Source organism: Pantherophis guttatus, chromosome 4 (genome assembly GCF_059756535.1).
Source record: "Pantherophis guttatus breed Tessera chromosome 4, ASM5975653v1, whole genome shotgun sequence".
Taxonomy (NCBI): Eukaryota; Metazoa; Chordata; class Lepidosauria; order Squamata; family Colubridae; genus Pantherophis; species Pantherophis guttatus.
In genome coordinates this window covers 17,566,967-17,639,055 of record NC_142066.1, presented here as the reverse complement: position 1 = coordinate 17,639,055, position 72,089 = coordinate 17,566,967, and the positions used below count along the sequence as shown (strand labels likewise).

Below are 72,089 nucleotides of genomic sequence, written 5' to 3'. Positions count from 1 at the left end.
ATATAAAACAGAGAAATAACTGAGAGATCTACAACTGTATTACCTTCTATTGTTTTACCCATGAGAAATCAGTAAGACCTCAAAGTGAAGACCTGTAACCTTTTGCCATTTGATGATGATGTTGTTATCCATTCAGTTATATCTGACTCTTGGTGATTCTATGGGACAGATTTCTTCACATCTTCCCATTTTGCCCTTCTTCTTGTGTAAAGAGGCCATTTTGATTCCTCTCCCATATCCATATCTTCTGTTTATTTATTGCATTATTAAAGAATGACAGGACATTAGAAGTTTCTTACTATATCACCTTAAATATGATTTCACAAAATGATTTATTGAGATGTTGCTGGGGATAAATGATTTTGAAAAACAATGGGAGATATTGTTCTGCAGAATAGTGTGTGCCACATATTCTCCACCAAGGGTTTGAAATGAAGATTTTGGATATTGTGACATTGTACAAAACTTCAAATATAATGCATTATAACATCCAGTGCGGGGCTCCTTGTGTGCATCTTTTTCCCTAAATGCTATATCATCATACTGAGGCCTGAATTGAATAGCAAGCAACATCTAAGACAAAAAAAAATAATTAAACAATTCTATTTCCTATTTTTAATAAAGCAATACAAAAGCAGGAAGGCCCCAAAGTGAAGAAATACAAACCTTTCCAATTTTTACCTGAGGAACAATAATCATCTTAACTGAGCCTACTTACTATTTGGGGGGTAAATGTACTGTCTTAAAGCCTATATTTTCCTTAGCTTTAACTTCCTTCTTTTAAGAATGTTTTAACATTCTTAACAACATTTTTATCAGCATGTTATATAGTTTTCCTTGTCTGTGAAACAACTTTTTTCTTGAAAGAGTTGGAATTAGCCTTTGTCTAACGTCCCAAAAGAGGGACGCATGACTCGATGGCTCAGTGGCTAAGACGCTGAGCTTGCCCATCATTTGAACTAACAAACAATACAGCATATCTTTATTAAACATCATCAGAAACAGGTGTCGGCCAAATTAGGACAAAAAATAGGGGGAAACAAGAGGGAAAAATGAAGAGTAGCAAAGAGGTAAAAGGACAGAGGACTTAATATCAACTATTTACATTGTTATATATTCATATGCGATGGGGTGGCTCAGTGGCTAAGACTCTGAGCTTGTCGATTGAAAGGTCAGCAGTTCAGCTGTTCAAATCTCTACTGCCGCATAATGGGGTGAGCTCCCATTACTTGTCCCAGATTTGGCCAACCTAGCAGTTCAAAAGCACTTAAAAAAATAGAGACCACCTTTGGTGGGAAGGGAGCAGCATTCTGTGCGCCTTTGGTGTTTAGTCGTGCCGGCCACATGACCATGGAAACATCTTCGGATAGCGCTGGATCTTCAGCTTTGAAATGGAGATGAGCACTGCCCCCTAGAGTCGGGAACGAGTAGCACATATGTGCAAGGAGAACCTTTACCTTTACCTAATGTCTCAAAGTTATATTTTTGGAAAAGGGATTTATCAGATGTCCTTCTGTTTTTCATTTAATCAACATGGAAAGGAGTGTTTTTTCTTTGTCTTGGCTTGTGTAAACCCGGAATAGCAGGGGATGATAGGAAATAACAATTGAATTCATTTTCCCTCGTTTGATGGTAAAGATGCAAAAGATTTCAGGACTTTTCTGTTGTTGTCTTTTAGTATTCTGAGAGAAATAACAAGGGCAATGCTAGAATATTACTGATTAGTTAAAAATGAAACTAAGTAGAATGAATAAAAGACAGAATGAAGACACTTTTGGCCTTCTGTTGATCAAAAAATGCCAAAATGGGGTAGTGCTGTATTTTCAAATGACTAACAGGAGAAAACAACTTCCTACAAGAATCTCCTAGCCCATCTTCATTGCAAAATCTTCCTGAAATTCTCCACTTGTGGAACACGATGCAGACCTCTCTCTTTGACCTGCTTTAATGCCATGCCATCTGCAATGTTGGAGAGGAAATATAATACAGCTGTTGCAGAGCAAAGTTGTCTCGGTGATTTGAAAGAACCAAAGATTCCAGCCAAGATTCCAATCCTTTCTATTGCAAACTTTATAACTCCATTTTCTGACAGAAATTCCACATTTTCTCTTTCACACATACCCATACGCACATGCATACAAATATATATGATTTCTTATTGAAAGAATAAACATATTAAGAAGGTGATGTTAAAATGGGAGGAATTAAAATTGTCACTATTAAGGAAGTATTGCTGCAAAATGAATAACTACTGAAATGAAGATGGGAACCACATTTTAAATTTAATTTATTATCCATAGAAACATTATTAAATGAAATTAGAAGAGATAAAGAAATAAAAGGTCTGAGAGTCAAAAAGGAGGAGTACAAACTTCAAGCCTTCGCCAATGACATGGTTTTTATAGTAGAACAACCAATAGTAACAGGATCTAAACTATTAGCAAAAATAGAAGAATATGGGAGGGTAGCCGGACTTAAAATAAACAAGCAAAAAAACAAAGGCAGTAATGAAAAACCTTACTAATGAACAAGAGAAGGAATTAGAAGACAAAATGTGTATTCAGACAACAAAAAAGGTAAAATATCTAGGAATATGGCTTACCAACAAAGGATTATCGATTAGGGAAGATAACTACAATAAATTGATAAGACAAATAAAAAAAGATTTAGAAATTTGGAATAAACTACAACTATCATTCCTTGGAAAGATTGCTTCAATTAAAATGAACATACTACCCAGAATCTTATATCTATTCCAAGTGATTCCAATAAAACCAGGGAAGAATTTCTTTAAATATTTCAATAAATTAGTTGCAAACTACATCTGGTGGGGGAAGAAAGCAAGCATTAAAATAAAACACCCACAAGACACAAGGGAGAGAGGAGGACTAGCACTACCGTACTGGGAGACATACTATAAAGGATCATCACTGATTTGGATTAAAGACTGGATAGAACTCAAAAATAAAAGAATATTGACGCTAGAGGGATTTGATCTACAAAGATGATGGCACACATTCTTGTGGGAGGGAAAAGACAAGCAACATGGATATTTTCAAAAACACATCATTAGACAAGCATTGTTCCAGACATGGCATGGGATAAAAAAGACACACTACAATAAAATTCCGGAATGGCTATCGACTATGGAGGCACAGATTTACCCTAATGCCATGGACACTGCCAAAATGAAAACCTACAAAGAACTGCTAAATTACCAAGGGGAATTAAGATCAAGACAAGAACTGAAATAAATGGGTACAGACATTGATTGGTGGCCATACTTGCAAATAAAATCTAGATATAAGACAGATTCAGCACAATTTGGATTCCAAAAAGGTCAATATGAATTAGATAAAATTTTACAAGGGACAGATGATAAATTGATAAAAAAAAAACTTACAATTACCTATTAAGATACAAATTAGAAGAAGAAGTGATTAAAGAAAATATGATAATTTGGGCGAGAAATTTCAGATATAACATTGAATTGGAAAAATGGGAAAATTATGGACAATAAATTATGAACTAACAATGTCTGTACCCTATAAAGAAAACGTGTACAAAATGTTCCATAGGTGGCACCTCCCACTGGTCAGACTGGCAAGGATGTTCCCGAATACCTCCCCAACATGCTGGAAATGCAAGCTCCAAAAAGGAACCTATTACCATATGTGGTGGTCCTATCAGAAAGCAAAAGAATATTGGCAAATGATTAGAAAACAAATAGAAGGAATCATACACCAAAAAATAGAAATGAGGCCAGAAACTTTTTTATTAGGAATAATTATAAGACAATATGAAAAGGAAATAAAATATTTAATCATCCACATTTTAACAGCAGCACGAATAATCTATGCCCAAAATTGGAAGAATAATGATATACCAACAGAAGACGGAGTAATCAGTAAAATTATGGAATGTGCAGAAATGGACAAACTCACAAAGGAAATACAAGGAAAAGAGGAAAATGATTATTATTTACTGTATTTTCCAGCGTATAAGACGACTGGGCGTATAAGACGACCCCCGAATTTTCCTGTTAAAATATAGGGTTTGGGCTATACTCGCTGTTTAAGACTACCCCTCTTCCAACGCACACCTAATAAAAATTAAAAAACATCAACTGGCTCACCCACAATGTAAAAGCAGCTGTGCTAGACCCAAAATGGCCCCTGCAACAAGCAGGAACCTCACACAGCCACAAAAAGCCCCCCAAAAAGAACTTTCACACTTTACACACACACACACACACAACACAACACAACACAACACAACTGGCTCACCCACAATGTAAAAGCAGCTGTGCTAGACCCAAAATGGCCCCTGAAACAAGCAGGAACCTCACACAGCCACAAAAAGCCCAAAAAAACAACTTTCACACTTTACACACACACAACACAACACAACACAACACAACTGGCTCACCCACAATGTAAAAGCAGCTGTGCTAGACCCAAAATGGCCCCTGAAACAAGCAGGAACCTCACACAGCCACAAAAAGCCAAAAAAAAACCAACTTTCACACTTTACACACACACAACAGAACACAACACAACACAACACAACTGGCTCACCCACAATGTAAAAGCAGCTGTGCTAGACCCAAAATGGCCCCTGAAACAAGCAGGAACCTCACACAGCCACAAAAAGTCCAAAAAACCAACTTTCACACTTTACACACACAAAATTCCACATACAGCTTTGTGAGATTTTGTGTGTTTGTGTACTTAGAGTGAAACACTACAAAAACATACTAAATCTCAGAGAGCTGCACAAATAGTATTTTATTTTATTTTTATTTTTATATGAAAGCTAAATTTAAAACTTCCTAAACTTTAAATGGCTAGGTCTAAAAAAGAACAACTAAAAAAAACCCCAGTTAACTATTTTTTTTAAAAGATCCCAAAGGGAAAAAAAAACTTACCCAATAGAACAGGGGTCTCCAACCTTGGCAACTTTAAGACTTGTAGACTTCAACTCCCAGAATTCCTCAGCCAGCTTTGTTTTGCTGGCTGAGGAATTCTGGGAGTTGAAGTCCACAACTCCCTGCCTGCTTGATTGCAGGCAGGGAGTGGCTTGCTGATGGAATGGATTCAGGCAAGCAAAGCAAGGCAAGCGAAGGAAGGCAAGCAGCTAAGGTAAGCACGCTGGAGGGGGAAAACTTTTTTCCTTCTCCATGGCTCTGGCGATCCCAGCTGAGTTGCCTGATTAGCAGATCGTCAGGGCTTGGATCGTCAGAGCCATGTGAAAGGAGAAAAGTTTTTTTCTTCTCCATGGCTCTGGCGATCCCAACTGAGTTGCCTGATTAGCAGATTGTCAGGGCTTGGATCGTCAGAGCCATTTAAGGCTCATCAGAGCCTTTCGGGCTGGTCTGCCTGGTTACAGGAGAACGACATCCGGTGTATAAGACGACCCCCGACTTTTGAGAAGATTTTCATGTGTTAAAAAGTCATCTTATACGCCGGAAAATACGGTAGTATGGGAGAAATGGTACATGTGGTTGGAGGAAAGAAAAGAAAAAAGATAAGGAAATAAACGAGAAGATATAAATTATAGATATGAACATTAAGTACCAATTTAGGTTAATAGTGAATTAAAAATATTGATTAAGAGAAAATATGGAAATAATGTATTAGGAATATAGATATAAGAAATAGGTTAAAATAAGAAAAAGTAAAGGTATAAACAAAAATATAGATTACCGATGTGACAAATTTGAAAAGAGAATGTATACCTGATTTTTGTTTACTTGTTTGTATTCGTATGTTTTGTTGTTGTTTGTTTGTTTGTTTGTACTTTCTAATAATTTTTTTAATAAAAAATTAAAAAAAATAAAATTGTCACTATTAAGGAGGTACTGCTGCAAAATGAATAACTACTGAAATGAAGATGGGAAGCCACCTTTTAAAAGTTTATTTTCATATTTTTAAATATTTTTTTAACATAGTGTTGTTTTGCATTTTAAGAATGTGTCTGATTTCACTGTATGAAATCAGGAATTGATCATTGTATATGAACTTTGCAAAATCAATAAGTCAAACTGTTAAAAAAAAATCATGTAAACCCAGTTTCAAGGAATAATACCATGGGATCAATTATGGAGGTAGCACAAATTATATCACTTTGCCGGGACTGTCAAGTTTCCGAAAGATCCCCTAATTAATTCATGAGCCATGATCCAAACTTCAAAGGAAATATAGTGATTTATTAGGAGCATCATTCCGGCAATACTGGGATGCAGTCAGGACTGACCCCATGCAGCTTTACGTCCCCCTATGACCCTGTCTCTCCCCTCCTCCCTGGCCATGTCATAAATCACATTCTCCAATTACCCACTTTGGCTGGCTGTGAAACCTAACACCCTTCTGATTGCGGTCAGAAAAAATGTATGGAATTCACTTCAGTTCTCCCTCCCTCCTGCTCATGGCAACTTGAAAGCTTTGCAAGTTGACAGGGACTTTTTAAATTCATCCATCCATCCATCCATCCATCCATCCATCCATCCATCCATCCATCCATTAATGGGTAGCATTTATTTTCTATGGACTTCATAGGAACTCCCCCTTCAATGTTATAAATACAATATTGCAAATAACTTGGACTTTCATGCCCGCATTAATTTGTCTTTTTCATCCTTGCAGCTTTGAGGCTTGCTATCAAATCCCATTATTGCTTGGTATCAAGTAGAGATATTTTTTTGGAGACATGACAAACTAACTGTTTCTTCTTGTTCAAGGTCCCTCAGGGCCTGGGAGTTTGTGGTTTCCTCAAAAGTAATTACCAGTATAAGCATGAAGACATGGAAAAACCTATAATCAGAAGATAGGGAGAAACCTCAAATAGATCAAAATCTATTTGGGACAATCTATCTTTTGGACATATATTAAGAATCTAGAAGGACAAGAAAAGGTGGTGAAAGGTGACATGCATTCAAAAATGATTTGTTTTCTTCTATGTATTATGTCCATAACATTCCTAACAATGCTTTGTCCACAAGGAATGTGTCACCTTTCTCATAGTAAATGCAGCACTACAAATCCTCTTCCTATTCTCCACAAGCAATACCAGTCAGGGGACATCCACTTTGCTAGCATCATTTCTCAGATCTTTCTGTTTTATGTGATGATGGACTTTAAGACACCTCCTTCTAGCAACCTCTTTGAGGAAAGTATGTAAGTACTGAGTTATGGCCAGAGAGATATATGTCAAATAGACCAGAAGATGAATGAGTGAAATGAGTGACTGAAAGTGCATTATTTGAATTGTGTTATGCTTGTAATATATAGGTGAAACTCGAAAAATTAGAATATCGTGCAAAAGTTCATTTATTTCAGTAATGCAACTTAAAAGGTGAAACTAATATATGAGATAGACTCATTATATGCAAAGCGAGATAGTTCAAGCCTTGATTTGTCATACTTTTGATGATTGTGGCTTACAGCTCATGTAAACCCCAAATTCACAATCTCAGAAAATTAGAATATTGTTAAAAGATTCAATATTCTAGGCTCAAAGTATCCCACTCTAACCAGCTAATTAAGTCATAATGTTGTATCAAACCACATTAATAGAAAGTTATGTGGAAGAGAAAAGTGTGGAAGAAAAAGGTGCACAAGCAGCAGGGATGACTGCAGCCTGGAGAGGATTGTCAGGAAAAGGCCATTCAAAAGTGTTGGGACTTTCACAAGGAGTGGACTGAGGCTGGAGTCAGTACATCAAGAGCCACCATTCACAGATCCATTGTCAAGCCGCTCTTGAACAACAAACAACGTCAGAAGTGTCTTATCAGGGCTAAAGAAAAAAAGAACTGGTCTGTTGCTCAGTGGTCCAAAGTCCTCTTTTCTGATGAGAGCAACTTTAGCATCTCATTTGGAAACCAAGGACCCAGAGTCTGGAGGAAAAATGGAGAGGCACACACTGCAAGATGCTTGAAGTCCAGTGTGAAGTTCCACAGTCTGTGTTGATTTAGGGAGCCATGTTATCTGCTGGTGTTGGTCCACTGTGCTTCATTAAGTCCAGGGTCAATGCAGCCGTCTACCAGGAGATTATGGAGCACTTCATGCTTCCTTCCGCAGACAAGCTTTATGGGGATGCTGACTTCATTTTCCAGCAGGACTTTGTACTTGCCCACACTGCCAAAAGTACCAAAACCTGGTTCAATGACCATGGGATTACTGTGCTTGATTGGCCAGCAAACTTACCTGACCCGAACCCCATAGAGAATCTATGGGACATTGCCAAGAGAAAGATGAGAGACATGAGACCGAATAATGCAAAAGAGCTGAAGGCCACTATTGAAGCATCCTGGTCTTCCATAACACCTCAGCAGTGCCAGAGGCTGATAGCATCCATGCCACGCCGCATTGAGGCAGTAATTGATACTAAAGGGGCCCAAACCAAGTACTGAGTACATATGGATGCTGATACTTTTCAGAGGTCCAATATTGTTCTATGTACAATCCTTGTTTTATTGATTTCATGTAATATTCTATTTTTTTCAGATTGTGAATTTGGGGTATTCATGAGCTGTAAGCCATAATCATCAAAATTATGACAAATCAAGGCTTGAACTATCTCGCTTTGCATGTAATGAGTCTATCTCATATATTAGTTTCACCTTTTAAGTTGCATTACTGAAATAAATGAACTTTTGCACGATATTCTAATTTTTCGAGCTTCACTTGTACTTACATAATTGCTGATGTCTTGCATCAAATTCATGTAAGTATTCAGTTATGGCGAGAGAGAGAGAGATGTAAAATAGACTTGAAGGTAAGTGAGTGAAAGGGCATTGTATGAATTGTATTATGCATATGATATAGTTACATGTGTGCTGATAGTTTGCATCAAATTCACCATTTAGTCTTGAGTCATCTGTAGAGCATGACATAATTGCTAGCTATATGTGTTATATTTGTATATTTACAGGGTCCCTGCATATGCAAAATGATTTCATGGACTTTGCACTTTCTCTATATTTGGTGCCTTTATCTGCTTGATTGATATTGATGCCAAGTAAAGGATGTTAGAGAATGGATGTTTATTTCTGCCCAGTTAAGTCTTTGTTGTTCCCTCCTCCCCTAAATTTCACCAAGATTAGGTTTTGTCTGTGGAACCCAGGGTCTTTTCTTTGGAGATAATGTACAATATACTTTTGAATGTTCATATTTATGCAAATGGTACTTCTTCTTTCACAACAACAAAGCTCCATGGGGGGAGTTGAGACCCAAGGTTCCTTCCCTAGTCACGTCTTTTGATGAGCATCCTAACCTAATCTAAGCAGTATCACTGTCCTAGTGTTGCCATGTAAGTATTTCCAGAGAAAAGATGGAATTGAAGAAAAGGTGGAAAAAGAACTCCATTATAAATATCATCAGCAACACTCATTAAAAAAATGCCCAAGATGTTCACTGTTGCTTCCTGGGTCAATAGTGAAAGCATCACTGACATGCTAATAATACTCTCCTAGAATAAAAATCTTGAGATACCTGGCCAAAGAGGTAAATCTGATGGCCATTATATATTTCAAATAAAGTGCTTTGATTATTTTGTTGGCTTAAATAAGTGCAATGAATGAAACTTAGTGCTTCTTACATATATGGACTGGGTCAACTCCTTATATTACAGTATATTTGAAAGGAGAGGCAAAATAGATATCATATTCTGCAAGAAATGAGTTACAGCAGATCGTGTTCCTTTCTCTTCAGGGTCATAACACAGATTTACCAACATATCCTGGCTTTAGTATTTGCTGTTAAGGAGATCAATACTAATCCCCATATTTTATCCAATGTTACCCTGGGCTTTCAAATCTATAACAGCCATTTTAATCCAAAATGGATGTACCATGCCTCAATGGAACTCCTTTCCTTTAAAGGCAGATTAATTCCTAATTACAACTGTGACATTCAGAAATATCCAGTAGCAATCATTGGAGGACCTGACAGTGATGTATGTCTTCAGGTGGTCACCATTCTGCATATCTACAAGTTTCCTCAGGTAACTATGTATGTGACGTATGGATGCAAGGCGCACGGAACACTGTCACCTTCCCACCAAAGATGGTCCCTATTTTTCTACTTGCATTTTTTACGTGCTTTCTAACTGCTAGGTTGGCAGAAGGTGGCACATGAAACAGGAGCTCACCGCATTATGCAGCACTAGGGATTCTAACTGCTGAACTGCCGATCTTTCGATCGACAAGCTCAATATCTTAGCCATTGAGTCACCACATTCCTATATATATGTTACATATAAGGATATACTAAACGAGAAGGGTGAATTGAAAACAAGACTAGAATTAAAAGAACAAGGGGTGGAACTGGAGTGATGGTCATATATGCAAATACAGTCATGCTACATGAAAGATGTGAAAGTATGGGGTATTTACAGAGAATTAACGATATTAGATAAACTATTAGTGGGTATTGATGACAACATCAATTGTCAAAATATAACATTGATTGATAAAGACAACATATAAATATTTATTAGACTATAAAAGGGAGGAAGAACAATTAAAAGGGACAATGTTTGTATGGGCTAAAATTTTGGATATAACATTGATTTGGATAAGTGGCAAAAACTTTGGGAAAGGAACTGGAAACTGAGATTGGCCACATCATATAAAGAGATTCTTTGTAAAATGTTCTACGGGTGGCATCTCCCCCCAGCAAGATTGGCCAAAATGTTTAGCAACACATCCCTGAAATGTTGGAAATGTAACCAGTCACCTGGTACATGCTATCACATGTGGTGGTCCTGTTAAAAAGCTAGTAAATTTTGGTTAAAAATTGAGATGTGGCTAGAAAGAATGGTTGGACAATGTATAGAATTCAAACCAGAACTATTTCTATTAGGCACTATAATAGATGGCTATAGTAAAGGGTCAATATATATAATACTACACAGCCTGACGGCAGCGAAAATGGTATATGCTCAGCAATGGAAAAGTAAAAACACCCCTTGGGAAAAGAAGATAATAAGGAAGATATTAATAAGCACATAAATGGTTAGATTAACATTAGAATTAAAAAACAAAGGAGAGACAGAATATTATGACTCATGGAACATATTTCATCAATGGCAGGAAATACAAGGTGGTAGTCGGAACACAAAACAATCAGGTTAAGTAGACCCAGAATGAGAAATTATATATGTAGCAGAATGACTAAGCGGGTCAAAAATAATTGTACAAAACCAGCACTGTGAAGGTAGTATATATGTTATTTGTCTTTCACCTTGTTTTTTATGGCAGATGAGTCACCAGGATAGTCACACTGTGTTCAATATCAGTATATGTAAATAATATCTAATAATTTTTTAAAAAAAAATCCAGGGGAAAAAAAAGAGGAACACTTTTCTTTCAACTTTATTTTGAAATCTAAGAAACATATGTTAGCAGATGCTCCTTCTTCAATTGCATGGTTAGTAATATAAGGATGGAGAACCATATTCAAATTAAACAGAATAGAAAATTCCCGATGCACCAAATATTAATCGCTACAGTCACAGAACATTCTTAATAAATAAATCAGCTCCTATGCTGAGTTTAAACAATAGATTGCATTAAATGTCCTGGTTTATACAGGAAAGGAAGCGATTAAGTAATCAAAGCAAGATTAAGACAAACAAAGATTGATAGATTCTCCACAATGAATCTTAAAATTTTATGCTTGAAAGTGTTGGAGGGACACAACTGCCAAATCTAAAACTATTAAGATACAATGTAGGTAAAGTTTTGTTTTGTGTACAATAATGAGGGGGAAAAAATCTATGGACAAACTTGCAAAAAATCAAAACTTATTGTTTCCTTTCTTAACTCTTCTGTTTTTTCTACAGTTGATGTATGGCTCTGCTCCAGTGACAAATAAGGACAAACAGTCTGGTTTTTATCACCAAATGTTTCCAAATATGGACCTTCAGTATAAGGGAATTCTTCAGCTACTGCAGCATTTTAAATGGACGTGGATTGGGGTCGTATCTGTGACTAATGACAATGGGGAGAAATTTGTACAAAATGTGATACCAATATTTGCCCAAAATGGGATCTGCTTTGACTTCATTGAAAGATTCCCGTTTGCTTCTTATTCTACTGACATTGTTGATACGGTGAAAGAAGGGATGCAAATATACAGTATTGTCATGAATAGCACTGTCAATTCGGTGTTAATTCAAGGTGAAATTGAAATAATGATAATTTTGAGAATGTTTCCCTCAATGTTAGAATTTGAAGAGATACCCTTACAAGGAAATAGTAAAGTCATAATTATGACAGCCCAAATGGATTTCACATCTCTTCCTTTTCAGAGACGGGAAGACCTAGATTTTCTCCATGGTGCTCTTTCCTTTGCAGTTCATTCAAGAAAGGTCCTAGGGTTTCAGGAATTTCTTCAGACAAGAAAACCAAACTTTAATGAAGAAGATGACTTTATTAGGGTTTTTTGGAAGGAGGCATTTGGATGTGTGTTCTCAGGCTCCATGGCTGATGAGAAAACCAACAAGATGGAGAGTCAACCAATTTGCACTGGGAAGGAGAAGATAGAGACCCTCCCTGTATCTGTTTTTGAAATGGACATGACTGGCCACAGCTATAGCATCTACAATGCAGCCTATATTTTGGCACAGACATTACATGTTGCTTATTCAATGTCCTTCAAACATAGAGCAAGATTAGGCAAAGCAGGATTTATTGAACTTTTCCAATTTCATCCGTGGAAGGTAATGTCTCCCGTCATAGGGGTTTCTTCTCTCCATTATGTTAACATATCTCCGACACACAATTGTATAAATTTGTCTCCATATATTCGAATGGCCAGATAAATATCTTGTTCAATATATTGGAGAGAGCAGCAGGCAGGCCACTTCAGCCATGAGTTGGCGACAGCGGCGGTGGTGCAGGTCACGTCAGCAGGCAGGCCATGAGGTGGCAGTGGCGAATGAAGCAGGCCAGTGTCTCGAGGTAGAGAGCAGGTCGTACTTGAGTGACTGAGAGCTGCACCAAGAAAGCAGTGTTGGGTGTCAAAAATTTTTACTACTGGTTCTGTGTGTGTGGCTTGGTGGGCATGGCAGGGGAAGGATACTGTAAAATCTCCATTTGCTCCTGATCCCAGGGGGGAGGGCCTTCTCTGTGGGGGCACCTACGATCTGGAATGAGCTCTCCCCGGAGATACAGAGGATCCCGGATCTCTGCACTTTCCGCCGTGCTCTTAAGACCCTCCTATTCCAGCAGGCCGGCCTGGCCTAATTTTTCTCCCCTTCTTTTAAATTTTAAATTGAAATTTTAATTTGTTTTAAATTATTGGGAATTTTAATTGTCTCGGGCAAAACTATTTAATTTGGTTTTAATTATTTTTTAACTTTTGTATTTATGTGTTTTATTCTGTGCCTGTTCACCGCCCTGAGTCCTTCGGGAGTAGGGCGGTATAAAAATTTAATAAAATGAAATGAAATGAATCAGCTGGAACTTTGGAGGCAGAGAATAGATGGGGGCGGTTGTATGTCTTTGAGAACTTATCACAAAATGGAGACAACCCCCTTCCATTAAGATATAACCTACATATAAAAAATAAAGGTTTTTTTTCCATGTTTCTGAGGTAGGCTTTCATGATTTTACAGATCCTGATGAATTTCTTGCCCCCTCCATTTATTCTTTGCTTTTGTTTTGCAGCTCAATCAAATAGTAAGAAGCATCTCATTCAATAATACTGCAGGAGAAACACTATCTTTCAACCAAAATGGAGAACTCAAGGCTGGGTTTGATGTCATCAATTGGGTTACATTCCCAAATAAATCCTTTTTGAAAGTCAAAGTTGGTGGAATAGGATCTGTGACTTCCCAAGAGGACAGGTTAAAAATGGATGAAAAATTGATCATTTGGCCAAGCAGGTTTAACCAGGTTTGGATAATCTAGGATGAGGTTACTAATGTTTTAACTGAATAGATGTCACCTGTGGGATAATTCCTGTGATTTCTAGGTCTGAAATACCAAAAGATGTGCCTGGGAAAACTTGTAAGGATTGATGTTATAGGAAGGGAGGTTTAATTGCCATACAGTACTCCTGCAAGTTAGAAGAAGAAAAAATGCCTTTAGAAGTGATGTAATAACCAAGTGAACAAAGCTTTTACACATTTAGACAGAGCAGAAAAGGTGAATATTTTAATTGTAACCAAAATAAATCCCCCCAAAATAGGAGAAATATCCCAATTTATTCCATAAGAACCTCTTAATTATGTGTTGGAAGAAATATCCATTTGGTTCAGTTCCAAGCTGAGAGAAAGACACTGGAAACATGGAGGCTGATTGGAAAGATGGTTTAATGATGAAGGAGAACCACCAAACACATGGTTCTCTGGTGCAGCTGAACACATGGAGTTGAGAGAGGGGGATATTTATACCTTCTCTTGGGCTTTGAACTTGAACTTCCTGTTCCTGTGCAAGAACATGCATTCTATTGGCTGTTGTAGGGGACATAGCTCTGTAGGTTGTCTCAGGTTTTCTTGAAGTTTTCTGGGTGATATAAAGTCCTTATATCAAGAGTCTGCAATGTGGTGCTGCTAGTGGGTTAATCCTATTATGTCCTGGAGGGTCATGTCTTAATCCCCTCACCCTGAAGCTGAAAGTCTTTTGTTTTGTAGATAGGATGGCCCAGTCTCTCTTAAGGGGCACAAAGTATCTGCTGGGGGAAGGGAGTTTGGGCTGAGTTTCTGTCTCCTTTAAGATTTCTATTTCTCTCTTAGGAGATATATTTTATCCTGGCTTTTTAAATATTCCTCAAAATATTTCATTCTTCTAGGAGATGGGTGGGTGCGAACTTTCTACATACGTAATCCATATCATTAATGAAAACATATCATCTTAAATCACAGCAGGAATTGGCATTGAATAGTTCTTGGTTGATGGTATAGAAACTAAATCATGTGATTTCTTTTAGTAGTAATTTACCAGAATACTAGAAAAGGCTGTAGGAAGCTGACAAGATACAAAGAAGACAAGGTAAACTATATGGCTATATTAGCAATAGGACTGCTCCATATTACTTTACAGCACTCTCTGTACAATTTCAGCATATTGTTCCCAGCAATCTGTGCCCTCATTTTATCAAACATGGAAAGATGGAAGGCTGAGACAACCTTGAATCCATCAGGGTATGGGTAGAGTTAGCCTGCAAGACTACATTCTAATCACAGAGCCACAACAAAGACTATTTGTGGAAGCTCTGTAAATCCCATGGCATTTTCTTCCTTTTAGTTTTTTTCACTGACATCACTCACAAGCCTTTCCACCATATCTGATACAAAGTGGTAGCTTTGTAGACCAAAACTATTATTACACAGTCTTGAAAAATGCAAAGCATTCTCTTCTATCCTTTATGAACAGGTCCAGCCACTTTCTCTATGTAATAACTATTGCCCTTTGGGTTATGCTAAGAAGAGAATAGAAGGGAAGCCATTTTGTTGTTATGACTGTCTTCACTGTCCAGAAGGGAAGATTTCAAATAGAATAGGTGAGTGATGAACAATGAGTGATGCAGATTTTACATATGTATTGATATTAGGTACCGTAAATATTCATTTTTGTGCAGATGAAACATTCTCACAGTTTAGAATAGAATAGAATAGAATAGAATAGAATAGAATAGAATAGAATAGAATAGAATAGAATAGAATAGAATAGAATAGAATAGAATAGAATAGAATAGAATAGAATAGAATAGAATAACAGTGCTGCAATGGGCCTTGGAAGTCTTCTAGTCCAATCCCCTGCCCAGGCAGGAAATCCTATGCCACTTCAGACAAATGGTTATCTAACATCTTCTTAAAAATTTCCAGTGTTGGAGTATTCACAACTTTTGCTAGCAAGTTGTTCCGCTGATTAATTGTTCTAACTGTCAAGAAATTTCTCTTTAGTTCTAAGTTGTTTCTCTCCTTGATTAATTTCCACCCATTGCTTCTTGTTCTACCCTCAGGTGGTTTGGAGAATAGTTTGTCTCTCTCAGCAAGCCCTGAGATATTGCTACACTGCTATCATGCCTCCCCTAGTCCTTCTTTTCATTAAACTAGACATACCCATTTCCTGCAACTGTTCTTCATATGTTTTAGTCTCCAGTCCCCTAATCATCTTTGTTGCTCTTCTCTGCACTCTTTCGAGATGCAGAGAAGTTTATAGATAAAGTGTAAATGTATAATATGATATGAATAAAGATTTTAACACCATTTTGTCACACAGTGGAAAAATCCCTATTCTCTCTTGGCAGCTCACATATTGGCAATGGTGGGATACTGTGATAGTTGACATTCAGGCTGTGCAAAGATTGAGATCAAATCCATATTAACTACTTCAGAAGACCGTCTTCAACAGTTCAAGCTGTCATCAGTCAGGGAAATAGCGGGCTCTGATGAGTCCCACGAAAACCCCGGCTGTTCCCTGGAGGAACAGGCTCACACTCAACCCCTCCAAGACTGAGTGGCTGTGGTTTCCGGCATCCCGATATAGCCAGCTCACACCATCTCTGACTATTGGGGATGAGATCTTACCCCCCTCAGAGAGGGATCGCAACTTAGGCATCTTCCTGGATTCACGGCTGTCTTTGGATGATCATATGATGGCCGTGACCAGGGGGGCTTTTTATCAGGTTTGCCTGATTTCCCAGTTGCGCCCCTTTCTGGATTGGGATGCCTTGCGCACAGTCACTCACGCCCTCGTCACTTCCTGTCTGGACTATTGTAACACTTTCTACATGGGGCTCCCCTTGAGGAGCACCCGGAGGCTCCAACTGGTCCAGAATGCGGCCGCGCAAGTAATAATGGGGGCAACCCGTCACTCCCATGTAACACCCCTCTTGCACGAGCTACACTGGCTCCCGGTGGTCTTCCGGGTGCGCTTCAAGGTGTTGGTGACCATCTTTAAAGCGCTCCATGACTTATGACCTGGCTATCTACAAGACCTCATTCTGCCACCAATTGCCTCCCACCCACCGACTGGTACGCTCACACAGAGAGGGCCTCCTCAGGGTGCCATCAGCCAAACAATGTAGACTGGCGACCCCCAGGGGGAGAGCCTTCTCTGTGGGGGCCCCTGCCCTCTGGAATGAATTACCCCCAGACATACGAAGGATCCCCGACCTCCGCGCCTTCCATCGTCCAGTGAAGACCTTGTTGTTCCAGCAAGCCACTCTGATGGGTTAAATGATTTTAATTTGGTTTTAATGGGGTTTTAAAATTGGTTTTAAAATGAGAGTTTTAAATTCGACCCATGATTTAATTATTTTAATCTGCTTTTAAATTCTATTTTGTACATTGTTTTAATATGGCTGTTCACCGCCCTGAGTCCGTCGGGACAAGGGCGGTATATAAATAATAAATAAAATAAAATAAAATAAAATAAAATAAAATAAAATAAAATAAAATAAAATAAAATAAAATAAAATAAAATAAAATAAAATAAAATAAAATAAAATAAAATAAAATAAAATAATAAAATAAAATAGTCTGATTAAAAAACGAAATTGTATTGTTTAGATGTACATTAAAAAAGAGGTGTTTGTATGGGAAATAAAATAATGTGTCTACAATAAAAAATGAAGTAAAGATGGATAGTTTTGATAAAAAGAAGCTTTCTATAGATGAATAAGAAAATATATGATTATGAGAAGAATCCAAGAAACTTTATTGACTTTATATGTGGATATGCTAGAGGTAAGAATTAAGCCTCAATGTTAAATTGTAAACAAAGTTGAGAATGAAAACAAGATTAGATATACTGAATTAGAGAATGTGAATGAATATGAATAAGTAATGATTATAAAATAAAGTGATTATATTGGGTATAACAGTAAAATTAAAGAAACTTATGTTGAGATTAAAAATGATCACACTCGGTTTTAACAGTTAAATTCAGAAGATTATGCTGGTATGTACAGCAAAACAAGAACGATTATACTGGGTTTAACAGTAAAACTTTGATGATTCTGCTGGGATTGACAGCAAAACAAAAATGATTATACTGGGTTTAACAGTAAAACTTTGAAGATTATGTTGGGATTAACAGCAAAAAATAAAGTGATTCTACTGGGTTTAACAGTAAAATTCAGAGGATTATGCTGGGTTTGACAGCAAAAACAAGAATGACCATACTGGGTGTGATAGTAAGACTCAGATGCTGAAGTTGGGAGTAACAGTAAAAATAAATATGATTATACTGGGTTTAATAGTAAAAATAAGGATGATTTTGCTGGAAATTACAGTAAAAATAAATGATCTAAAATGAAGATGATATGCTGGGATAAAAAAATAAAGACAAATGTTGGGATTATTGGTTAAATTAGGATGATTATATTGAGATAAATAATAATGAAGATGATTTGTTGTGAGTAATTGTTAAGATACTGTTTAAGATAATAGTAAAATAAAAAGATAATGAAAATATATTGAGTTAGGATTTAAAGATTTAAGTAACAGGTTTTTGGATAATAGGATTATAAAATAGAATTTAGAGAAACAATTGTTTAAAACATTAAGTTGTGTTATTTGGAAATTAAGATTTGAGGTGGAAAAATAGAAGGGTAGTTATTTTTAAGTGAACTGTGAGCTGGTTTTTTTCTCTGTTTTATTTCTTTTTATTATGATTATTTTTACAAGATGATAATTAGTGGAGATGAAATATTGTTAAAGATGAATTACTGATTGTACCAATTTATAACCGGATCAATGCTTCATTCTAAGAGATGTATTTTATGTTTATGTTTTAAATTTTTTTTAAAAAAATTATCAAAAAAAAAAAAAAAAAAACCAGTTCAAGCTGTCATGTCATTCCATGAAAAGGCTATGCTTGTTTGGATGATGTAGAGGGGATATAATTTTGTGCTTCTGCAAACCAGAAGCCACTTTTGGAGATAAAATTATATAATTACAATGGAATTAGAAAGAAATATTTATGGAAATACTTCTAATATGGGTAGATTTCAGGGGTGAAATCCGGCAGGTTCTGACAGGTTCTGGAGAACCGGTAGCAGAAATTTTGAGTAGTTCAGAGAACCGGCAAATACCACCTCTGGCTGGTCCCAGAGTGCGGTGGGAATGGAGATTTTGCTATATCCTTTCCCCAGGAGTGGGGTGAGAATGGGGATTTTACAGTATCCTTCCTCTGGAGTGGGGTGGGAATGGAGATTTTGCAATATCCTTCCCCTGCCACACCCACCACGCCACACCCACAGAACTGGTAGGGAAAAATTTTGGATTTCACCCCTGGTAGATTTCTAAAGTCTGACTTAAAAACAAATACATGTAAATATTTCAATAATGTTTTCTAATGCTGGTCTTATCATTAGAATCTTTTTTCCAGTTTTACTCCTAATAAAATTTAACTTAAAAGAAAAGCTCATATGCTTATTGTGCCAGCAGTTACAGGGCTGAAGAGCTCAGACTGAGATAACAAAACTTCAGGCTATCCTCAGAGTAGTGCATTCATATTCTTTGAGTTTAATTTTAAAACAATTATGTTTCTAACCTGATTTTTTTCCTAGATATGGATGACTGTTTTCCATGTCCAGAAGATCAGTATCCAAACAAGGAACAGAATTCATGTCTTTCAAAAACTTTAACATTCCTGACATATGAGGAAACTTTGGGGTCCATCTTGGCCATTTGTTCTCTTTCTTCCTCTTTTATCATAGTGTTGGTTCTGGGTATCTTTATTAAGTACCAGCATACCCCCATCGTCAAGGCCAACAACCGAAACCTCACCTACATGCTTCTCATTTCTCTCCTGTTTTCGTTCCTTTGTGCTTTACTGTTTATTGGCAAACCTCATAAAGTGACCTGTCTCCTTCGACAAAGTGCTTTTGGTGTCATTTTTACTGTAGCTGTATCATGTGTATTAGCAAAAACTATTGTGGTGGTTTTAGCTTTCATGGCCACCCAACCAAAGTCTACAATGAGGAAATGGGTGGGGAAAAGATTGGCGGTTTCCATTGTATGTTTCTGCTCTTTCATTCAAGTAGTTCTTTGTACTGTCTGGCTGTTGACCTTTCCTCCATTCCCTGATTTTAACATGCATTTAATGGCAGAAGAAATTGTTCTGGAATGTAATGAAAACTCCTTTGTCATGTTCTACTGTGTCTTGGGCTTCATGTTCCTCTTAGCCCTTGTCAGCTTTATGGTAGCTTTCTTTGCCAGGAAATTACCAGACTCTTTTAACGAAGCCAAATTTATCACCTTCAGCATGTTGATTTTCTGCAGTGTTTGGCTCTCCTTTGTTCCTAGTTATCTGACTACAGGGGGCAAACATATGGTGGCTGTGGAGATCTTCTCCATTATAACATCCAGTGGGGGGCTCCTGGTATGCATCTTTTTCCCTAAATGCTTTATCATCATACTGAGGCCAGAATTGAATAGCAAGCAGTATATAAAACAGAGAAATAACTGAGAGATCTACAACTGCATTACCTTCTTTTATTTTACCCATGAGAAATCAGTAAGACCTCAAAGTGAATACCTGTAACCTTTTGCCATTTGATGATGATGTTGTTATCCATTCAGTTGTATCTGAGTCTTGGTGATTCTATGGGACAGATTTCTCCACATTTTCCCATTTTGCCCTTCTTCTTGTGTACAGAGGCCATTTTGATTCCTCTCCCATATCCATATCTTCTGTTTATTTATTGCATTATTAAAGAATGATAGGACATTAGAAGTTTCTTACTATATCACCTTAAATATGATTTCACAAAATGATTTATTGAGATGTTGCTGGGGACAACTGATTTTGAAAAACGATGGGAGATATATTATTTATTTATTTATTTATGCAATTTATATGCCGCCCTTCTCCCAAAGGACTTAGGGCGGCTTACAAAGAATAAAATTCAACAATTTAAATTTAAATGTAAATTAAAATCCAGTTAAAATTAATTAAAATTATTACAATGTAAAAGCCCCTAGAGGGGTCAGTCCATTTGAAGAAAGAGCTACGTCTTCAGTTCGTGGCGGAAGGAAAGGAGGTCGGGATCTGTCCTAAACCCGGTGGGCAAACTATTCCAGAGGGTCAGCACTCCCACAGAGAACGCTCTCCCCCTTGGGGCTGCCTGCCGACATTGTCTAGCCGGAGGAGGCCCGCTCTGTGAAAGCGTACGGGACTATGGGAGGATGGCAGAAGATGCTCCTGCAAGTACCCCGGGCCTAAGTCATGCATATTGTTCTGCAGAATAGTGTGTGCCACATATTTTCCACCAAGGGTTTGAAATGAAGATTTTGGGTATTGTGACATTATACAAAACTTCAAATATAATGCATTATAACATGCAGAGGGGGGGGCTCCTTGTGTGCATCTTTTTCCCTAAAGAGCTGAGCTCTTTGCCTTGCGAGACTCCCCACTCTCGCAAGCCTAGCCTTCCATGTTATCGAAGGCCTACCTCGATGAAGGGCTTTGGAACCTAGAGAGGTGGCATGTCACGAAGAGGGGGTTGAGGGGTTTTTTAGATAAAGTTTTAGCAAATGTCTTAAGGGGTTCCGGGGTGGGGAGGGTTGGATCAGAAGTAAGGCTGTGGGTATGGGGGATAACCCACTAAGGGGAGGGCCAGGTAAGGCTGTGGAGCACGGCATGGGGGGTGGGGGGCCCGGGGTCAAGAGGGGGGATAAAGTTCATCCAGATAAGGTTTTTACCATCAGTACCGTGGGTGGGAGGGGTAGATATCATGTTAGGGGAGCGCGCGCCCGCTGTCTTCGAGCGGTGGCGCGCTCTGGCCCGCAAAGCTCCACTCGTTTTCCAGGTGGCGCAGATCCTCAGGGCCCTGGCCTCCGTCTGATGTTATGCAATGCCAGGTCTGTAGTAAATAAAGCCCCCTTCATTTGTGATCTTGTTCAGGAGGGGGGAGCGGACCTGGCTGGTATTACGGAAACCTGGTTGGGCCAAGAGGGGGGGGTCCCTCTTGTTGAAATGTGCCCACCAGGTTTCCGCGCATTCCATCAGCCGAGGTTGCAGGGTAGGGGCGGGGGGGTAGCGGTTATTATTAACGAAGGTCTGAGACCGAGGGAGGCCACTGTTCCTCAGATGGCCGGCTGTGAATCCCTCCTTGTGAAATGGGGCCACGGGGTTCAGATGGGTTTGCTGATCACATACCTGGCTCCCTGCCATGTGGCAGCAGCCCTGCCCGAGCTACTCAGTGTCATCGCCACGGTGGCGGTTGAGACCCCTAGGCTTATGGTCATGGGGGATTTCAACTTGCCGTCCATTGGTGAGGCATCTGAGGTGGCTCGGGAGTTCATGGCTTCCATGACAGCCATGGACCTGACCCAGTTAATTCATGGCCCTACCCACATGGGGGGAAACACGCTGGATCTGGTTTTTGTCTCTGGACAGTGGTTGAGTGATCTCGAGATAGGGGATATAGTCACCGAGCCCTTGTCATGGTCTGATCACTCTCTCCTTCGTCTCGACCTTCGAACCGCTACACCCCGCCGCAGGGAGGCGGAGCCGGTAAGATGGTTCCGCCCCAGGCGCCTGATGGAACCGGATAGGTTCCAGATGGAGCTTGGGCCATTCCCTGAAGCTCTGGCACACGCCTCGACTGGAGACCTAGTGGCCGCCTGGGATAGGGCGGCCGCTGGAGCTCTGGATCGGGTCGTGCCTTTGCGGCCTCTGACCCGGCGCCGATCTCATTTAGCTCCTTGGTTCACTGAGGAGCTGAGGGAGTTGAAGCGCCGGAAAAGACGCCAAGAGAGTAGTTGGAGGGCCAGTCTTTCTGAATCTGACCGGACACTGGTAAGAGCTCATATTAGGAATTACCTAGTGGCGATAAAAGCAGCGAAATGTAGCTATTTTGCTGCTCTTATTGCGTCATCAGATAATTGCCCGGCCGCCTGTTTAGGGTGACCCGTTCCCTGCTCCACCAGGAAGCGCGGGAGGACCCCTTGGAGGGTAGAGCCGACGATTTTGTCCAATATCTGTATGACAAAATCGCTCAGATTCGGGAAGATCTGGACTCCAACTGGATAGTCTCAGGGGGAGGGACTGGGGCAGGTCTTGAGAATGTTATCTGGGATGAGTTTGATCCTGTGACCCCTGAGGACGTGGACAGGATTCTGGCTAGACTGAATGCGACCACTTGTTTATTGGACCCGTGTCCCTCCTGGTTAGTGCTGGCTTCTCGGGAGGTGACACGAGGCTGGTTCCAGGGGATTATAAATGCTTCGCTGGGTGAGGGTGTCTTTCCTGCCGCCTTGAAAGAGGCGGTGGTGAGGCCTCTCCTCAAGAAGCCTTCCCTGGACCCGGCAATGTTGGTAAATTATTGTCCGGTCTCCAACCTTCGTTTTGTGGCAAAGGTTGTTGAGAGTGTGGTTGCCCAACAGCTTCCCCAGCACCTGGATGAAACGACATATCTGGATCCGTTCCAGTCGGGCTTCAGGCCTGGGTACAGCACGGAAACGGCATTGGTCGCGTTGGTTGATGATCTCTGGAGGGCTCGGGTGCTCCTCTGTCCTGGTCCTGTTAGATCTCTCAGCGGCTTTTGATACCATCGACCATGGTATCATGCTGCACCAGTTGGAAGAGTTAGGGGTGGGAGGCACTGTGTTGCGGTGGTTCTCCTCCTTTCTCTCTGACCGGTCGCAGTCCGTGTTGACAGGGGGACAGAGGTCGACCCCGAGGCCCCTCATATGTGGGGTGCCGCAAGGGTCGGTCCTCTCACCTCTCCTGTTCAACATTTATGTGAAGCCGCTGGGCGAGATCATCCGTGGTTTCGGGGTGGAGTACCATCAGTACGCTGATGACACCCAGCTGTACATCTCCACCCCGGATCACCCCAACGATGCCCTTGAAGTGATGTCCCGGTGCCTGGAGGCCGTACGGATCTGGATGGTGAGGAACAGGCTCAGGCTCAACCCATCCAAGACCGAGTGGCTGTGGTTTCCAACGTCCCGATATAGCCAGTTGATGCCATCACTGACTATTGGGGGCGAATCATTGGGCCCCACAGAGAGGGCTCGCAACTTGGGCGTCCTCCTGGATTCACGGCTGTCTTTAGAAGAGCACTTGACGGCCGTGACCAGGAGGATTTTTTATCAGGTCCGCCTGATTCGCCAGTTGCGTCCCTTTCTGGATCGGGACTTGTTACGCACGGTCACTCATGCCCTCGTCACCTCCCGCCTGGACTATTGTAATGCTCTCTACATGGGGCTCCCCTTGAGGAGCACCCGGAGGCTCCAACTGGCGCAGAGTGCGGCCGCGCGGGTGGTAATGGGAGCGACATGGCGCTCCCATGTAACACCTCTCCTGCGCGAGCTGCACTGGCTCCCGGTGGTCTTCCGGGTGCGCTTCAAGGTTTTGGTTACCACCTTTAAAGCGCTCCATGGCTTAGGGCCTGGTTATTTACGGGACCGCCTACTACCACCAATAGCCTCCCACCGGCCAGTACGCTCTCATAGAGAGGGACTCCTCCGGGTGCCGTCAGCCAAACAGTGTCGACTGGCGGCCCCTAGGGGGAGAGCCTTCTCTGTGGGGGCACCTACCATCTGGAATGAGCTCCCCCCGGAGATACGGAGGATCCCGGATCTGCGCTCCTTCCGCCGTGCTGTGAAGACCTTTTTATTCCATCAAGCGGGCTTGGCCTGATCTCTTCCCTTTTTAAAATATGTAAATTTTAATCTGTTTTTAAATTATTGGGGTATTTTAATTTGTCTGGGCCAAAAAGTTTAATTTGATTTTATCGGGTTTTTAAATTTTGTGTATTTATGTATTTTATTGTTGGCTGTTCACCGCCCTGAGTCCTTCGGGAGTAGGGCGGTATACAAATCAAATAAATAATAATAAAAAAATGGGATATCATCACACTGAAGCCTGAATTGAATAGCAAGCAACATCTAAGACAAAGAAATAATTAAACAATTCTATTTCCTGTTTTTAATATAGCAATACAAAAGCAGGAAGGCCCCAAAGTGAAGATATACAACCCTTTCCCATTTTTACCAGAGGAACAATAATCATCTTAATTTAGCCTACTTATTATTTTGCGGGTAAACGTACTGTCTTAAAACCTAGATTTTCCTTAGCTTTAACTTCCTTCTTTTAAGAATGTTTTAACATTCTTAACAACACTTTTATCAGCATGTTATATAGTTTTTCTTGTCTGTGAAACAACTTGTTTCTTGAAAGAGTTGGAATTAGCCCTTGTCTAATGTCTCAAAAGAGGGACGCATGGCTCGGTGGCTCAGTGGCTAAGACACTGACCTTGCCAATCATTTGAACTAACAAACAATACAGCATACCTTTATTAAACATCATCAGAAACATTCATCAGAACCAGGTGATGGCCAAATTAGGACAAAAAATATAGGGAAACAAGGAGGAAAAATGAAGAGTAGCAAGGAGATAAAAGGACAGAGGATTTAATATCAACAATTTACATTGTTATACATTCATATGGGATGAGGTTGTTGTCTTTTAGTATTCTGAGACAAATAAAAAGCCAATGCTAGAATATTACTGATTATTTAAAAATTAAATATGTAGAATAAATAAAAGACAGAATGAAGACTCTTTTGGCCTTCTGTTGATCAAAAAATGCCCAAACATGACAGTGCTGTATTTTCAAATGACTAACAGGAGAAAACAACTTCCTACAAGAATCTCCTAGACCATCTTCATTGCAAAATCTTCCTGAAATTCTCCACCTGTGGAAAACCATGCAGGCCTCTCTCTTTGACCTGCTTTAATGCCATGCCATCTGCAATGACGGAAAGCAAATATAATACAGCTGTTGCAGAGCAAAGTTGTCTTGGTGATTTGAAAGAACCAAAGATTCCAGCCAAGATTCCAGTCCTTTCTATTATAACCTTTATAACTCCATTTTCTGACAGAAACTCCACATTATCTCTTTCATACACACACATATCTACATGCATACAAATATATATGATTTCTTATTGAAAGAATAAACATATTAAGAAGGTGATGTTAAAATGGGAGGAATTAAAATTGTCACTATTGGGGAGATATTGCTGCAAAATGAATAACTACTGAAATGAAGATGGGAAGCCACCTTTTAAATGTTTATTTTCATATTTTTTTTATATATATATTTTCAACATAGTGTTCTTTTGCATTTTAAGAATGTGCCTGATTTCCACTAAGAAGGCTGGAATTCATTTGAAAGATAGGAAATCACACTGGAGAGTCTCCAATTGGGGGAGGCAGATGTGACCAGCTTAGCTTCAATGGGGTTTGTCCTAGGGATGAGCAAAACAACTGAGAGGTGTGGTCTTTTTTCTTCTTGTTTTGTGGAAGGGAAGTGGCTTCTGAAATCAATGTTTGGTCACCGTATGAAATCAGGAGTTGATCATTGTATATGAACTTTGCAAAATCAGTAAGTCAAACTATTAAAAAACAAATCATGTAAACCCAGTTTCTAGGAACAATACCATTTGATCAATTATGGAGGTAGTATAAATGATAGCAATTTGCCAGGATTTTTTAAATTAATAAATTCATTCATTCATTCATTCATTCATCCATTCATCCATCTCTGGGACTCCCCTTTACTGTTATAAATACAATATTGCAAATAACTTGGACTTTCATGCCTGCATTAATTTATCTTTCTCATCCTTGCTGCTTTGAGGCTTGCTTTAAAATCCCATTATCGCTTTATGTCAAGTAGAGATTTTGTTTTCAGACATGACAAACTAACTGTTCCTTCTTGTTCAAAGTCCCTCAGGGCCTGGGAGTTGATGGTTATCTCAAATGTAATAACCAGTATAAACATGAAGACCTGAAAAAACTTATAATCAGAAGACAGGGAGAAACCTCAAATAGATCAAAATCTGTTAATTCCTGTCCCTGGAATATTCTCATCTGCAATTCCAGTTAGCCATTGCTTGACCACACATGGTTTTTAATCTCAAAGTCTGAGCTTTCCAACTTCTCTATATAAACAGAAACAAAATACAAAGACAAATACAGAAACATACAGCAAGTCTTTCTTTTGAACATAAGTTAAGAATCTAGAAGGACAAGAAAAGGTGAAGAAACGTGACATGCATTCGAAAATGAATTGTTTTCTTCTATGTATTATGTCCATAACATTCCTATCAATGCTTTGTCCACAAGGAATGTGTCACCTTTCTCATAGTAAATGCAGCACTACAAATCCTCTTCCTATTCTCCACAAGCAATACCAGTCAGGGGACATCCACTTTGCTAGCATCATTTCTCAGATCTTCCTGTTTTATACAATGATGGACTTTAAGATACCTCCTTCTAGCAATCTCTTTGAGGAAAGTATGTAAGTATTAAGTTATGGCCAGAGAGATATATGTCAAATAGACCAGAAGATGAATAGTGAAATGAGTGAGTTGAATTGTGTTATGAATATAATATACTTACATATATGCTGATGTCTTGTATCAAATTCATGTAAGTATTCAGTTATGGACAGAGAGATATATGTCAAATAGACCTGAAGGTGAGTAAGTGAAAGGGCATTGTATGAATTATATTGTGCATATGATATAGTTACATGTGTGCTGATAGTTTGCTTCAAATTCACCATGTAGTCTTGAGTCATGTGTAGAGCATGAAATAATTGCCGGTTATATGTGTTATAGCTGTATTTTTACAGTGTACCTACATATGCATAATGATTTTATGGACTTTGCATTTTCTCTATATTTGGTGCCTTTATCTGTTGGATTGATGTTGATGCCAAGCAAAGAATGTTAAAGGATCTTTCCAGTTAAGTCTTTGTCGTTCCCCCCACTCCCCTAAATTTCACCAAGATTAGGTTTGGTCTGTGGAAACCAGGTTCATTTCAAAAAAAGAACTCCATTATAGATCTGATAGGCAACACTCATTAAATAAAAGCTCAAGAGATTGATGTTCACTGTTGCTTCCTGGGTCAATAGTGAAGGCATCACTGACATGCTAATAATACTCTCCTAGAATAAAAATCTTGAGATACCTGGCCAAAGAGGAAGTAACTTGGTAAATCTGATGACCACTATATATTTCAAATAAAGTGCTTTGATTATTTTATTAGCTTAAATAAGTGCAATGAATGAAACTTATTGCTTCTTACATATATAGACTGGATAAACTCCTTATATTATATTTGAAATTAGAGGCAAAATATGTATATATATAAGTGAATAAGTGTATGTATAAGTGAAAACTCATGCCATAATCACGAAAACTCCAGAACTGTAAACCCTACAAACTTGAAATTTGCCACATATGTTCCTCTTGGCTTCTAGGTGCTCACTAAGAAAGGATTTTTCAAAATGACCATCAGATAGGGTTGCCAGGTCTGCTTCCAAAAAATAGCAGACAAGTGGGAGTGGGGGGGTTTAAGTAGTAAAATTTTTTTAAAAAAATTACAATTAAATTATATATTTTCTTACAAACATTTTAACACGTATTAAAATAATCACTTCAAAACTTTACTTAAAATTCAAAACATCAAATATATTATAATAATATGAGATCTTTTTTACAATTTCTGAATCATCAAAAATTTGCTTCATTAACTTAATACCGCAATCTTGAGCCAGGAAAGAAATATGGTGTTTGATCCCATGGTAAGTTTCAGCCATTTCAGCTACAGTCACTTTCTCACTGAAAGAGGAATCTTTAACAATGAAAAACAAATTGATTTGCTTGTTGCTGGAAGCTATTTTTTCCTTTTCTAAATGATTTTTTGTGCTTGCATGCTGTGTGACAGCTTTTATACCATTATATTCAATTGTGAACGATTTCTGACACAATTTACAGTAGGCCGTCGTATTTGTTCTGTCGGTTTCATTGTTGGTAATCCATGCAAAAGTAGCTTCCCAGTCTTTGGTGTATTTGCACACTCCTCTCGTTCGTTTTAAAGAATTCGAAATCTTGCTGCTGTCACTCTTATCACTCGACACCATTTAGGTCAGTCGACACAAGCTACAATACATTTTAAAATGTGAAGTGTACATAATTTTATAATATATTTTTATTTTAATCTCATCATTATTTTTTTTGGAGAATCTAGTTCAATGGATATTCGATCTTTGTCTCATTCTAATTTATGAAAAAAAAGACAAAACACGATTCTCCTATCCTTATTCTCTTACACTGTACAGCTTTAGATTATGTACGATTTCATCATAAAGCTTCTGAATAAAAAAAATGTCCACCATTTTGTGAAAAAAAATAGTGAACATAATGTGAAAAAAGGGGACTGTCCGCTCAAATAGTGGACACCTGGCAAGGGTACCATCAGAGCGTTAGTATTTTCTATATTATTATTAACATGCTCTGATGCTAAGGAGTTCTACTCCCCCTCCCCACCTGAAAAGAAATTTCCAAACACCCCTCCACTCTCTCACACACTGACAGGATGATATCCAGAAAAATACCGATTGATGCTGTGACCTGGGACATTCCAATCCCGCTCCCCCTCTGTTCCAACTGCCAGTTGCCTTATATTAACCCATTCTGATGCTATGAGTTACACATTGTACATTAAGTTTCAGACTGTAAGTGTCAATTTATCAAGCCAGAGCACATAGTTTTGTAGCGAAGCACGGGCATCCAGCTCGTCAATATCATATTCTGCAAGAAATGAGTTACAGCAGATAATGTACCTCTCTCTTCAGGGTCATAACCCAGATTTACCAACATATTCTGGCTTTAGTATTTGCTGTTTGGGAGATCAATACTAATCCCCATATTTTACCCAACGTTACCCTGGGCTTTCAAATCTATAACAGCCATTTTACTCCAAAATGGATGTACCATGCCTCAATGGAACTCCTTTCCTCTAAAGACAGATTAATTCCTAATTACAATTGTGATATCCAGAAGTATCCAGTAGCAATAATTGGAGGACCTGACACTGACATATGTCTTCATGTGGCCATCATTCTACACATCTACAAATTTCCTCAGGTAACCATGTATGTGGCGTGTGGATGCAATCCAGTTAAATTTCTCAATTTATTTAAATAAGACTTGATCGCTGGCATACAGTAAACACTGACTGAAGTCAAGAAGAACAGTTTTTTTTCAACTTTATTTTGAAATCTAAGAAACATATGTTAGCACTCGCTCCTTCTTCAATTGCATGGTTATTAAGGTAAGGATGGAGAACCATATTCAAATTAAATGGAGTAGAAAATTCCTGGTGTACCAAATGTTACTTGCAGCATTCACAGAACATTCTTAATAAATAAATCAGCTCCTATTCTGAGTTTAAACAATTGATTACACTAAGTGTCCTGATTTATACAGGAAAGGAAGCCACAAAGTAATTAAAGCAAGATTAAGACAAACAAAGATTGATAGATTGTGCACAACTAGTCTTAAAATTTTGTGCTTGAAAGTGTTGGAGGAACACAACTGCCAAATCTAAAACTATTAAGATGCATACTTTTTCCTTGTCTATTATAAAGAGAGAGAAAAAATCTATTGACACACTTGTAAAAAATTAAAAGCATATAGTTTCTTTTCTTAATTCTTCTGTTTTTTTCTATAGTTTATGTATGGCTCTGCTCCAGTGACAAATAAGGACAAACAGGCTGGTTTCTATCACCAAATGTTTCCAAATATGGACCTTCAGTATAAGGGAATTCTTCTACTACTGCAGCATTTTAAATGGACATGGATTGGGGTACTATCTGTGAATAATGAGAATGGGGAGAAATTTGTACAAAATGTGATACCAATATTTGCCCGAAATGGAATCTGCTTTGACTTCATTGAAAGATTCCCATTTGCTTCTTACTCTACTGACATTGCCGATATGGTGAAAGAAGGGATAGAAATGTACAGCATTGTCATGAACAGCACCGTCAATGCAGTTTTAATTCAAGGTGAAATTGATATAATGATAATTTTGAGGATGTTTCCCTCTATGTCCAAATTTGAAGAGATACCATTACAACTAAAGAGTAAAATCTGGATTATGACAGCTCAGATGGATTTCACGTCTCTTCCCTTCCAGAGGTGGGAAGACCTAGATTTTCTCCATGGGGCTCTATCCTTTGCAGTTCATTCAAGAGAGATCCTAGGGTTTCAGGAATTTCTTCGGACAATAAAACCAAACCTCAAACAAGAAGATGATTTTATTAGGGTTTTTTGGGAAGAGGCATTTGGATGTGTGTTCTCAGGCACCTTAGTTGATGAGAAAACCAACTCCAGGATAGACAGTCAATCAATTTGCACTGGTGATGAGAAGATAGAGACCCTCCCTGTATCCGTTTTTGAAACAGACATGACTGGCCACAGCTATAGCATCTACAATGCAGTCTATATTTTGGCACAAGCATTACATGTTGCTTATTCAATAATCTTCAAAAATAGAGCAAAAATAGGCAATGTAGGACTTATTGAACTTCTCAAACTACATCCATGGAAGGTAATGTCTCAAGTCATAGGGCTTTCTTCTCTCCATTTTCTTCATATATCACAGACACACAAATGTGTACATTTGTATCTACATCATACAATGGCTGTATTAAATATCTGCTTCAATATCATTTTCCTTTGGTTACAGTTTATTTTTTCTCCAATAAAATAAGATTCTAAAAAACAGATAGGATCAGGAAAAGAAGCAAAATGCCTTTCCATGAACACGCAGGATTCATACTGAGTACCTTTAGCTATATTCCTGTCTGCTTTGCATTTATGTTAATATCTCTTAGACAAACAAAATCATATTTCAGTATTGCAATGCATTAAAGACCCTGATTTTTTTTACTGCTTCTATTTTTTATTATATGTTTCAGAATGTTTTGTAACTGAATTTAATTATTAGATGACATTTTCCTGTAAATTTAAGTTGAGTGATAACCATCATTGTTACAAAAAATGTACCTAAATATATTTAAATAATTCTTATTATCTCTCTTTTAATTTTGTTATGAGACTAGTGGGAATTTCCTAAATTGCTTGAATGACAGCATGGCAAATACAATATGGTGAATCTATTAAATTTTGTTCTTCTGCATTTGGCTTTAACATTTAATTAATTGCAGAATCCCCGGTTTGTACATTTGTTTGTCTCTTTCAGCTAAAAAGTTTTCCAAACTACATACTTCTAAAGAAAATCAATACTCGTTCTGAATTTCTCCTGAACATCTGAATTTAGAATAGAATGGAAATGAATGTATTGTATAAATTGCTTTGGTAAGCTAATCAAGGAGAGAAGCAACTTAGAACTAAGGAGAAATTCCCTGACAGTTAGAATAATTAATCAGTGGAACAAGTTTCCTCCAGAAGTTATAAATGCTACAACACTGGACGTTTTTAAGAAGAGATTAGATAACCATTTGTCTGAAGTGGTGTAAGGTTTCCTGCCTAAGATGGGGGTTGGACTAGAAAACCTCCCAGGTCCCTTCCACCTCTGTTATTCTATTCTATTTGTCTGGGCTACTTTCTTCCACACCACAACTCCAATGAATGTCTCACAAACTGTGAGAGAAAAAAAACTTCCTTCTATGTTTTTCAAGACACAGATTATAAAATTTAAGGATGCTTGTACTATATATATTGAGAACATGACATAGGATGGTAGACACTGTTTGTCCCTTCCATTAAAATATAGCTTACATGTAAAAATATATTTTCTTTCCCATATTTCATCATTTTACAGATCCTGATGAATGGTTTGTCACCTCCCTTTAGTCTCTGTTTTTTGTTTTGTAGTTCAATCAATTTGTAAGAAACACCTCATTCAATAATACTGCAGGAGAAGCACTGTCTTTCAATCAAAATGGAGAACTAGAGGCTGGATTTGATGTCATCAATTGGGTCACATTCCCAAACAAATCCTTCTTGAAAGTCAAAGTTGGTGGAATAGGATCTGTGACTTCCCAAGAGGATATATTAAAAATTGATGAAGAAGCCATCATTTGGCCAAGAAGGTTCAACCAGGTTTGGATAATCCGGAATGAGGTTATCAATGTTTGACTCAATATACATGACTTGTTCCAGTGACTTTTTTCTTGCTTTCTCTTGACTGAAATACTAAAAGATATGGCAGGGAATAATACTTGAAATGATGAATTTTAATGGATGGGTTGTTTAATTGACAATACTCCCACCACATTAAAAAAGAAAAAGAAAAAAACCTTCAGAAGCAATGTAATAATATAAATATGTAAACAAACCTTTTGTGTGTATACACACACACACTGACAGACTCACAGTGTTGAAAAGTGGAATAACTGAATTCTGGTCAAAATAATTCCAAAAATTAGTGTAACTATCTAAATCAATTCCATAAAACCCTCTGAATTATATTACTCATATTATTATATAATATATATATAATCTTATATCACAGCAGGAATCAGCATTTAACACAGGGTTGTGAAACTCGCACCTCGTGGGCTGGATGCGTCATGCTCTGGCCATGCCTAAACCCAGTTCAGTGAAGGGGAAAAAAGTCACAATATATCATGTGATTATGCCATGATGACGCAAATTTGACACCTCTGATCTAACAGATCTTGTTGATGATGATAGAACCTAAATAATGTGATTTGTCTTGGTAGTTATTAACCAGAACACTAGAAAATTCCAAGCCCGTAGAAAGTTGAAAAGAACACAAAGAAGACAAGATAAATTACCTGTGTTCCATGTCTGTAGAAGATGACCTTGACTCAAGGAGGTTTTTACCTTAGCATCAATAAAAATACACAATAAAGATTATGTGTGAGGAAAATGCCATGGTATTTTCCTCCTCTTGTTTCTTTTCATTGAGATCACTCACAAGGCTTTCCACCTAAAACCTGATACCAAGTGGGAGCTTTGCAAATAATACAAATACTGCACAAACTTGAAAAATTCAAAGCATTCTCTTCTATCCTTTATGAACAGATCCAGCCACTTTCTCTGTGTAATAAATATTGCCCTGTAGGTTATGCTAAGACCAAAATAGAAGGGAGGCCATTTTGCTGCTACGATTGTCTTCACTGTCCAGAAGGGAAGATTTCCAATCTGATAGGTGAGTGATGAAAGATAAGCGATGCACATTTGGACAATGCATTGATATTAAGTACAGTAGATATTTACTTCTATGCAGTCAAAACTTTCTCACAGTTTATAGATGTAGTGTAAGTGTATACTATGAGCTGAATACATATCTTAACACTATTTTGTCACCCAGTGGAAAGATCTCTATTTCTTTTCTCTGGGTAGCTCACACAATGGCAGTGATGGGATGCTGCGATAGTTGATATTCAGGCTCTGCAGAGACTGAGATCAATTCTACATTAACAGCTTCAGAAGACCATCAGCATAAAAACCATCTTCAGCAGTTCAAACTGTCGTGTCATTCCATGAAAAAGCTGTGTGTTTTCAGGATGTAGAGAGGATAGAATTTTGTGCGTCTGCAAACCACAAGTCGCTTTTGGAGATACAATCCTATGCTTTCCACAGCTTTATTTGGCATTTCTATGTTGAATTAAACAATCTGATTGATTGTAAAAAAAAAAAGGCACAATGGAATTAGAAAGAAATATTTATGGAAAGCTTTCTAATGTGGGTAGAGGAAGAAGGGTAGAGGAGATCTGGAGAACTAGCAAAGTGAGTAGCTGCATTTAGAGTGGTAATGAGTGCACTGTTGGAAGACTGAAAGACCAGATTAGGGACATGTTCAATGGAGAATATCTATTTATGGGTCCCTAAGAATAGACATCAGCTTGACTGCACATAATCAATAAGTAATGTCACTTCATTGTACAAGGACATGGCAATAAATCAGAGGGAAATAATCCTTATTTCTCAGAGCTCTCTGATAACTTTTTCTGTGGAGGAAAACCATGGTCATGAACAAGCCTTCCTTTTTCATGCATCCTTCCCCTTTGTATTTGCAATGCCATTAGAAGGATCTACTTCATGCAATGTAGGTGGAGTCCTGAAAGAGAACAGATGTCTTTTCAATCCACTGTAAACTTCCTTACCATACTTCCACTGCACAACTTGTCTATTTCATACTTAATGACATAAATAAAGACACTCTGACTCTTACATCCATTTCTTCATCACCCACATTTTTACTTTATATTGCCTCAGTCATGAAAAACAATTTGGTATAGTGGTTAAGTTATGGAAGATGGAGTGGCAAACCTAAGTTGCAATCTTGCCTTGGCAGATCCTGGTGACCTTTTACTGGTCAATCCTTCTGAGATTTAATAAAATGATCATAGTAAACAATTTGCAAAAAAAAAAAAAAAGAAGAGAGAGAGAGAGAGAGAGAGAATGAAAAAAGGAAAGAAAGAAATTTCAAACAGCTCCATCGGTTTCCAAAGTCTGACTTAAAAACAAATTCGTGTAAATATTTTAAGAATGTTTTCTAATGCTGGTATTATCATTAGAATCGTTTTTCCAGTTTTACAACTAATAAAATTTAACTTAAAAGAAAAGTTAATATGCTTATTGTTCCAGCAGTTACAGGGTTCAAGAGATCAGACTAAGATAACAAGACTTCAGGCTATCCTCAGAACAGTACATTCATATTCTTTCAGTTTAATTTTAGAACAATTATTTTTCTAATCTGATTTTTTTCCTAGATATGGATGACTGTTTTCCATGCCCAGAAGATCAGTATCCAAACAAGGAACAGAATTCATGTCTTCCAAAAACTGTAACATTTCTGACATATGAGGAAAAGTTGGGGTCCATTTCGGCCATTTGTTCTCTTTCTTCCTCTTTTATCATAGTGTTGGTGCTGGGTATCTTCATTAAGTACCAGGATACACCCATCGTCAAGGCCAACAACCGAAACCTCACCTACATCCTTCTCATTTCTCTCCTGTTTTCGTTCCTTTGTGCTTTACTATTTATTGGCAAACCTCACAAAGTGACCTGTCTCCTTCGACAAAGTGCTTTTGGTGTCATTTTTACTGTAGCTGTATCCTGTGTGTTAGCAAAAACTATTGTGGTGATTTTAGCTTTCATGGCCACACAACCAAAGTCTACAATGAGGAAATGGGTGGGGAAAAGATTGGCCATTTCCATTGTATTTTTCTGCTCTTTCATTCAAGTAGTTCTTTGTATTGTCTGGCTGTTGACTTTTCCTCCATTCCCTGATTTCAACATGCACTTAATGGCAGAAGAAATTATTCTGGAATGTAATGAAAATTCCTTTCTCATGTTCTATTTTGTCTTGGGCTTCATGTTCCTCTTAGCCCTTGTCAGCTTTACGGTAGCTTTCTTTGCCAGGAAATTACCAGACTCTTTTAACAAAGCCAAATTTATCACCTTCAGCATGTTGATTTTCTGCAGTGTTTGGCTCTCCTTTGTTCCTAGTTATCTGACTACAGGGGGCAAATATATGGTGGCTGTGGAGATATTCTCCATTATAGCATCCAGTGGGGGGCTCCTTGTGTGCATCTTTTTCCCTAAATGCTATATCATCACAGTGAAGCCTGAACTGAATAGCAAGCAACATCTAAGACAAAGAAATAATTAAACAACTCTATTTCCTGTTTTTAATATAGCAATACAAAAGCAGTAAGACCCCAAAATGAAGATATACAACCCTTTCCCATTTTTACCTGAGGAACAATAATCATCTTAACTGAACATACTTACTATTTGGGGGGTAAAGGTACTGTCTTAAAACCTACATTTTCCTTAGCTATAACTTCCTTCTTTTAAGAATGTTTTAAAAATCTTAACAACACATTTATCAGCATGTTATATAGTTTTCTTTGTCTGTGAAACAACTTGTTTCTTTTTTTTTATTGCAAAAGTTTTACAATTACATTTTCTCCCCTTTTTCCCCCCCACCACCCACCCCAAACTTCCAAACCTCCCTAACCCTCCCTAACCCTCCCTAACCCTCCCCTCCCCCCAGACTTCCACACAATATACTCATATCCGATACAAAACCCCCCTTAGTATAAAACTTGTATAAAATTTGAACCCCTCCCTCCCCCTTATAATTTCTCTTTTTATCTTCATTACATTAAAAAATTTCTAATACATTATTTTCAAGTAAAAGCTATTTGATACTTCCTAGTTTGATATTTGTTCTGAACATATTCTATCCACTTTTTCCATTCCCATTCATAAGTCTCTTGTGAACAATCTTTTAAGTATGCTGAAATCTTCGCCATCTCTGCAAAACTGGCCATCTTCAAAGTCCATTCCTCAATAGTGGGCAAGGCTTCATTCTTCCAGTATTTACCTATCAACAATCTTGCTGCTGTTATCATATACAATATCAATTTTGTTTCACCCAATGTAAAACCCTTAACTATACCTAATAAAAACAATTGTGGAGAGAATTGAATTTTTTTCTTCAAAACATTCTGCATGACCCACCAAATTTTTATCCAAAAAGCCTTAACTTTCCTACAGGTCCACCAAACATGATAATATGTAGCATCCAAACATTCACATCTCCAACATTTTGGCTGAACATTAGGGTACATACATGATAACTTTTTGGGGTCTAAGTGCCATCTATAAAACATTTTATAGAAATTTTCCCTCAAATTCTGCGACTGTGTAAATTTAACGTTCTGAACCCAAATTTTTTCCCACGTTTCCAACATCACTGGTTCTTCAAAATTTTGAGCCCACTTAATCATACAATCTTTAACTAGTTCGGTTTCTGAATCCCTTTCTAATAAAACATTATAAAGCCTTTTAATATGCATTGGACCTTTCTCTTTTATGTGTCTAACCAATTCTTCCTCGTGCAACATAATACCAGTTTTTTGGTCCTCTTTCCATCTCAATTGCAATTGGTTATATTGTAGCCAGGTTATATTAATCCCTTCAGCCAACAGTGTCTGTAGTGTCTTCAGCTGCCATCTGCCCGCATCTGTAAAAAGAACCTCTTTGTATAAAAACCCCCCGAGTGACATTATATTTGTATTCCACAAAGTATGACCAAGATCCAGCCATAGCGATATTTTATAATCCCATTTGAATCGGTGCTTCTTCCAAACTCTCATCAAAGAGTCTCTAAGTATATGGCTTTTAAATACTTTGTCGACTTTGTTATCATAAAATAAGTAGGCATGCCATCCAAATTCAAGATCAAAACTTTCTACATTCAATATTCCAGTCTTTTTCCTTCCAAACCAATCACTTGTTAGAGTCAAAGCTGCTGCATCATAATATAGCTGTAGGTTTGGTAGTTTAAGACCTCCCCTTTCTGGAACATCTTGCATAATTTTCAATTTCACTCTCGGCTTTTTCTCATTCCAGACAAACTTATTCACTCCAGCTTGCCACACTTTCAATTGTTTATCACTTTTAAGCACCGGAATCATTTGAAACAAAAAAAGAAATCTTGACAAAATGTTCATCTTAACTGCTGCTATTCTTCCAAGTAGAGACAGTTGCAGTTTTTTCCAAGTCTCCATATCTTTCTGCACCTCTCGCCACAACACCTCATAATTATTTTGAAACAATTTCATATTTGATTCTGCAACCTGGACTCCTAGATATTTTACCCTTGGTACAACCTCAAAACCTGCCCTCCTTTCAAGCTCGTGTTTACGATCTTGTGTCATATTTTTAACTATCATCTTAGTCTTTTTGTGATTCAGTCTAAAACCTGAAACTTTACCATAGTCTTGTATAATGTCCTTCATCAGGATTATTGATTCCATTGACTGTGTTAGGGTAACAACTAGATCGTCTGCAAATGCCTTTATTTTATAATCCTCTTGCCTTATCGTTATACCTTTCAAGATATTAGAGTCCCGTATTGTATTTAACAAGACTTCTAGTGTTAAAATAAATAAAAGTGGGGACAGCGGACATCCCTGTCTTGTTCCTTTTTCAATTTTAAACTCTGTTGTCAAGCTTCCGTTAATAATAATCTGTGCCTTTTGCTCTTGATAAATTGCTGAAATCGCCTGTACAAATTGATCCCCAAAGTTCATCTTTTTTAAAGTCTTTAGTAGAAAATTCCAATCCACTCTATCAAAGGCCTTCTCTGCATCCAAGAAAACCAGCACTGCAGGGATCTGTTTGTTCTTCTCAAGATATTCCAATAGATCTATTACTTGCCTTACATTGTCCTTCATGTATCTACCCTCGATAAATCCCGCTTGGTCGTCATGAATCACCTTTTGAATTACTGGCATCAACCTGTTGGCTAATACTTTCGCATAAATTTTATAGTCGGAGTTCAAAAGAGATATTGGTCTATAATTCTCCGGTTTTTTAGGACCGGCTTGTTCTTTTGGTATCAAAGATATGTAAGCTGTTGTCCATGATGGGGGTATTTTACCCCCTTGTTGAATATTGCAAAATAAATCTCTAAGTTGTTCCACCATTTCGACTTGCAAAGTTTTATAATAGACTGCAATCAAGCCATCTGTACCAGGAGCTTTAGCTGTTTTTAATTGTTTAATTGCTACTATTATCTCTTCCACTGTTATAGGATAATTCATTCTTTCCTTTTGTTGGTCAGTAATTTTTATAACTCTTTTATCATCTAGATATTTTTCTATAAGTCCATTCTGCACATCCTCTTTAGCATATAAGTTAGTATAATAATCCACAAAAGCTTCTTTAATTAATTTTTGTTGAAAAATTTCTTTCCCTCCAATATCAATACTATCAATAGTCCGTATACTCTGTTTTTTCCTCAATGTATAGGCCAACCATCTGCCCGGTTTATTAGCGTTACAAAATGTATTATGCTTCGCATATTGTAAGTTTGTTGCAACTTGTTCCGCCATAAGCATTTGAAATTGGTCTTTCAGAAATTTTATAGCACCACATATTCTTTCATCTGTTGGATTCTTAATAAGTAACTGTTCTTTATTCTTTATTTCTGCTTCCAATTCAGATCTTTTCTTTTGTCGAATCAGTCTATGTTTAGAGTTCATATAGATAAGCACCCCTCTCATGTAAGCTTTACTTGCATCCCAGACAATTTCTATTGGGGTGCCTTTATTCAAATTTATTTCAAAAAATTCTTTCAAGTGCTTTTTAAGTTCTATTATATTTTTTTTCATATCTGAACAAGTTCTCATTTAATCTCCAAGAGCGTCTCTCAGTCTTGCCTATCTCAATTTCTATCCATACTGGGCTATGGTCAGTCAAAGTTCTTGGAAAAATCTTTGTTCTTTTTGTCTTAACAAGTAGATCATCTGACAACAAAATGAAATCAATCCTAGAGAAGGATCTATGTCTATCTGAAAAAAAAGTATAGTCCAATTCTTTTGGATTGTGTATTCTCCAAATATCTTTTAATTCCAAATCTTCTTTCATATCAAAAAAGGTCTGTGGTAGCCTAATCCTAGACTTCACCAGACTCTTTTTATCTAATTTGGAGTCAATTACTCCATTCCAGTCTCCCATGATTAAAATAGATCTATAATCCCATTGCAGTATTTTAGTATGTAACATTTTGTAGAAGTGATCCTGTTGGGAGGATAAATTCCAATCAGAAGAATTTGGCCGTTTGTTGTAAATAATTCAATTGCTACAAACCTACCATCTTCATCTGCTTCTATAACTTTAGCCAAAAAAAATTTATTTACATAAATAACCACACCATTCTTTTTTTGCAAAGTTGAAGATATAAAATGCGTTCCTAATTTGGAGTTTATCAAATATTTTTGATCTTGAACTGTAATATGCGTTTCTTGTAGACAAATTATATCATTATTAAATTGTTTCAAATATGCAAATAATTTCTTCCTTTTCTGTGCTGAATTCAACCCATTCACATTCCAAGATAAACACTTAATCGTCATCTTTATCTTTCTGGAGCAAAGAGCAGAATAACCGAATGTCTTCCAGAATCTTCGGTCCTGCTCCCCCCATGGCTCCAGTCTCTTGTGTAGTACTCTTAGCTCCCTTTTTATCTTGTCTTTCCTGTTGTTGCTTTTCTTTAAGTTGCTTAGACTTAGCTCGAGTTATACGCTGATCCTTAAATTCAGCCATCTGAACCGGGTCCAAAATTGGAGAAGATTCCAGCAAAGGCTCATCCAGAAAACCTCCTTCAGCGCCCTGCGTTTCCTCTGGTTGCTGCTTAGACTGTTCTTGAAGTTCTTGTTGAAGTTGCTTCTTATCACTCTCCTTAATCTCCAGAACTGTGGATGTACGCGGAGATGGTGTTCTTTCTTTAAAAATAGTAGTGTAAAAATGCTCCGCCTTCTCCACAGTGTTCAAACGATATCTTTCTCCCTTGTATCTCAAAATTATACCAGTTGGGGCATCCCACCGAAATGGTATCTGTTGGTTTTGCAGTTCTTTAACAAGAAAGCCAAAGTCCTTTCTGGTTTTCAACATTTTAGGTGGTAACTCTTTATAGACTCCAATTTGTGAGCCCCCCACTTGTACAGAAGTATGAAAGGATTTTTGCAGGATGCCATTCCTTATTGCTCTATCTGTAAAATATATGACCACATCTCTAGGCAGTTGTCTTTGTCTGGCCACCCAAGAATTCACTCTGTAAATTTTATCTATTTTGTAAAAAACCACATCAGGATTAATTTTTAATATCACAGCCAAGGCCTCAGAGCAGACCTGTCTCAAATCCTGTCTATCATCTTCTCGAATTCCTCGAAGCCGTATAGCGAATTCCATTGCCCTGAATTGCATCATAACAATTTCGTTCTCGACTTTCTGCATTTTATCATCCACATCAGAAATCTTATAGTCATTATCTTTCATCTTGACATTAACTTCTGATTTAAATTCTTCCACTTTAGAATCAACTTTGATAATAAATTCTGCCAGGCCAGACGCAACTTCTGATATTTTTTTGGTCACCTTATTTTGATTCTGTTTCACCATATCTTTAACTTCATTAATTTCATGCATAATTTCCTGATGAGACTTTTGAATTTTGTCATCTATTTCCTGTTGGGATTTTTGAAATTTATCATCCAGAATTTTAGAAATAAATTCTTTTAAATCTCCCACATCAAACTCTTTTTTCTGAGTCTGTAGCTGTTGAGCAGGGGGAGGCTGCATTTCATGTTTATGTGTGGGGGATCCCCCCCCTGTTACCTTCCCTTCCTGCTTCTTTGAAGCCATCCTGCTACGTAGGCTAGTTTTTCTGAAGAGGGAAGTTCCTTTTCCTTTCCCTCCTCCACAGAAACTTCTAAAAAAGTCCCCCAGATTTAGTCAAACGAAACTGAAGTAAAGCAAAGTCAAATTTTAGAAAAAGGAATTTTTTTTCTTTAAATAGAGCAACTTTGTAGCAGCTTTGTAACTTTATAGCAAAGCAGGATGACTTCACAAATCCACTTTCACTAGCTCGTTAACTCAAATGCTGGGCGCCATATTTTTTCAAATCACTTTCACTCACTCGCTTTCTCTTTTGAATTAAAAAGTCAACAAAGCACTAATACTTGCAATTTTCAAGTTCAATGCTGGCCACATGACCACAGAGACATCTTCAGACAGTGCTGGCTCTTCCGCTTTGAAATAGAGATGAGCACCGCCCACTATAGTCGGGAATGACTAGCACATATGTGCGAGGAGAAACTTTACCTTTACCTAATGTCTCAAAGTTATGTTTTAGCAAAGAGATTTATCAGATGTCCTTCTATTTTGCAATTAATGAAAAGTGGAAAGGAGCGCTTTTTCTTGGTCTTGGCTTGTGTAAACCCAGAATAGCAGGTGATGATAGGAAATAAGAATTGAATACATCTTCCCTCGTATGATGTTAAAGAAGCAAAAGATTTCAGGACCTTTCTGTTGTTGTGTTTTAGTATTCTGAGACAAATAAAAAGGGCAATGCTAGAATATTACTGATTAGTTAAAAATGAAACTATGTAGAATGAATGGCATACAGAATGAAGACGCCTTTGGCCTTCTGCTGATCACAAAATGCCAAAACATGACAGTGCTGTTTTTTCAAATGACAGGAGAAAACAACTCCCTACAACAACCTCCTAGACCATCTTAACTGCAAAATCTTCCTGAAATTTTCCAACTGTGGAACACCATGCAGACCTCTCTCTTTGACCTGTTTTAATGCCATGCCATCTGCAATGTTGGAAAGGAAAAATAATACAGCTGTTGCAGAGCAAAGTTATCTCGGTTGAAACAACCAGATTCCAGCCCTTATGTTGTTTTGATGTCTTCTCTATTATAACTCCATTTTCTGACAGAAAATCCACATTATCTCTTTCATATACAAACATATCTACATGCATATAAATATATATGTTTTGTTATTGAAAGAATAAACATCTTAAGAAGGTGATATTAAAATGGGAGGAATTAAAATTGTCACTATTGAGGAGATATTGCTGCAAAATGAAGAACTACTGAAATGAAGATGGGAAGCCACCTTTTAAATGTTTATTTTCATATTTTTTCATATATATATATATATATATATATATATATATATATATATATATATTACATAATATTCTTTTGCATTTTAAGAATGTGCCTGATTTCCACTAAGAAAGCTGGAATTCATTTGAAAGATAGGAAATCACAATGGATAGTCTCCAATTGGGAGGAGGCAGATGTGAACAGTTTGGCTTCAATGGGGTTTGTCCTTGGGATGAGCAAAACAACAGAGAGGTGTGGTGTTTTTTCTTTTTCTTTTCTTTTCTTTTCTTTTCTTTTCTTTTCTTTTCTTTTCTTTTCTTTTATTATTTTATTTTATTTTATTTTATTTTATTTTATTTTATTTTATTTTATTTTATTTTATTTTATTTTATTTTATTTTATTTATATACCGCCCTACTCCCGAAGAACTCAGGGTAGTGAACAGCCAAAAAGATAAAACACACAAACTACAAAAATTAAAACACAATATAAAACCCATTTAGATAATTTGGCCCAAAATTGCTGTTGTTCTTGTTGTTTTCTTGTTTTGTGGAAGGGAAGTGGCTTCTGAAATCAGTATTTGAGCACTGTATGAAATCAGGAATTGATCATTGCATATGAATCATTGCATATGATTTGCAAAATCAATAAGTCAAACTGTTAAAAAAAAGTCATGTAAACCCAGTTTCAAGGAACAATACCATGGGATCAATTATGGAGGTAGCACAAATGATATCATTTTGCCAGGACCTTTTTAATTAATTCATTCATTCTTCCATCCATCCATCCATCCATCCATCCATCCATCCATCCATCCATCCATCCGTAGCATTTATTTTCTATGGACTTCACAGAGACTCCCCCTTCACTGTTATAAATACAACATTGCAAATAACTGGGACTTTCATGTCTGCATTTAATTATCTTTTTCATCCTTGCTGCTTTGAGGCTTGCTGTCAAATCTCATTATTGCTTGGTGTCAAGTAGAGATATTATTTTTTTTTGAGACATGACAAACAAACTGTTCCTTCTTGTTCAAGGTCCCTCAGGGCCTGGGAGTTGGTGGTTATCTCAATAGTAATAACAAGTATAAACATGAAGACATGACAAAACCTATAATCAGAAGACAGGGAGAAACCTCAAATAGATCAAAATCTGTTAATAACTGCCCCTGGAACATCCCCATCTGCAATTCCAGTTAGCTACTGCTTGACCGCATGTGATTTTTATCTCAATGTCTCAGCTTTCCAATTTCTCCATAAGCACAGAAATAAAATATAAAGACAAGTACAGAAACAGGCAGCAACTATTTCTTTTGGACATAAATTAAAAATCTAGAAGGACAAGACGAGCTGGAGAAAGGTGACACACATTGAAGAATGAATTGTTTTCTTCTATGTATTAGGTCTATAACATTGCTATTAATGCTTGGTCCACAAGGAATGTGTCACCTTTCTCTGAGTAAATGCAGCACTGCAGATCCTCTGCCTCTTCTCCACAAACAATACCAGTCAGGGGACATCCACTTTGCTAGCATCATTTCTCAGATCTTCCTGTTTTATATGATGATGGACTTTAAGGCACCTCCTTCTAGAAACCTCTTTGAGGAAAGTATGTAAGTATTGAGTTATGGCCAGAGAGATATATGTCAAATAGACCTGAAGATGAATGAGTGAAATGAGTGAGTGAAAATTCATTATTTGAATTCTGTTATGCATATAACACAACAACATGTATGCTGATATTTTGCATCAAATTCATGTAAGTATTCAGTTATGGTCAGAGAAATATATGTCAAATAGACCTGAAGGGGAGTAAGTGAAAGGGCATTGTATGAATTGTATTATTCATATGATATAGCTACAGGTGTACTGATAGTTTGCATCAAATTCACCATGTAGTCTTGAGTCATCTGTAGCGCATGAAATAATTGCTGGCTATATGTGTTATATCTGTATATTTACAGTATCCCTGCATATGCATAATCATTTTATGTACTTTGCATATTTGGTGCCTTTATTTGCTTGATTGACATTGGATCATCAAATTCCAAGCAAAGAATGTTAGAGAATGGATGTTTATTTCTGTCTAGTTAAGTCTTTGTCATTGTCCCCCTCCCCTAAATTTCACCAATATTAGGGTTGGTCTATGGAACCCAGGTTCTTTTCTTTGGAGATAATGTACAATATACTTTCTTTAATTATATTTTTGAATATTCATATTTATACAAATGGTGCTGCTTCTTTCACAATGACCAAGCTCCATGGGGGGAGTTGAGACCCAAGGTTCCTTCCCTAGTCACTTCTTTTAATGAGCATCCAACCTAATCTAACAAGTAGCACTGTCCTAGTCTTGCCATGTATTTCCAGAGAAAAGATGGAATTGAAGAAAAGGTGGAAAAAGAACTCCATTATAGATCCCATCAGCAACTCTCATTAAAAAAATGTCCAAGAGATTGATGTTCACTGTTGCTTCCTGGGTCAATAGTGAAGGCATCACTGACATGCTAATAATACTGTCCTATAATAAAAATATTGAGATACCTGGCCAAAGAGGAAGCAACTTGGTAAATCTGATGTCCACTATATATTTCAAATAAAGTGCTTTGATTATTTTATTAGCTTAAATAAGTGCAATGAATGAAACTTATTGCTTCTTACATATATAGACTGGGTCAACTCCTTATATTACAGTATATTTGAAAGGAGAGGCAAAATAGATATCATATTCTGCAAGAAATGAGTTACATCAAATCATGTTCCTCTCCCTTCAGGGTCATAACACAGATTTACCAACATATCCTGGCTTTAGTATTTGCTGTTAAGGAGATCAATACCAATCCCCATATTTTACCCAATGTTACCCTGGGCTTTCAAATCTATAACAGCCATTTTAATCCAAAATGGATGTACCATGCTACAATTCAACTCCTTTCCTCTAAAGGCAGATTAATTCCTAATTACAACTGTGACATTCAGAAACATCCAGTAGCAATTATTGGAGGACCTGACAGTGATGTATGTCTTCATGTGGCCATCATTCTACACATCTACAAATTTCCTCAGGTAACCATGTATATGTAGTATGGATAAAATCCAGTTAAATTTCTCATTTTATATAAATTAGACTTGATCGCTGGCATAAAGTAAACACTGACGGAAATCAAGAGGAACATTTTTCTTTCAAATTTATTTTCAAATCTAAGCAGCACTCTTGTTAATAGTTGGATGTTCCATGTGAGGATGGTGAACCTCATCCATGTTAACTGGATGAGAAAGTTCCTGGTGCACCAAATGTTCTTGACTGAATTCACAAACTAATTTAATAAATAAATTTCTATCCAGAGCTTAGACAATAGAATGCACTAAACGTGAAGATTTATACAGGAAAGGAAGCCCCAAAGAAATCAAAGCAAAATTGAGGCAATATAAATATGATAAATTGGGTCTTAGTCTTAAAAGATTATGGATTATGCTTGAAAGTGTTGGAAGAGTCAAATGCCAAATCTAAGCGTGTTAATATGTTATGGAACTAAACTTTTGCTTTGTGTACTATAATAAAAAAATACATTAAGGCACTTTTTAAAAAATCAAAGCCTATTGTCTCCTTTCTGAATCCTTTTGAATTTCTATAGTTTATGTATGGCTCTGCTCCAGTGACAAATAAGGACAAACAGGCAGGTTTCTATCACCAAATGTTTCCAAATATGAACCTTCAGTATGAGGGAATTCTTCAGCTATTGCAGCATTTTAAATGGACATGGATTGGGGTCGTATCTGTGAATAATGAGAATGGGAGGAAATTTGTACAAAATGTGATACCAATATTTGCCCGAAATGGAATCTGCTTTGACTTCATTGAAAGATTCCCATTGGCTTCTTATTCTACTGACATTGCTGATACGGTGAAAGAAGGGATGGAAATGTACCACATTATGATGAATAGCACCGCCAATTCGGTGTTGATTCAAGGTGAAATTGAAGTAATGATAGTTTTGAGAATGTTTCCTTCAATGTTAAAATTTGAAGAGATACCAGTACAAGGAAATAGTAAAATATGGATTATGACAGCCCAAATGGATTTCACATCTCTTCCTTTTCAGAGATGGGAAGACCTAGATTTTCTCCATGGTGCTCTATCCTTTGCAGTTCATTCAAGAGAGGTCGTAGGATTTCGGAAATTTCTTCAGAGAAGAAAACCAAACTTTAATGAAGAAGATGACTTTATTAGGGTTTTTTGGGAGGAGGCATTTGGATGTGTGTTCTCAGGCTCCATGGTTGGTGAGAAGAGCAACTCCATAATGGACAGTCCATTGATATGCACTGGGGAGGAGAAGATAGAGACCCTCCTTGTATCTGTTTTTGAAATGGACATGACTGGCCACAGCTACAGCATCTACAATACAGTCTACATTTTGGCACAAGCATTACATGTTGCTTATTCAACTACCTTCAGAAACAGAGCAAGAGTAGGCACAGTAGGACTTATTGAACTTCTCCAACTTCATCCATGGAAGGTAATGACTCCCATCATAAGGGTTTCTTACAGAGGTGGGTTTCAGCAGGTTCTGACCAGTTCTGGAGAACTGGTAGCAGAAATTTTGAGTAGTTTGGAGAACCTGTAGTAAAAATTCTGACTGGCCCTGTCCCATCTATTCTCTGTCTCCCAAGTCCCAGCTGATCGGGAGGAAATGGGGATTTTGCAGTATCCTTCCCCTGGAGTGGGGAGGGAATGGAGATTTTACAGTATCTTTCCCCTGCCATGCCATGCCATGCCATGCCACGCCCACCAAGCCATGCCATGCCATGCCACGCCCACCAAGCCACACCCACAGAACCGGTAGTAAAATATTTTGAAACCCACCACTGGTTTCTTCTATCCATTGTGTTAACATATCTCTGACATACAATTGTATAAATTTATCTCCATATCATCAAATGGCCAGATAAATATCTTGTTCAATATCATGTTGCTTTTGGTTATAGTACATTTCCTATCCAATGAAATAAGATTTTAAAAAAAGAAAAAAAGAATAGGGTAAAGCCGCTGATGCCATGGATGAGTGGGGCAGGGGCACATTGTGGTTCTGTGTCATAACGGCCTCCAGGAGGAGAAGATGACCTGATCTGTCCTATTGTGAAGCACGCTAAATTTCATTGTGGTGCACAAGGCGCTGCAAGAGCAGCAGGCAGGCCACTTCGGCCATGAATTGGCAACAGTGGCAGTGGCGCAGGTCGGGTCAGTGGGCAGGCCATGAGGCGGCAGTGGGAAATGCAGCAGGCCAGTGTCTCAGGATGGAGAGCAGGTTACACATCTCCCCAAACAACTGAGGTATGCCCAGCTGCACCAACAAAGGCCAGAAGGCCCACTGTTCCCTGCTGCAATTTTTTTAAAAAATCAACATGACTGTCAGGCAGTGAGACCCAGCAAGAGATGAGGTGCCAGAGAATCAGACCCAGCTGCTTCTCTCTGCTGCAGTGCTTCCCAGATATGGCTTACAGCTCCGAGCCCAAACCAGCAGGAGTTGAGACCCACCTTGAGTGCAAATGTACCCCAATGAAGGCGGAATGGTGTTGCTGTGCAAAGGCAAGTAGTGGAGTGTTTCACTCCCGCACTAAGACTCCGGCCATCACCACTGCCACTTTGACCTACATGCGCTGCCCCAACTTGCTGTGACGTCAAGTTGGCCACACGCACTCAGTCACATGACCCCCCCCCCCTCCAGCATGCCTACCCAGCCTGTAATTAGGGAGAACCGTTTGTTAAATTACTTGAATCACATCACTGATTTAGCATGTAGGATCCACCCTGGCTCGGTGGAGAAAAGAAAAAGCAATAAATCTCCCTCCTTACAAATATAAGAAGAAAAAAGAAAAAGCAATCAACAGGTTGAACTAATCATTACACTAATCTTCAAATCCCTCTGTTAACCCTCTGTTATGATATTTAACATGCAAAAAGTCCACAAACGGTTTCCAGTCTCTTATAAAACTGTCTAATTCATTATCTCTAATCAAAGCAGTTAATTTTTCCATCTCTGCTAATTCAGTCAATTTCAGAATCCATTCTTGATTCTCGGCATTACTTTTTCTTTCCAGTGTTAGGCAAGAACAATCTTTGCAGCTGTCACCATGTGAAGGAATAGCACCCCAAATTGTTTTTCAATTGGCATATCCATCATACCTAAAAAAAAAGCTTCAGATTTCATTAATATTTGCATCTTAAATATGTTTGCATAGTCATGGTTATGTTTATCCAACATGTTTTCACATATTTGCAAGACCACCACATATGATAAACTGAACCTGGATTTTGACTACGTTTCCAGCACTTATTAGAAATTCCGTTATACATTTTCGATGGTCTATCTGGAGTCAAGTACCAATGATGCATCATTTTATAAAACTATCCCTTAATGTAAATTTTAGTCCATTCGTCCATACATTTTCCCATTTATCTAGCATTATATTATACCCATTTTTTTTTTGTTCATTTTACCATACACTCTTTAACATATTCATCTTCTAGGTTCATCTGCAGTAACATTTGATATACTTTAGAAATCAAGTGAACATAAATTAATGTACAGTTCAGATTTAGTTCCTGTGAAAAAAATTTTTTAAACAAATCTAAATCTTTCAAAAATTCTATAATAATTAAACCAATCACAAGCAAACCCTTCACTTACCAATTGTTCTCTTTATCTTAAATCCCTCAATAAATCCAATATCATCTCTGTTCTATGTAGTGCTTCATGAGCACTTCCAAAGCTCTGCGGGCCACTCCCCATCCTCACAGCATATCAGGTGCTCACCAATCAGCCTACATTTATGGTTATTGTAGCATCATGGGCCACATGTCAAGGACCTAGATGTACTTATCTCTGATGATCTATGCTCTAAAGTCCACTGTAACAGCGTCGCTACAAAAGGATTAAGAGTTGTAAATTTAATTTTAAGCAGTTTTTTTCTGGAAACATCGTATTGCTAATTAGAGCTTATAAAACTTATTCTAGACCCGTGATGGCGAACCTATGGCACGCATGCCACAGGTGGCACGCGGAGCCATATTAGTGGGCACACCAGCTCAGCTCTGGGGCGTATGCGTGCGCCGGCCAACTGATTTTTGGGCCGTTTCGGGCTGTTTCCTGCCTCTGGAGGGCCTGGGGGTGGGGTGGGGAAGGCCCGTTTTTTTTTTCTTACCTGGCTCCAGATCCTCTCTGTGTATCTGGGAACGGCGAAAACAGCCTTTCCCACTTCCTTGGAGGCCCTATGGAGGCTCAAAGGGTCCATTTCCCCACTCCCGGTGGGACAAGAAGTGATGTTTTTTCCTGTCCCCAGCCTCCAGAGACTCCTAGAGAGGCTCCTAGAGACGCCTAGAGAGGTTCTGGAGGCTGGGGACAGCAAAAAATGTCACTTCCTGTCCCACCGGGAGTTGGGAAATGGGCATTTTTAGGCTCCGTAGGGCCTCCAAGGGAGTGGGAAAGGCTGTTTTCGCCATTCCCAGATACACAGAGAGGATCTGGAACTAGGTAAGAAAGAAAAACAGGCCTACAAGGCCATCATGTGCCAGGAGCGGGGGGAGGGGAGGGGGGTTGCGCACACATGTGCGTGGGCACGTGCGTGCGCGACCCTCCCCCCGCCCCCCCTCTCCCGGCACACGATGGCAAAAAGGTTAGCCATCACTGTTCTAGACCAATCTTAGAGTATTGTTCAATGGAATCCCCACTAGATATCTGACATCAGCACAATTGAGCGAGTTCAGAAGTATTTCACGAGAAAAGTTTTGCACTCTTCGGTACACCACAGAATTCCCTATGCTACTAGGCTCGGAATTCTCGGTTTGGATAACTTAGAACTGTGTCGCTTGCAGTCAGACCTAGGTATTGCATACAAAATTATACGTAGTAATGTTTTATCTGCAAATGATTTTTTCTGCTTTAATTGCAATTATATGCATGCCAACAACCACTTAAAACTCAATGAAATCATTCTAAACTTGACTGTAAAAAATATGATAAGTCTGGAATGCTCTACCTAATTGTTTCAGCTACAGATTTCCATAGTTTCAGTGACAAATTGACTTCTGTATTAAGTATGACAACTTAATCATACTTAACTATGAGGAGCCTTGGTAGTACAGTAGTTTAATGCACCCTGTAATTAACACAGCTGCCTGCAATTTCTGCAGGTTCGAATCTTACCAGGCTCAAGGTTGACTCAGCCTTCCATCCTTTCTAAGGTAGGTTAAATGAGGACCCAGTTTGTGGGGGCAATAAGCTGACTTTGTATAAATATACAAAAGTATGAAGGCTATTGCTTAACGCATTGTTTGAAAATGTTTTTGAGACTCCCATTCCATGTCTCTCCCCTGGACCTTCTATATGGACCCCTAGGATATGGTTGCTCCCATCCTCTGTGGTCAAGATGTATTCCGCAGCGGAGCTTCTTGGTCTGCGAGACTCCCCCCTCTCGCAGGCTTGGCCCTCCACTCTATCGAGGGCCTACCTCGATGACGGGCTTTGGAACCCCGAGAGGTGGCATGCCGCAAAGAGGGGGTTGTGGAGTTTTTTAAGATTGTCTTTTTGTAATCTTTTAAGGGGCTTAGGGCGGGGGGTGGGGAGGGAGGGGCATAGGTCAGGCCCGTTACAGGGGCATGGAACGGAAGGCGGGGAGCGGGGTGTGGAGGAGCTCAGTGTGGATAGGGTGGAGGGCAGTTCTATCAGGACCGTGGTTGGGAGGGGCAGATATGGCGGGAGTAGGGGGCCACATCAGGTGGTGGGGGCACGCACCCGCTATCTCCAAGCGGTGGCATGCCTCGGCCCCCATGACTCTTCTCGTTTCCCCGGCTGTCCAGAGTCTCAGAGCCCAGGCCTTAGACTGATGTTGTGCAACGCCAGGTCCGTGGTTAATAAGGCCCCCCTCATTTGTGAGCTAATACAGGAGGGGGGTGCGGACCTGGCAGGTATTACGGAGACCTGGTTGGGCCAAGAGGGGGGGTCCCCCTCGTAGAGATGTGCCCACCAGGTTTCCGCGCATTCCATCAGCCAAGGGCCCAGGGCAGGGGTGGGGGGGTGGCGGTCGTTATAAAGGAAGGTCTTGATCCGAGGGTGGCCACTGTACCTCAGATAGCCGGATGTGAGTCTCTCCTGGTGAAGTGGGGCCATGGGATGCAGGTGGGCCTGCTGATCGCGTACCTGGCTCCCTGCCACATGACAGCGGCCCTGCCCGAGCTTCTCAACGTTATTGCCGGGGTGGCGGTTGATACCCCCAGACTTTTGGTCATGGGGGATTTCAACCTGCCATCTACCGGTGGGGCGTCTGGGATGGCTCGGGAGTTTATGGCTTCCATGACAGCCATGGACCTGACACAATTAATTCATGGCCCCACTCACGCGGGAGGACACACTCTGGACTTGGTTTTTATCTCTGGTCAGTGGCGGAGTGGTCTGGATATAGGGGATATAGTTATTGAACCCCTGTCATGGTCGGACCATTCTCTCCTGAGACTGGACCTTTCGACCGCTGCACCCCACTGCAGGGAGGCGGAACCGACCAGGTGGTTCCGCCCCAGGCGCCTGATGGATCCTGATAGGTTCCAGAGGGAGCTTGGGCCAGTTCCTGAAACTCTGGCACACGACTCGGCTGAAGATCTGGTGGCTGCCTGGGATAGGACAGCCGCCGGTGCTCTGGACCGAGTCGTGCCTTTGCGGCCTCTGACCCGACGCCGAACCTGCCCAGTCCCTTGGTTTTCCGAGGAGCTGAGGGAGATGAAGCGCCGGAAAAGATGCCTAGAGAGTGGTTGGAGGGCGAGTCGCTCCGAATCCGACCGAACACTAGTTAGGTCTCATATTAAGACCTATCTAGTGGCGATAAAAGCGGCAAAGCGTAACCACTTTTCCGCTCTTATTGCATCGGCAGATAACCGCCCAGCCGCCTTGTTTAGGGTGACCCGCTCCCTCCTACATCAGGGAGCACGGGAGGACCCCTTGCAAGGGCAGGCTGAGGATTTTGCACAGTATCTGCACGATAAAATCGCTCAGATTCGGGAAGGCTTGGACTCTGACTGGGTAGATCCCGGCGGGGTGACTGAGGCTGGTCTTGAGAATGTTACCTGGGATGAGTTCGACCCTGTGACTCCTGAGGACGTGGACAGGATCCTGGGGAGATTAAACGCAACCACATGTTTATTGGACCTGTGCCCCTCCTGGCTGGTACTGGCCACCCGGGAGGTAACACGAGGCTGGCTCCAGAGGATCATAAATGCTTCTCTGAGAGAGGGTTTCTTGCCTCCCGCCTTGAAAGAGGCGGTGGTGAGGCCCCTCCTCAAGAAGCCTTCTCTGGACCTGGCCGTTTTGGCAAACTATCGTCCGGTCTCCAACCTTCGCTTTGTTGCGAAGGTTGTGGAGAGTGTGGTTGCGCGCCAGCTCCCACAGTTCCTGGATGAAACCGTCTATCTAGATCCGTGCCAGTCCGGCTTCAGGCCTGGGTACAGCACGGTGACGGCATTGGTCGCATTGGTGGATGATCTCTGGAGGGCTCGGGACAGGGGTTGTTCCTCTGTTCTGGTCCTGTTAGACCTCTCAGCGGCTTTTGATACCATCGACCATGGTATCATGCTGCGCCGGCTGGAGGGACTGGGGGTGGGAGGCACCGTGTTGCGGTGGTTCTCCTCCTATCTCTCTGACCGGTCACAGTCTGTGTTGGCAGGGGGGCAGAGGTCGACTTCGAGGCGCCTTGCTTGCGGGGTGCCACAAGGGTCGGTCCTCTCGCCGCTCCTGTTCAACATTTATGTGAAGCCGCTGGGTGAGATCATCCGTGGTTTTGGGGTGCGATGCCATCTGTACGCTGATGACACTCAGCTGTACATTTCCACCCCAGACCACCCCAATGATGCCCTCGAAGTGATGTCCCAGTGTCTGGAGGCCGTGCGGGTCTGGATGGGGAGGAACAGGCTTCGGCTCAACCCTTCCAAGACCGAGTGGCTGTGGATGCCGGCGTCCCGGTATAGCCAGCTGGTGCCATCGCTGGCTATTGGGGGCGAGTCACTGACCCCCACAGAGGGGGCTCGCAACTTGGGCGTCCTCCTGGACACACGGCTGTCTTTAGAAGAGCATATGACGGCCGTGGCCAGGGGGGCTTTTTATCAGGTTCGCCTGATACGCCAGTTGCGCCCCGTTCTGGATCGGGACTCCTTGTGCACAGTCACTCATGCCTTGGTTACGTCACGCCTGGACTACTGTAACGCTCTCTACATGGGGCTCCCCCTGAGGAGCACCCGGAGGCTCCAGCTGGTGCAGAATGCGGCTGCGCGGGTGATTATGGGAGCGACGTGGCGCTCCCACGTAACACCTCTCCTGCGCGAGCTGCATTGGCTCCCGGTGGTCTTCCGGGTGCGCTTTAAGGTGTTGGTTCTCATCTTTAAAGCGCTCCATGGCTTAGGGCCAGGGTATTTGCGAGACCGCCTGCTGCTACCGATAACCTCCCACCGGCCAATACGCTCTCACAGAGAGGGCCTCCTCGGGGTGCCGTCGGTCAGGCAATGTCGGCTGGCGGCCCCCAGGGGGCGAGCCTTCTCTGTGGGGGCACCCGCCCTGTGGAATGAGCTGCCTCCTGGAATACGATTGATCCCGGACCTCCGGACCTTCCGTAAAGCCCTGAAGACGTTTTTATTTCATCAAGCCGGCCTAGCCTAAATGGTTTTTAATTGGGATTTTAAATTTTATGGATTTGGGGTTTTAAATTTGGGTAGCCAATGATTTAATTCTTTTAATTATCTTAACTTTTGCATTTGTATGTTTTTTAATTTTGGCTGTTCACCGCCCTGAGTCCCTTCTGGGAGAAGGGCGGTATACAAATTAAATTAAAAAAAAAAAAATTGTAAGCTGCCCTGAGTCTCCGGAGAAGGGCGGCATATAAATCAAATAAAAAAAAAAGTGGTCAGTAGAAAGGGTGTGCTTAAGTGCACTAAGGTGCCTATTGGTCCTGTCATTGTTTTTCTATTCTTTTATTCTTGCTCTCGTCTTTGTCTGACAAATTCTAATAAATAAAATTAAAATAAATAAATAAGGCAATAGTGGCACTTTTTCAGCTAATCTTTTTTTATACTTCCATGTGCAATCAATTATCTAATAGCATGAATCCTAAAACCAGGATTAACTTTTACTTTGTCAGACCACGGATAGGCATACCACCCAAATCAAAACCTTCAAGGTCTAACAACCTTGGATTTTTTAAAGTTATCCAATCTTTCAACCATACCAGAAAACCTTAACCCTTAAATTTAACTTGAATGATTACTACCATTCTGAAAAGGACTATACTTAAAAGCATTTTAGCACTTATTATTATCATCTCCCTTTTAACTTTGTTATGAGGGAAGTGGGAATTTGCTGAATTGATCAAATGACAGCATGCAAGTACTATATGATGAATCAATTCAATTTCTTTTCTTTTTAAAATTTTTTATTAAAATTTATTATAATACAATACAATACAATACAACCAGTCAGACAGTGTTATTTTTCTACGCAGGTTAGATTGATTCTTTTTTTACATTTCATCGTAATGTAACGTAATTTCCATATGCATCTTAAAATTTATATTAACTCAATATATCAAGGGGTTCAATTAAGCTAATCTGGCAACTTCTAATAGCTACTTGCTTCCTCATTGCAAATCCCAATAAAAAGTTAACAAATTTTGTGTGGAAAAATAAACAAATTTCTTAAAGCACTTTCTCTGACTCAGATTATGAGGTTCAAATATGCTTGCATGACTTTGAGAACTTATCACAAAATGGAGACAAGTCCCTTCCATTAAGATATAACCTACATGTAAAAACTATCCTTTCTTTTCCATACTTTGGAAATATACTTTGTGAAATGGAGGTAGGCTTTCATCATTTTACAGATTCTGATGAATTGTTTGTCCCCTCCCTTTATTCTTTGTTTCTGTTTTGCAGCTCAATCAAATAGTAAGAAGCATCTCATTCAATAATACTGCAGGAGAAACATTATCTTTCAACCAAAACGGAGAACTAAAGGCTGGGTTTGATGTCATCAATTGGGTTACATTCCCAAATAAATCCTTTTTGAAAGTCAAAGTTGGTGGAATAGGATCTCTGACTTCCCAGGAGGACAGGTTAAAAATGGATGAAAAATTGATCATTTGGCCAAGCAGGTTTAACCAGGTTTGGATAATCTAGGATGAGGTTACTAATGTTTTAACTGAATAGATGTCACCTGTGGGATAATTCCTGTGATTCCTATGTCTGAAATACCAAAAGATGTGCCTGGGAAAACTTATAAGGATTGATGTTATAGGAAGGGAGGTTTAATTGCCGTACAGTACTCCTGCAAGTTAAAAGAAGAAAAAAATGCCTTTAGAAGTGATGTACTAACCAGGTGAACAAAGCTTTTACACATTTAGACAGAGCAGAAAAGGTGAATATTTTAAGTGTAACCAAAATAAATCCCCTAAAAATTAGGAGAAATATTTATTCTATAAGAACCTCTTAATTATGTGTTGGAAGAAATATCCATTTGGTTCAGTTCCAAGCTGAGAGAAAGACACTGGAAACATGAAGGCTGATTGGAAAGATGGTTTAATGATGAAGCAGAACCACCAAACACATGGTTCTCTAGTGCAGCTGAACACATGGAGTTGAGAGAGGGGGATATTTATACCTTCTCTTGGGCTTTGAACTTGAACTTCCTGTTCCTGTGCAAGAACATGCATTCTATTGGCTGTTGTAGGGGACATAGCTCTGTAGGTTGTCTCAGGTTTTCTTGAAGTTTTCTGGGTGATATAAAGTCCTTAGGAGATTCTGCAATGTAGTGCTACTAGTGGGTTAATCTTATTGTGTCCTGGAGGGTCATGTTTTAATCCCCTCACCCTGAAGCTGAAAGTCTTTTGTTTTGTAGATAGGATGGCCCAGTCTCTCTTAATGGGCACAAAATATCTGCTGGGGGGAGGGAGTTTGGGCTGAGTTTCTGTCTCCCTTAAGATTTCTATTTCTCTCTTAGGAGATATATTTTATCCTGCCTTTTTAAATATTCTTCAAAATATTTCATTCTTCTAGGAGATGGGTGGGTGCGAACTTTCTACATACGTAATCCATATCATTATGCAAAACATATCATCTTAAATCACAGCAGGAATTGGCATAGAATAGTTCTTGGTTGATGGTATAGAAACTAAACCATGTGATTTCTTTTAGTAGTAATTTACCAGAATACTAGAAAAGGCTGTAGGAAGCTGACAAAATACAAAGGAGACAAAGTAAACTATATTAGCAATAGGAATAGCAATAGCACATAGACTTATAAACTGCTTCATATTGCCTTGCAGTTTCTGTGCAATTTCAGCTTATTGCTCCCAACAATCTGGGTCCTCATTTTACCGAAATGGAAAGATGGAAGGCTGAGTCAACCTTGAATTCATCAGGCTGTGGGTAGAGTTAGCCTGCAAGACTACATTCTAATCACAGAGCCACAACAAAGACTATTTGTGGAAGCTCTATAAATCCCATGGCATTTTCTTCCCTTTTTTTTCCCCACTGACCACTCACAAGGATTTCCACCAAACCTGATACACAGTGGTAGCTTTGTAGACCAGAACAGTCTTGCAATATGCAAACAATTCTCTTCTATCCTTTATGAACAGGTCCGCCCACTTTCTCTGTGTAATAACTATTGCCCTTTGGGTTATGCTAAGAACAAAATAGAAGGGAAGCCATTTTGTTGTTACGACTGTCTTCACTGTCCAGAAGGAAAGATTTCAAATGGAATAGGTGAGTGATGAACAATGAGTGATGCAGATTTTACAGATGTATTGATATTAGGTACCGTAAATATTCATTTTTGTGCAGATGAAACATTTTCACAGTTTAGAATCGAATCGACTAGAATTGACTAGAGTAGAATAGAACAGAACAGAACAGAACAGAACAGAATAACAGAGTTGCAAGGGGCCTTGGAGGTCTTCTAGTCCAATCCCGTGCCCAGGCAGGAAATCCTACACCACTTCAGACAAATGGTTATCCATCATCTTCTTAAAAATTTCCAGTTTTGGAGCATTCACAACTTCTGCTAGCAAGTTGTTCCACTGATTAATTGTTCTAACTGTCAAGTAATTTCTCTTTAGTTCTAAGTTGTTTCTCTCCTTGATTAGTTTCCACCCGTTGCTTCTTGTTCTACCTTCAGGTGGTTTGGAGAATAGTTTGACTCCCTCTTCTTTGTGACAACCCCTGAGATATTGGAACACTGCTATCATGTCTTCCCTAGTCCTTCTTTTCATTAAACTAGACATATCCAGTTCCTGAAACTGTTCTTCATATGTTTTAGCCTCCAGTCCCCTAATCACCTTTATTGCTCTTTTCTGCACTCTTTCTAGATGCAGAGAAGATTATAGATGCAGTGTAAATGTATAATATGATATGAATACAGATCTTAACACCATTTTGTCCCACAGTAGATAAATCCCTATTTTCTCTGGGCAGCTCACATATTGGCAGTGGTGGGATGCTGAGATAGTTGATATTCAGGCTGTGCCGAGATTGAAATCAAATCCATATTAACTACTTCAGAAGACCATCTTCAACAGTTCAAGCTGTCATGAAAAGGCTATGTTTGTTTGGATGATGTAGGGGGGATATAATTTTGTGCTCCTGCAAACCAGAAGCCATGTTTGGAGATAAAATCTTATGCTCTCCACAGCTTTATTTGGCATTTCTATGTTAAATTAAACAATGTGATTGTTCGTAAAAAAATGGCACAATGGAATTAGAGAGAAATATTTATGGAAGTCCTTCTAATGTAGGTAGAGGAAGTCCTTCTAATGAGGGTAGAGGAAGTCCTTCTAATGCAGGTAGAGGAAGAAGCACAGAGGAGAAATTCAGAACTAGCAGCAAAGTGAATAGCTGTATTTAGAGTGGTAATGAGCACACCGATGGAAGACAAAAAGACCAGATTAGGGACATGTTCCATGGAGAATGTCTATTTATGTGTCCTAAGAGTTGACACCAGAGTTGACTGCACATAATCAGTAAGTAATGTCACTTCCTTGTACAAGGACATGGCAATAAATCGGAGGGAAATAATCCTTATTTCTCAGAGCTCTTTGATAACTTTTTCTGTGAGGAAAAACAGGATCATGAACAAGCCTTCCTTTTTCACGCATCCTTCCCCTTTGTATTTGCAATGTCATTGGAAGGATCTACTTCATACAATGTAGGTGGAGTCCTGAAAGAGAACAGGTGGCTTTTCAATCTGCTGCAAACTTTCTTACCATACTTCCAACTGCACAACTTGTCTATTTCACACTTAATGATACAAATAAAAGCGCTCTAACTCTTACATCCATTTCTTTATTTCTTCATCACCCACATTTTTACTTCATGTTGCCTCAGTAATGACAAAAATTTGATATAGTGGTTAAGTTATGGAAGTTGGAGTGGCAAACCTAAGTTCCAGTCTTGTCTTGGCAGATCCTGGTGACCTTTTACTGGTCAATCCCACTGAGATTTAATAAAATGGTCATATTAAACAATTTGCAAAAAAATTTTCAAGAATCTTCATCGATTTTCAAAGTCTGTCTTAAAAACAAATACATGTAAATATTTCAATAATGTTTTCTAATGCTGGTCTTATCATTAGAATCTTTTTTCCAGTTTTACTCCTAATAAAATTTAACTTAAAAGAAAAGCTCATATGCTTATTGTGCCAGCAGTTACAGGGCTGAAGAGCTCAGACTGAGATAACAAAACTTCATGCTATCCTCAGAGCAGTGCATTCATATTCTTTGAGTTTAATTTTAAAACAATTATGTTTCTAACCTGATTTTTTTCCTAGATATGGATGACTGTTTTCCATGTCCAGAAGATCAGTATCCAAACAAGGAACAGAATTCATGTCTTCCAAAAACTGTAACATTTCTGACATATGAGGAAACGTTGGGGTTCATCTTGGCCATTTGTTCTCTTTCTTCCTCTTTTATCATAGTGTTGGTTCTGGGTATCTTCATTAAGTACCAGGATACGCCCATTGTCAAGGCCAACAACCGAAACCTCACTTACATCCTTCTCATTTCTCTCCTCTTTTCATTCCTTTGCGCTTTACTATTTATTGGCAAACCTCATAAAGTGACCTGTCTCCTTCGACAAAGTGCTTTTGGTGTCATTTTTACTGTAGCTGTATCATGTGTGTTAGCAAAAACTATTGTGGTGGTTTTAGCTTTCATGGCCACCCAACCAAAGTCTACAATGAGGAAATGGGTGGGGAAAAGATTGGCCATTTCCATTGTATTTTTCTGCTCTTTCATTCAAGTAGTTCTTTGTACTGTCTGGCTGTTAACTTTTCCTCCATTCCCTGATTTCAACATGCACTTAATGGTGGAAGAAATTGTTCTGGAATGTAATGAAAACTCCTTTGTCATGTTCTACTGTGTCTTGGGCTTCATGTTCCTCTTAGCCCTTGTCAGCTTTACTGTAGCTTTCTTTGCCAGGAAATTACCAGACTCTTTTAACGAAGCCAAATTTATCACCTTCAGCATGTTGATTTTCTGCAGTGTTTGGCTCTCCTTTGTTCCTAGTTATCTGACTACAGGGGGCAAACATATGGTGGCTGTGGAGATCTTCTCCATTATAGCATCCAGTGGGGGGCTCCTTGTGTGCATCTTTTTCCCTAAATGCTTTATCATCATACTGAGGCCTGAACTGAATAGCAAGCAGTATATAAAACAGAGAAATAACTGAGAGATCTACAACTGCATTACCTTCTATTATTTTACCCATGAGAAATCAGTAAGACCCCAAAGTGAAGACCTGTAACCTTTTGCCATTTGATGATGATGTTGTTATCCATTCAATTGTATCTGAGTCTTGGTTATTCTATGGGACAGATTTCTCCACATCTTCCCATTTCGCCCTTCTTCTTGTGTACAGGGGCCATTTTGATTCCTCTCCCATATCCATATCTTCTGTTTATTTATTGCATTATTAAAGAATGACAGGACATTAGAAGTTTCTTACAATATCACCTTAAATATGATTTCACAAAATGATTTATTGATATGTTGCTGAAATCCACAAAAATGTACTGGGTATAACTGATAGTGAAGAATGATGGGAGATATTGCAGAATAGTGTGTGCCACATATTTTCCACCAAGGGTTTGAAATTGACTACAAATCTTGATCAGGGCAAAGCAATAGATGCAATTAACATAGACTTCTGTAAAGCCTTTGATTCAGTGGTACATGACAAGCTACTTCTAAAGTCAAAGATCCATCCCCTGCACCCACAAGTCCATCACATGGTCCAATCAATTCACTGTCCCAACCCCCAGTCACTCCCATCCAGGTGCAGGCCAAATGCCCTTGACTCCCAGAGAAAGGAATGTTGTTATGGCTAATTCTCCACCACTCCATGCAATCCCCCCTCTCATTTTCCCAGGCAATAAATGTGGCAGCCCTGAAGGTCCAATGGTAAAGATGGTTTCTAGGGCTGACAGGAGATGAAAAGCCATATAATGCAAATATCACTCTAAATAAAGACATAGTAAGATAACATTCAAATACTTAATGGCCACTTAATGAGAAGGAAGGCATCATTGGAGAAGAGCCTAATGCTGGGAACGATTGAGGGCAAAAGAAGAAGGGGATGACAGAGAATGAGGTGACAGGATGGAGTCACTGAAGCAGTCAGCCTGAGCTTAAATAGTCTCCGGGGGATGGTAGAGGACAGGAAGGCCTGAAGGAACGCTGTCCATGGGGTCGTCATGGGTCAGACACAACTTCGCAACTAACAACAGCAAGAAAAGATACCATGGTCATGTCAAGTCTTTTCCTCTTGGTCATCTTGGAGAATAGGCTGGTGGCCATGAAAAGTATGACTACAAAGATAAGAAATGGCCATTGAGAAGATTACTTCAAAGCAATTTGGTGAAGGATAGTTGTCACTTTGTCAAGTTGGCCACTTTGTCAAGTTACCCAATGGGGAAAGAACCATGCATGATCCACAAAGCCAGCTTATGTCTCTAAATATAAGACTAAAATGAGTAATCATTATTAAGGCTTTGGCACATTTCAGAATTAAAGATGCTTCATGGAGTTTAGAGATATTCATGTATCCCATGTATACAGTATAATTCTTGAACCCTTGTGAACCCCCTGCCCCAGTGTTGTACTTCCCAACTACAATCCCATGATTTTTCCCATATAAAAATTAAAACTAGAATGGAAAGGTTTGCATAATCTTCCATTAGCTCTTGCATATAGGTAAATGTCATCAAATACTTTGGCTACTTAATGAAAAGAGAGGACACATTGAAAGGACATTGGGAAAGATTGAAGGCAAACAGAGAAGCAGCAGAAGATGAGATAGTTAGATAGTGTCATTGATTCAATGAACCCGAATTTGGGCAAATTTTGGAAGACTGTGGAGATGAGTGGGGCCTGGTGTGCTATAGTCAATGGAGTTGCAAAGAGTCAGACACATTTGCAATAGTCTAAAAGCAGTTAGAAAACCACATTATCAGGGGTGAAATGCTACCGGTTTGGACCGGTTCAGCCGAATTGGTAGCGATGGCAGCGGGTGGTTCAGAGAACTGGTAGCGACGGCAGTGCGAGGCTCTGCCCACCCGCCCGATCATCATTACTTCCTGGTTTTAACCAGGAAGTAACTTGGTTTTTTTTACTCTCTGTGCATGCACAGAAGGGTTTGTGCATGCACAGAGTGTCCGCGCGTGCACGTGATGTACGGCGCATGCACTTCCGAACCAGTAGGGAAAGTAAGTAGACTTCACCCCTGCACATTATCTACAGGTAAGGGAATTCTCCAACTATTGCAGCATTTTAAATGGACGTGGATTGGGGTCGTATCTCTAAATAATGACAATGGGGAGAAATTCATACAAAATGTGATACCCATTTTTTCCCAGAGTGGAATCTGCTTTGATTTCGTTGAAAGATTCCCATTTGTTTCTTATTTGACTGACATTCTTTGTACAATGAAAGAAGGGATGCAAATGTACAGCATTGTCATGAATAGCACTGTCAATTCAGTGCTAATTCAAGGGGAAATTGAGGTAATGGTAGTTTTGAGAATGTTTCCCACTATAGCAAAATAGGAAGAGAAGTCATTACAAGGAAATAGTAAAATCTGGATTATGACAGCGCAGATGGATTTCACGTCTCTTCCCTTTCAGAGATGGGAAGATCCAGATTTTCTCCATGGTGCTCTATCCTTTGCAGTTCATTGAAGAGAGGTCCTAGGATTTCGGGAATTTCTTCAGACAAGAAAACCAAACTTTAATGAAGAAGATGACTTTATTAGGGTTTTTTGGAAGGAGGCATTTGGATGTGTGTTCTCGGGCTCCATGGCTAATGAGAAAACCAACAATATAGACAGTCAACCAATTTGCACTGGGAAGGAGAAGATAGAGACCCTCCCTGTATCTGTTTTTGAAATGGACATAACTGGCCACAGCTCTACCATCTACAATGCCATCTATATTTTGGCACAAGCATTATGTGTTGCTCTTTCAACAACCTTCCATCATAGAAGAAGAACAGGCAAAGTAGGATTTATTGAACTTCTCAAACTTCATCATGGAAGGTAATGTCTCAAGTGATATGGCTTTTTTCTTTCCATTATGTTAACATATGTCAGACTCAGAAGAAAGGCTGGTCCAGTGTTGCAATGCATAAATTAGCATGCTTTTTTTATATACTGTTTCTATTTTTCCCCTGACAATTGTATTGTCAGTTCTGGGTATCTTCATTAAGTACCAGGATACGCCCATCTTCAAGGCCAACAACCGAAACCTCACCTAAATCCTTCTCATTTCTCTCCTGCTTTCGTTCCTTTGTTCTTTACTATTTATTGGCAAACCTCACAAAATTACTTGTGTCCTTCGACAAAGTGCTTTTGGTGTCATTTTTACTGTAGCTGTATCATGCGTGTTAGCAAAAACTATTGTGGTGATTTTAGCTTTCATGGCCACACAACCAAAGTCTACAATGAGGAAATGGGTGGGGAAAAGATTGGCCATTTCCATTGTATTTTTCTGCTCTTTCATTCAAGTAGTTCTTTGTACTGTTTGGCTGTTGACTTTTCCTCCATTCCCTGATTTCAACATGCATTTAATGGCAGAAGAAATTGTTCTGGAATGTAATGAAAACTTCTTTGTCCTGTTCTACTGTGTCTTGGGCTTCATGTTCCTCTTAGCCCTTGTCAGCTTTACTGTAGCTTTTTTTGCCAGGAAATTGCCAGACTCTTTGTTCTGTCCCCATCTCACACACGCACCCCCACAGACAGGCAACAGTTAAAGAACTCAGCCGATAACAGTTTATCTGGTATCAGAATTGGCAGCAACCCAGTGGCTGGCTGCCAGGTATTCTTTACTCACAAGGGGGGAGTTTCTCCCTTCGTCCGGGAACAAAGCCAATACACAATAATCAACAAAGTCCAGTAAATACAAAGAAGGTCGTCTGATATCCGTTTTTTGCTTGTCACAGAGCTGAACCGGCTACCACACCCTCTTTTATACCCTGTGGGGTGTGGTCCATTGACTCAGACTAATCCCTTGCATGCCTCTTCCTCTGCTGCATGCGCTTATCTCTGCGATGCTGCCGAGGATCCAGCCAAGACTCATCTTCCTCATTACTGTCCACCTGTGGCTGTGTGGATGTGCTTGGCCCCGGGCCTATCTCTTGACCTTCGGAGGACACCGAAGGCATTGCCAGAGAGGACGGTCCTGTAAAGAGAGGCCTTGCCAACTCCTCTCCTTTACTCTCTGAGTCCTCTCCTGCCAATAACACAGGCTCAGGTAACGGAGCCACAACACTCTTTTAACGAAGCCAAATTTATCACCTTCAGCATGTTGATTTTCTGTAGTGTTTGGCTCTCCTTTGTTCCTAGATATCTGACCACAAGAGGCAAACATATGGTCTTCTCAATCATGACATCCAGTGGGGGTCTCCTTGTATGCATCTTCTTCTATAAATGCTTTATCATCATACCGAGGCCAGAACTGAATAGCATGCAACAACTGAGAGAAAGAAACACCTAAAATATCTAGAACTTTGCCTTTTTAAAAATTTAGCACTAAGAAGTATAGCCCTTTGCCATCAATCAATCAATCAATCAATCAATCTAAAGAATAAGATCTGGTGGTATGGAAGGATCAATTGAAATCTTCCAGGACACAAAGAGAAAACTTACCTATTCTGTTATCTAAATGCAATATTGTATTTGCTAAGGAAAGGCCCTGATTTCTTTTAAACTAGCTTTTACCTGAAGCTTCAAAATCATCTTAACTAAACCTGCTTAATGTTTTTTTTGGAGACGCCTACCATTTTAAAGCCTAATATTTTCCTTAGCCTCAATTCCCATCCTTTAAAAACCTTTTTTTAAAAAAATTCTTAATAAACTCTAATATTATATAGACTTTTTTTCATTCATGACAAGTTATTTCTTGAAAAGGTTAGAAATGGCCTTGTGCCCCGGAGGTCTATTTTGTGCAAACTCATTTATCACATGCGGTTCTGTTGGGCAGATTTGGGGTTTACACTGCTCTTTACAAGCATACCTTAAATTGTTGAAAGATTTTCAACATGTGTCCATTGCAGAAGTCATTTTTTAAGTTTATTTGCATATGGTTCAGCTTTAGTACTGAATCCCAAATCCCAAGAAATTTTCCTTCATCAACTGTACCCATCAGTATATTTCAATTCAGAAACCTTACATCAGAAAAAGATCTTGTTCACTGCCCCCCCCCACTGTTCCCTTCCCCCCCTCCCCGGATTTTTGGGGACAGGCATTTTAGTACTCTTTCTTTAATCCCAATGTAGAAATGAAAGGAAACTGCACTGGAAAAGAGATGTCAGAAGTAGGTTCTGGATCTGTGTTTTAAATAAGCATGACCAGAATCAGAATCAGAATCAGAATCAGAATCAGAATCAGAATCAGAATCAGAATCAGAATCAATAGAATAGAATAGAATAGAATAGAATAGAATAGAATAGAATAGAATAGAATAGAATAGAATAGAATAGAATAGAATAGAATAGAATCAGAGGTGAAATGCTCCCGGTTCGGATCCGGTAGCGATGGAGGCGGGTGGTTCGGAGAACCGGTAGCAAAAATCCCTGCCCTCTCCCCCCCCCATGCCCAGCTGAGCCGCACAATCATCAGAGGCTTTTTTTTTTTACTTTTAAAAGCATTTTTCCTACAACCTCTTTGGCCAAAAAACCGCTTTTAAAAGTAAAAAAAAAAGCCTCTGATGATCGCGCGGCTCAGCTGGAAACGTCAAAGGCTTTTAAAAGCATTTTTTCTACAACCTCTTCAGAGTTGCCTGATCTGCAGAGGCTTTTTTTCTTTTAAATGCCTCTGACGATCAGGCAACTCAGCTTGGATCGTCAGAGGCTTTTAAAAGAAAAAATTCGGAGAGAGCGAAGCGAGCGCACACGCATGGTGCCTGCGCTTCCAAACCAGTAAGGAAGGTATGTAGATTTCACCCCTGACAAGGAGGACCTGGTACCTTTTATAGAACATTGCTGCTAGTTGTTATGTATATTTAATCATATGTCATTGCATATTTTTTACAGTTTTACCTCAACTTTTAATAAAGATCAAATGGTGAAATTCTGCCTCTTGGCAAGAAAGCCTAACTGGCTGGATAGCTTTCCATAGAGCCACAGGGTTATAGATTAGTGAGTCCAGAACACTATTTATTCTTAGACGTTCCTCCTCTCCAAATTGAGCCCCATTTCTGACACTGTTCTAGGATAAAGCCAACCCTCTCTAGACTTGGCTTGTGTTCCAACAAAAATTTAGTCAACATAAAGCACTTCTGGATCTATTTTTTTTTTTAATTTGTTACTCCTGTGGCTACCTAGCAGTAAGATTGCCCCGCTGAGGTAAGGGTAGTTTGTGGATATCTACTAAACAATGCATTCTTTTAAAACCCATATTAAAGGTAATATGGACATATGTGCTAGTCGTTCCCGACTCTAGGAGGCAGTGCTCTTCTACATTTCAAAGCCAAAGAGCCAGCGCTATCCGAAGACGTCTCTATGGTCATGTGGCTGGCATGACTAAATACCAAAGGCACACAGAACGCTGTTACCTTCCCACCAAAGGTGGTCCCTAGTTTTCTACTTGCATTTTTTAATATGCTTTCAAACTGTTAGGTTGGCAGAAGCTGGGACAAGTAACGGGAGCTCACTCCATTATGCTGCGCTAGGAATTTGAACCACTGAACTGCCAACCTTCTGATTGACAAACTCAGCATCTTAGACATATGGTTCAGCTTTAGTACTGAATCCCAAATCCCAAGAAATTTTCCTTCATCAACTGTACCCATCAGTATATTTCAATTCAGAAACCTTACATCAGAAAAAGATCTTGTTCACTCCCCCCCCACTGTTCCCTCCCCCACCTCCCCAGATTTTTGGGGAGAGGCATTTTAGTACTCTTTCTTTAATCCCAATGTAGAAATGAAAGGAAACTGCACTGGAAAAGAGATGTCAGAAGTGGGTTCTGGATCTGTGTTTTAAATAAGCATGACCAGAATCAGAATCAGAATCAGAATCAGAATCAGAATCAGAATCAGAATAGAATAGAATAGAATAGAATAGAATAGAATAGAATAGAATAGAATAGAATAGAATAGAATAGAATAGAATCAGGGGTGAAATGCTCCCGGTTCGGATCCGGTAGCAATGGAGGCGGGTGGTTCGGAGAACCGGTAGCAAAAATCCCTGCCCCCTCCCACCCATGCCCAGCTGAGCCGCACAATCATCAGAGGCTATTTTTTTTTTTTTTTTACATTTTTCCTACAACCTCTTCGGCCAAAAAAATGCTTTTAAAAGTAAAAAAAAAAAAAGCCTCTGATGATCGCGCGGCTCAGCTGGGATCGTCAAAGGCTTTTAAAAGCATTTTTTTCTACAACCTCTTCAGAGTTGCCTGATCTGCAGAGGCTTTTTTTCTTTTAAATGCCTCTGACAATCAGGCAACTCAGCTTGGATCGTCAGAGGCTTTTAAAAGAAAAAATTCGGAGAGAGCGAAGTGAGCGCACACGCATGGTGCCTGCGCTTCCAAACCAGTAAGGAAGGTATGTAGATTTCACCCCTGACAAGGAGGACCTGGTACCTTTTATAGAACATTGCTGCTAGTTGTTATGTATATTTAATCATATGTCATTGCATATTTTTTACAGTTTTACCTCAACTTTTAATAAAGATCAAATGGTGAAATTCTGCCTCTTGGCAAGAAAGCCTAACTGGCTGGATAGCTTTCCATAGAGCCACAGGGTTATAGATTAGTGAGTCCAGAACACTATTTATTCTTAGACGTTCCTCCTCTCCAAATTGAACCCCATTTCTGACACTGTTCTAGGATAAAGCCAACCCTCTCTAGACTTGGCTTGTGTTCCAACAAAAATTTAGTCAACATAAAGCACTTCTGGATCTATTTTTTTTTAATTTGTTACTCCTGTGGCTACCTAGCAGTAAGATTGCCCCACTGAGGTAAGGGTAGTTTGTGGATATCTACTAAACAATGCAGTAATAAAGGTAATATGGACATATGTGCTAGTCGTTCCCGACTCTAGGAGGCAGTGCTCTTCTACATTTCAAAGCCAAAGAGCCAGCGCTATCCGAAGACGTCTCCATGGTCATGTGGCTGGCATGACTAAATACTAAAGGCACACAGAACGCTGTTACCTTCCCACCAAAGGTGGTTCCTAGTTTTCTACTTGCATTTTTTAATATGCTTTCAAACTGCTAGGTTGGCAGAAGCTGGGACAAGTAACGGGAGCTCACTCCATTATGCTGCGCTAGGGATTTGAACCACTGAACTGCCAACCTCCTGATTGACAAGCTCAGCATCTTAGACACTGAACCACTGTGTCCCTATTCTATATTACAGAAAATTTATTCTATGTAATTATCAAATCAACCGTTGTTACTTCTATTTCATTATCAACACCCTAGAGAATACTACCTGCAATAACAAAACAAGGCATCAAGACAAATACTTGAAAGGATAAAGTCAAGCACATTTTCACCTGTCTATTCAAATGATTGGTCCACAGCCTTCCAAAATTGGCTTATTTATTATTTAAATTTAAATTTCTATACCGCCCTTCTCCAGAATAGGACTGTCAATATGTCTGACTTAAATGCCCAGGTTGATTGATCCTGAAGGGAGAATAGTAGGCAAAATGTTGGCGACCTTGATTTTAGTGATGATAGAGCTTCAGATGATTGGTAATTGTCTTCCTTTGAAATGTCCAATGAGTCTCCCTCTTTCAATTCCACATCAGTATTATTATCCCGGAGATTTTATCATTGGTGGCATTCTTTCTCAATTCTATGTATTATCCAATCAAATCACTTTTCAAAGAGACCCTTCTCATGATGTATTTGATACTACTGTGTAAGTGTTCTACTTTCTAACTGTATCACATACCCAGGTACACCTTAATTTAATAGCTAATTTAATTATCTGCGAGATTATCATTGCAGCATCAATTTTCAGGGGAAAAGGGTACTCCTCTCTCTTCAAAGTTACCCCTTTTTCCCAAAGTGAAGTTATGTATCAGTGGATGAATATGCTATTTGAGCCTTACTCCCTGTTAGGATATCTATGATGATCTCAGGTCTCAACCATTTTCTTTTATATAACTATCACATCAAATGAATGTTGCCTTAAATGAAAAAAAAACCCTGATGCATAAAGCCCCACTAATAAATGTTGTTTTGATAAAGTTTCATTAAATTTGGGACAATTGCATTCAGTGCCTTGTTTTGGGAATATTTTAAATACTTTAGTGCTGTTCTTGAGCACAGATTTTAATCACTAAAGGTCAGGATGATTTACATCCAAAGAACTTTATGATTTTATGAGAAAATATTTGTTAAACCTTGTACCTATATAAAAGACACGTGCCTGCCTTTTCAAATTCTGCATAAGTAGTAGGATTTTTCCATACTGGGAAAGGACTGCAGATTGGTAATACGTACTGTAAATCCCCATGAAATGTGGAATGATCCCTGACCAAAGAATCCTTTACTTATGTCCTAAATCAAAATTCTGCATTTTAAATCATGTTTAAATTATATTTGGAGGCATGTTTCTCTAAATAAATGAGGCTTTACACATAACTTTAAAACAAGAAAAAGGCATATTTATAAAGGATGTACCATTGAAATATAAACAGTTGAGCACTGCTTGGTGTATTCCTTCCTGTAATCACTTATTATTTGAAAACAGAATGACCACTAAGTAATAATTAAAATAATAGTAATTTTTGAAACCTTTTCCCCACTTTCTTGGTCTATGGAGAATACAATCCATTTTAAAGCAGTAAATATATTTTATTCATCTTGTGAAATGGTGTGCATACAATACTTTAAAAAAGATAAAAGATTCATTAACTTTTCTTTCTTTCTTTCTTTCTTTCTTTCTTTCTTTCTTTCTTTCTTTCTTTCTTTCTTTCTTTCTTTCTTTTGCAGTGTAATAACTCAAAGCTATCAGCATATCCTAGCTTTGCAATTTGCTGTAAAGATAATTAATGAAAATCCAAGGATCTTGCCTAACATCACACTAGGGTTCCATGTTCTGAACAGCAATTTCCAGCCAAGGTGGATTTTGTGTGCCTAGGTGGAACTTCTCTCCACACGGGGCAGGGTTTTTCCAAATTACAAGTGTGATGCACAAGCAACAGTAGCTGTTATTGGAGGACCTAATGCTGATGTATGTCTCTTCATGGCAACCTTTATGCACATCTACAAATTTCCACAAGTGAGTTGTCCTCAGAAACACAGTTGAATTTTTAGTGTTTGTTTCATTGTGTTTTGTAATTTGACCTCATTGAAGATCAACTCATGATCATGTAAAAATCTTTTAATCTTACTTCTCAGAGTTCTGACTGAAATCATTTATTATTTTCAAATTTTTTCCTTAATGATTTGAAATAGTTTTTTTTTTTTTTTTGGCAATGATTTTGCCAAATGTTTATTGAGTACGCTGAGTCTTCAGATCATAAATGAATGTTAAAATACTGCATAAAGGTAAAGGTAAAGTTTCCCCTCGCACATATGTGTTAGTCATTCCTGATTCTACAGGACGGTGCTCATCTCCATTATTAAGCCAAAGAGCCAGCACTGTCTGAAGACGTCTCCTTGGTCATGTGGCCGGCATGACTAAATGCTGAAGGTGCATGGAACACCGAAGGCGCACAGAACACTGTTACCTTCCCACCCAAGGTGGTCCCTATTTTTCTACTTGCATTATTACATGCTTTCAAACTGCTAGGTTGGCAGAAGCTGGGACAAGTAACAGGAGCTCACCCCATTACGCGGCATTAGGGATTTGAACTGCCGACCTTTCTGATCACCAAAATATACCGTGTCCCACAAAATATTGCATATAAAGTGAAATTCCTGTGCAAACATACAAAAGACATACATGGACAAGTGTAAGAGAATTCCTACATTCTCTCTACAGGGATCTAATGTTAAGAAGCTTCATCACTAGATTTTAATCAACCTATGTTGTTTCTTGCAAACAACTTTGAGTATGTTAATACATTCCAATTGCTGCATCAGTGTCACTTCAGTCATTAGGAAAACCAGACTTATGATTCCTAGAGACACCAACAAGTATTTCTTCTCTTATGCTATTCTTGCAGCATTCAACAACTCTAATAAAATATAAATATTCATAGTTCATTGAGTAATGCATTGGGACAAGGCAAGGAATTTGATAGGACTGCTATTAATCAAACATTGAATTTACAATTTTCTCTTATTTCCCCCCCCCCATTAGTTTG

The 72,089-nt window shown here is 39.1% G+C and overlaps 4 protein-coding genes across 4 annotated transcripts in view; all 4 read left to right on the top strand.

Moving 5' to 3' along the window:
• LOC148113806 (vomeronasal type-2 receptor 26-like) overlaps positions 1-23 on the top strand; it is a 902-nt gene extending 879 nt beyond the window's left edge. The window contains exon 1 of the mRNA XM_087893403.1: positions 1-23. This exon is cut by the window's left edge and continues 879 nt beyond it. Coding sequence (XP_087749529.1) covers positions 1-23 — 23 coding nt within the window.
• A 14,891-nt stretch (positions 24-14,914) lies between these two features.
• LOC132710510 (vomeronasal type-2 receptor 26-like) lies at positions 14,915-20,686 on the top strand. Its single transcript, XM_060686887.2, has 2 exons — positions 14,915-15,509; positions 19,527-20,686. The coding sequence occupies exon 2, from the start codon at positions 19,529-19,531 to the stop codon at positions 20,426-20,428; it is 900 nt and encodes a 299-aa protein (XP_060542870.1). The 5' UTR covers positions 14,915-15,509; positions 19,527-19,528; the 3' UTR covers positions 20,429-20,686.
• Positions 20,687-35,387: 14,701 nt separating this feature from the next.
• LOC132710513 (vomeronasal type-2 receptor 26-like) lies at positions 35,388-36,479 on the top strand. The gene has a single exon (XM_087894447.1). The coding sequence runs from the start codon at positions 35,544-35,546 to the stop codon at positions 36,441-36,443; it is 900 nt and encodes a 299-aa protein (XP_087750573.1). The 5' UTR covers positions 35,388-35,543; the 3' UTR covers positions 36,444-36,479.
• A 23,622-nt stretch (positions 36,480-60,101) lies between these two features.
• On the top strand, positions 60,102-61,283 carry LOC117658924 (vomeronasal type-2 receptor 26-like). Its single transcript, XM_060686900.2, has one exon. The coding sequence runs from the start codon at positions 60,104-60,106 to the stop codon at positions 61,001-61,003; it is 900 nt and encodes a 299-aa protein (XP_060542883.2). The 5' UTR covers positions 60,102-60,103; the 3' UTR covers positions 61,004-61,283.
• The last annotated feature ends 10,806 nt before the right edge of the window (positions 61,284-72,089 follow it).

Excerpts from the sequence above, each read along its gene's own strand:
- LOC132710510 (XM_060686887.2), top strand. The coding sequence starts at position 19,529 with ATGGATGACTGTTTTCCATGTCCAGAAGATCAGTATCCAAACAAGGAA.
- LOC132710513 (XM_087894447.1), top strand. The coding sequence starts at position 35,544 with ATGGATGACTGTTTTCCATGCCCAGAAGATCAGTATCCAAACAAGGAA.
- LOC117658924 (XM_060686900.2), top strand. The coding sequence starts at position 60,104 with ATGGATGACTGTTTTCCATGTCCAGAAGATCAGTATCCAAACAAGGAA.